A 60,948-nucleotide genomic window follows, 5' to 3' on the forward strand; every position below is an offset into this window, starting at 1 on the left:
GCAAGAGCTATCTACAGAACAATGATATATGACTTATCCAAATTGAAAAATTCGTGACAGAGAAGCAAGACAATATTCATATCATTCTTGTCAAGTAAAGAATAGACTAGCATAAATAGCTGGCAGTATCTTTGAAAACTATTCTTGAATCAGGAGGTCTTCAGAGGCTCAGAGCTATATTATCAGAAGTGGAAATATAAGACAAGGGTGAAACCGTGAAAGAAACAGCTTTAAAGAGTTGATTTCCCCATCAGAACTCCCTTCTGAATCATAAAAACAAAAAAGCTTGAAAAAATAAGAAGTTTGCCTACCAGATTATATAATGGTATGTTTAGAAAGGACAACATCATATACACATGAATATATGTAATCTCAGCTACTGTACAGGTGGATACTGCCAGTATCAAAGAATATAAATATACTTGCAGTGAATCTGAAATACTCAGGTTAATTAACATATAAAAATCTATGACATCGTTAATAAGATATGCAAATCTAAGACATTAGCAAAAGTATAACTATAAAAGCCATCAAGTAGCAAAAGGTCAAGATATTCCTATAGAAGTTGTATGGTTAAAAATCATAAGATGATTGCTTACACGAAGATGGACATACAAATAGGAAAGCAAATCAGTGCTCCATGGGAAGTTCTCAAACCCCAAGTTAGAATCAGTTGTCAAACCCTCCTGGCACAACGAAAGACCTGCAAACTTCGGAAAGCATATATTTCCGAGGGACTTAATATGTCTTCTTAACTCCTCAGTGTGGAGATAAACTTCCAGAAGAGTGATTTCAGAATTAGAATTATAACTAGCTCCATCTGGGGTCATGGAAGGTATATCAGGTTGTCCCTCCAAACGCCTCAGCTTAATTGATGCTGGTAGAGTATTCAAGGAACAAAAATAACCTTCTAAAACCTTTTCAACTGCTGCAGCAAATGCTTGGTTCACTAAACTGTAAGGAGCAGGTTGTTCAGTTTCTTCGCTATCAGAAACTTCATGTTCATGTCCTTCTCTACCTCGACCATTCAATTCTCGACTTTGGAAAAGATAAAAATGCAGAAACTTGCACAGGAAGAGAACTGAAAGACCTGTAGTGCGTATAGATTTGAGAATATTCCCTACAGAGGTAGTACTGGATGAACGTGACCACACGTTTGCAACACGATGAGAAGTCCTATCAGCCGGACATGAGAAGAACAGCACAGAGAGCTCCTCAATCTCATCTAATGATGATTTGACACCATGCAGTGCATGCAAAGCCAAACGAACCAAAGAAGCATCCTGCAGAAGAAAGATGATCATCAGACTCATCACCAGTAGACAACTAGAGACAGTAAATAAAATGTCACAACTCAAGACTCAGCTTGTCATGATAAATGATGATCATTTCTCTGGTTAATCCCAACTACCTTTCTTCACATAATAAATCATCAGATCAACACGCTTACTTTAAAAAATCATGCAGATCTACTCAATTGGGTAGATCCCAAGACAAAGGGTACTTCTAATTTTTCACCATTTAGCTTTTTTTAGATAATTGAATGAATCCCGGCCTTTTCACCATTTAGCTACCAACCTACTGTCATTCCTAGCAACGAGTAGGATATTCCTGATGATCTCGTGCTACATTTCCTGCTAGTGATAAACACAATCAACAAACGCATCACAATTTGCATTTACAAGATACTCCATCCAAAGCATATCACACCTTACAGAAGTTGAAATGCAGCAAAAACCTCATTACTAGCTCAGCAATCTGAGCTCTACTCTGGCGAAAATACTCAAAACAACACTGAATCGAAGTGCATTGGTGGGTAATTTTTCACTCACCGGAACCGATGCGAGCTCGTAGATCGGATCCCCCCGGAGCCGCCCTCCAGGGTTGGCGGTACGGGCGGCACCGCCAGCCTGGGTGACGGACTCCCAGGTTGCCGGCGGCGTCCACGGGCCGACCACGCGGAGGGTGGCGAGCAGCGACGAGAGGCTGGAGGCCGCGGCCTCCATCCGGGGAACGGTAGTCAGCTAGGGTTTAGACCTCCAATGTCAGGCCTTATTCCGAACGCAATGAGAGGAGGAGCGGTGTTGTGCTGGTTGCAGCGAGCGGCAGTGAGGTACGGATCGCCGGAGACGTGGTGGCTGGCTGGCTGGCTCCGGCGAGAGGGTGGGAGTGGGAGGGAGGTCGCCGTCGCCGTCACCTGCCCGCGGTTTCGGAGAGAGCCGGCGGGAATTGAGCCGCGAGGGGAGCAGTCCGCAGGTGAGAGGGTGAGATCGATCGGACGGCTTCGGTGGTCTCGACCAACCGTCGGTTTGGGCTTTGTGGAATGGTGAACACAAACTATTTTCGGGCCAGGAAAAAGTGCACCGAAGGTCCCTCAACTTGTCAGCGAGATAAAAAACGTCCTCCAACTACAAAACCAGATGTGCGGGGTCCCTTAACTATACAAACCAGTCACCCGAGGTCCTTCGGCAGTTTTGATCCTAGCTTTAGTCTACGTGGCAGCTGAGTCAGCGTGGACCCCACATGGGCCCCACGTGTCAGCCAACCACTCTCTCTCTCCCCTCTTCTTTCCCATCTCTCTCTCACTTATCTCCTCTCGGGCAAGCCGAGGTGGGTGGGGAGGAGGTCGCCGGGGCGGCCGGCGACGCGGCAGCGGCAGCACGAGGCGACGTGCCCGGCGACAAGGTGGCGAGAGCCGGGACGGCGCCGCATCCACGACCGCCTACCGCTGTTCTCCTGCCGTCACCCGGAACTCCGACGTCGGCAAATTCTGACGACGCCCACTAGCTAGTCTGACCACCATGAGCATACTCCCTCGGGATTCCACGAGGTAGCAAGCAAGGACCTACTCCTCCTCCTCCTTCTCCTCCTCGTCACGGCGCTGGCGCCGGCTGCACGTGCATCACGCTCCAGTACATCTCCAACATCATCATCCACAACATCCACGTCCACGACTGCGTCCCCGCCGGCAACGCGAACGTGCGCGCCTCGCCGACGCACTACGGGTAGCGCACCCGCTCCGACGACGACGGCATCTCGCTCTACTCGGCGCGCGACGTGTGGGTGGACCACTGCGCGCTGTCGCGGTGCGCCGACGGGCTCATCAACGCCATCATGGGGTCGACGGCGATCACCATGTTGAACAGCTACTTCTCGCACCACAACGAGGTGATGCTGCTGGGGCACAACGACGAGTACCTGCCGGACTCGGCGATGCAGGTGACCATCGCGTTCAACCACTTCAGGATCCAGCTCGTGCAGCGGATGCCATTGTTTGCCGATGTTTGCCGTGTTCTTGGCTTGTTTTGCTTGTGAGTTGTGACAGCAGAAGAGGGGAAAAAATGTTTTGTGTGTGTGTGTGTTGGATTGGATTTCGTCTGTTTGTTTCTCATTTTGTTTCCCGCCGGCCGCGTCGCCTCATGCTCCCGTCGCCGCCGCGCCGGCCGCGTCGCCTCGTGATGCCACTGCCGTCGCGGCGTCGCCGGCCGTCTCGGCGACCTCCTCCCCACCCGCCCCGGCTTGCCCGAGAGGAGAGAAGTGAGAGAGAGATGGGAGAGAAGAGGGGAGAGAGAGTGGTTGGCTGACACGTGGGGCCCACATGGGTCCCACGCTGACTCAGCTGCCACGTAGACCAAAACCGGGATCAAAACCGCCGAAGGATCTCGGGTGACCGGTTTTGTATAGTTAAAGGACCTCGCATATCTGGTTTTGCGGTTCGAGACATTTTTGTATCTCGCTGTGTTGACGAAAAAAATCGAACACACCAGCCTGGGAGATCTGCTTAGCTCCTGTACAGGTCCAAATCTTGATGAGATGCGTGCGTGCCAGTCAGTTTGATCCTGCAACTGACAAGATATGCAAATAGTAGATCAAAACAGCCGATCGGCTGACAAGCCGATGGAGTAGTTCCAGCCGATAGCCGATAATAGCCAATGCCAATACCAGCCGATAGCGATAGGTTTAAGCAATCGGCTATATGTCCAATGTAGATAATGATATAAAGGCAATCGGCTGATGACGATGTAATAAAATAACAATATAATCCAGTATAAACCAATCGGCAAATAATGATATGATAAATAAGCATCGATCCGAAGGTTAAAGCACACATCGGCTGGAGGTCCGATGTCACGAAGTCCATAAGATTAGATTAAACAGTGAAACCTTTGTTGTCATCGGCTAAATCCAACTTATATGTATATGCAATCCTTATGACCCGATGCAACGTCTAGATAACTCACCGGCTGAAACCCCGATGAAACCCTTATTGGCAATCAAGAAGCAGGCTAGAGATTATGGTTCTAAGCACGACTTAGTAGATCAAACTTAACTGATGCAACACTACGTATGAAAAGAAACATAATATCTAGACAATCAAGCCGTTGTCTGAGTTTTCAGGGTGGTAGATGCCTAGGCTAATCTAATCTAGCAACACGATTTAGCCGATACCGGCAGAAACCCTAAAGCGAGAAGCAGCCGATAGAGGTAAATTGATATGCTAAGACTAGATTAACAGATACATATGATAAATAGGTAGGCAAATATATCATCCAAACCAGAGCAATCCAAGAGGTCGAATGTACTGATGTAGCCTTGAACGACACCGACATAGACGATACAATTGCCTGGACCGACGGAACATTGGACTTACCCCTTAGCCGGAGATCGAACACTGATGCAGCCCCGCGTCAGGTGCCAAGTCCCGCCGGACGATAAAATAAAGTAGAAAAGGTAAAATGTGGCGATGCGCCGAATTGTATTGATCGTGAAGATAGATTACATAGACCCCGGGTGTACATATTTATACCCATGGGTTGATACAAGTCCTTGTCAGACAAGAAAGAAACTTTCCTAAATATAAAAGGAAAAGACAAAGTCCTTATAGGACACTAAACCCACTTTCCTAAAGATAAAAGGAAACTAACAAACTATTCCTAATTAATAGATAACTTGCCATGCCGCATTCTCTTTGAACTCGGTCTCTTCTGGATAAGCTTCCTTTAGTAGATCAATTTCCTTAACCGAATATAGCAAGAATCTGACAACTGACGACTTGACAACTCTTATCGGCTAATCTCAGGACTTCGAAACCGATGTTGACTTTAAGCCGATGATTACTCCGGACTTACCAAATTTCACTGTTAACACGCTGATAAGTTGAGGGACCTTTGGTGCACTTTTTCCTTCGGGCCAACATCGGCCCAAACCGTTGTTCCAGTGGACCAAACCGTCCACGAGCCCATGTTAGGCTGTATTCTTGTTTTCCCAACTTATCTCTCTGGTTCTCTACATGCACGTGCATTTTTTAAAACTTTTCTATAAGAAAGTTATTTTAAAAATTATATTAATCTATTATTAAAATTTTTAAACTAATACTTAATTAATTATACACTAATGAGCGGTCTGTTATACGTGTCTTTATAGGTGCCCAACCCCTCCTCCCAAACATAACCTTATAAATTGATTTCAGGGTCCAATCCTGGAACTTCTATTAGGCCACGTGGCATTGCGTGTGGAGCTCCGGCCAGATTCTCGGCTGGAGAACGTGCCATGCATTTGCACATATCCTACACCCGTTAGGTGACATATCAAAGGTGAAAAAACGTTGGACAGACCTAAATGTAAAATGCAAGTTTTGACGGTTTTTTTTTTTTTTGTCATCCGGAAAAGTCCAAAGTATTGGAGAAAAAACGCAAGAAAAAAAGGATTCATATCTCCCTACTCACCGTGTCGCCGCCCTACCTCAATCAACTAACCTTCTCTCATGGAAGAAGGGCTAGCCCCACCATTGCCCGTTGTCGCCAATCATCGCCGCAGGTGACATCGAAGGGACAGAGGACTAGCCCCATCTTTGCCCAATGGCGCCGACGCCCACCAACTTCACCAGTGACAGAGGAAGGGATGGAGGACTAAACCCCATCTCCATCCAACGCAAACTCCCACCAAGTCCACCGTTGCCGCCAGTCCTCGTCGTCGGTGACGGAGGAAGGGACGGGGGACTACCCCCATCTCTACTGCCCACCAAATCCGCCGATGATAAAAGGAAGGGATGGCCCTAGCCAACGTCATCGCCACCATTGCCCACCATGTACGTTGACGACACCGGTCCTTGCTGCCACTGGAGCTCCTAGATGACCGGCAACCACCTCCACTACCACCACCCTTAGCCACCACAGGCACCGCCGCCACCTCCGTTAGCATCACCACCACTTGCGCCGCTTACCAGATCCAGACGAGTCCCGTCGTGTCGCCCCATCCAAGAAGGGTAGGGAAGAGGAAACCCCGCCACCGGCCAACCATAGAGTGCCACCCCTCCAGCCAACACAAAGCAGTGCGGTGTCGACCATAATTTGAAATACTGCAACTGGATCTGAAGAACCAAAATAGAAGGGGAGGAAAAAAGTGGAGAGGGAGAAGATGGAGAGGAAAAACGGGTGGGGATGGTGCCGCCGCCAGCTCCACCGCTGGTGATAGCCTCGCCAGCAGCGATAAGGTCGCTCGGTAGGAGATCCTTAGCAACGAAGTTTTTTTCTCCCGGATCGCTTGGTGGGAGCGACACGGGAGTCGTTTCGCCTCCAAAGCGTTAAGTCTATATATAGGTACACAAAATATATACATATGTATAAACAATAGTGGACTAAGGGGAAGGATGCCCCCAATTAGTACTACCAGTCCATTAGCCCAATCAAAGATTCCTATTATGGCATAATCTGAAAACCAAACATCTCAGACCATTTGCTCGAAATTGAGGCCATTCCCAACCCTCCATCTCAGCTAATATTCATAGCATTAAATATATTGTCACATAAGCAAAAATCTGATGTGATAAGAGAGTTAATAAGAAGAGAGGTAACAAAATAAAAAAATAATCATTTCTCATGCAAGAAAGCATATCTACACCGAAATCAAGAATTAAAATAAGAAGATAGGTGAATAAAATGAGAGAGAAACGTGGTGATTGGATAAGAATTTAATTTGAAGGCATCATTCATTAGATATATAGTTTCTATATATAATATCTATGTAACATGGCAATTATAAAGTTTACTTGATAATTTACGGGTTGGGATTGGCCTAATAGCAAATGGCTAAAACTTATCCACAAATTTTGCTCAATGAGTGCAGCTGGCGATATTTGCTAGTAAAGTTGACACTGACAAAACTTTTTTGTCAGTCTGTTTATTGAGGACTTCATGTTGTTTTCCTGTGCTGTTTATGTCCTTAAATATGTTTTCAGCAAGCTGTAAGGCATTTATCAGTGGGACTAAAAAAAACTTTCTCAAATTCTCAGATGGACCGAATTAGAGATAAATAATCTCGTTCACGAGTCACGAACACGATCGTAAAGGCATTGCACCTGGCAAGCACCGGTGATAATCATATTATCTACCTACCTGCTGTTCCAATTTGGCGGGGTCTATTCGCCTACAAGGCTAAAACAATATAATTATACAACATGTTGCAGGTCTTAGACAAGACACCGGTTAAACATAGTATAATTCCATTACCGATCTGACCAAACCTTTTCCGTTTCTTGTTTCCAGGTGTGTACGTTGTCATCTTTACCCATATCTTCCATTTTACTCGGTGCAGAAACTCTGTCCTCCACTAGGACAATAAGCGGCTGGAAAGGACCAAGTTAACATTCTTTCTCTCTTTTTGGCTGACTCTTATCAGATCACTACAAAGTGCCTTTGCATTTGCTTCTTATCTACTTAATCATGCTTACAACATCCTAAAAAAAGAGGCACTCAGCAAGAATGTACGATGCCTTTCTCGCCCAGCTCATAGTCATACCAAGAAAATCTGGTAGCCTTTGTACTGTGATTAGAGAAAGAAAATGGTGCGTGCATGACGACCATATATGACAGGCCCTGAACTTTCTTTCCTGCTCCTATATGGGATCAGATCAAATAACATTCTGGTTATCTGGTATAATTAAAAATAACAACGCACTAACATGGATTTGACGCTATACGTGCCTACATTCATGGCATGAAAGCCACAATGCCGTATTGACAACTTTATGATAAGTGAGCTTTTTTATTCCCCATTTCTCCTTGATGCTATCTGCATGTGTCAACTTTTCCTCTGAACCAACAGTGATCAAGGTTTTACGGCGATTGCTTTTTTATTCCCCACTCTGACTCGGCCACTCGGACCGGTTGCCGCTCGGAAGTGGCATATGGTGCGGGAGTGACGAAACCCATCGAGAACCGGCTTAATCTGCCCGGTTCGATCGACTCGTTCGTTGGATTTTGACGTGAACCGGTTTAAACTTGTTCAATGTTCTTTGTTGTCCGAGCCGCAGCCGCAGCCGCAGCCGCTTCCGGTTCGACCGTGACGTGATCGCTCACGGTTTGCAGCTTGGCATCTGCTTCTGTTGCTGGCTTTTCGTCGTCGTCGTCGTCGTCAGCTGATCTGAACGCCGCGAGGGTGGCGAGCGTGTCGACGGCGTCCACGACGCCCTCGATCCTCGCCGACACCTCGATCAGCAGCGAGGTCACCGTGAGCAGCTGCACGGCGTCCATCAGCTGCTGCGCCGCGGCCGGCTCCCCGGCGGCGGCGGCCAGCTTGGACGGGAGCTCCCGCACCTCGCTCTGGAGCTCCTGAACGGCGGTGTTCATGTCCGCCACGGCGAAGTCGAGGCCCCGGGACGGCGTCGTCATCGCGGCGACGGAGCTCGAGGCCTCCCTGAGCACCGCCGCGCACCGCGTCGCCACCCTCGTGGACGCGCCGGCGAGGTGGCGCTTGACGCCCTCGGGCGACTGGGCCTCCGCGGAGCGGATGCAGCCGCTCAGGGCCTCGACGCAGTACGCGCAGTGGCGCATGGCGGCGCCGACGGCCTTGTACTGTGCGTACGGGTGGCGGAAGCCGAACCTGCCGTGCGCGGGCTCCCACCGCGCCAGGTTCGCCTGCGCGTCCTCGGACGCCTTGGAGTTGAGCACGCACTTGTACCCCTCCGCCGCCGCAGCAGCCGCCGGCCGCCGCTTGTACTCCGGCCCCGCCGCCTCCTCCTCTCCCGCGACGAAGTAGCCCTCGACGCAGGCCTCGACGGCGCCGGCGAGCTTGTCCATGTTGCGGGCGGTGAGGCGGTGCAGCTCCTGCCCGGCCCACACGGGGCAGATGAGCACGCAGACGGCGAGGCAGATGAAGATGCCGATGGCGATGGTGGAGACCCGCTGCTGCGCCATCGCCACCAGCGCGTCCACGCGGTACCCCGACACGGCCACCAGGCTGTACGTCAGGATGAAGATGGTCACCCCGTAGTCGAACCGCGCCTTCACCGTCGGTATGAACCGCGAGAACGTCGCCGCCGCGGCTGCACGTACGTAAATAAATAATCACGTTTCAGTTTCATTCAAATACTGTGGAATAATGCACGTACACGTCCGTACAAATACGCACACGTCGACGTGTACGTTAGTACGTACACACACTGAGTTCGGTCGTCGTGGTATAGTGGTATACGTACCAAGAAGGAAAACCGAGCCGCTGCGGACGACCGGCTCGAGCTTGTCGCCGGACTTGCTCGCGATCCAGTGCACGCCGAGCGCGACCGCCCCGGCGCTCACCGTCGCCGTGGCCCGGTTGAACCCCTTGTACACACAGCCACCTGCAACGCATGCATGCGCATGCCACATTAGAAAATCCATCTACGTCTGCGACGACGTACGTGTGTGACGCGGACAGTCATATCGATCGATCGGTCACACACTTACCAACGGTGAACTCGAAGACGACGACGACGGTCATGACGGCCCACATGGCGGCGCCGCCGACGCCGTCGTAGAGGGGCCTGGTGTAGTAGAACACGGAGACGAGGGCGAGCGCGAGGCCGACCTTGACGCCGTGCACCGCCCTCCGGGGGTCGTCCGCGCCGATCTTCCAGACACGCCCGGCGAGGCCGGACGCCCTGCTCCCGAGCGCGGCGACGCAGGAAACCAGCTGCCACGCCCACGCCACGGCGGCCCGCCGGCAGCGGCCGGCCTCGCGCTCCACCGTCACCGTCGCGCCCTCCGGCACCGTCACCCGCCACTCCGGCGCAGCACCGCCATTCGCCACCGCAGCCATGGATCGATATGATCGAGTACAACTACCGCGTTACTGCCCCTAGTTTAGCTCTTTGTGTTGCTCTGTATCAATTTTAACTTGTGGCAAATGACGATCAAGTGTACATAGTGGTGAGAGCTGATCAAGAGAGTGTAGAAGCGAGGAGACCAGCACGTTCCAAGAGAGGGGAATGAAAAAGATTGGTAATAAGCTGATGCTCCTGCTCTTGGCTTGGAACGGGACATGACAGTTCTATATATATAGACAGTTAGACACGAGAAGGCAGGAGAAATGTTTTTGGTTGGGGACTCTGACCAGATGTTAGGACACGATCGATAGCGTCAGCAAGGGCCGGCGGAAAATCGAAGCTTCGGAGTCCTGACCGGCCTTGCGCACAAGAGCTTCGTGCCAAAAAAAAAAAAAAAAAAAAAACTGAGGCTTAACGATTGCATGCACAGGATCGTGGGAACATATTGAAAGATGGTCACTGTATTCCCATTCTGTTCGAAATCGAAGTAATTAAGGCGTGGATCTCGTGTGACTGGCTCGTCCATGGACGCAGGGTGAGGGTACAGTACTGTTTTAGTATTTCTTGTCAGCATTTCTTTGATGAGGAGGCTGAAATGCTGAATGTACCATTATTTGTTTGTTAAGTGATTGACTTTTTCTTATAATTCACATGTCTCTTTTTTTTCACGGGATATGTACGAACATTTGCCGATATAAAACAGTAATATCATAATGAAATAAAACATAGAAACATATCAGAATTAATCTAGGAAATAAAGCAAAGAAAACTAAAAATTGCAGTAGATTACTGACAAATAAGAAAAATATAGAGAGATAAAGAGCAAAATGTTATGAGAGCGGCGATTAGACCACTCTACTTATCATTTGAGTCCAACTCCACCTGGTAGTTTCTTTAAAGGATATGGACACCCCGTTCACCCCACACGGTATATATATCCAACTAGAAATAGGAGGTGAAGTGGAACATGGAACATGTAATCGAGTAGAACTCGGTCATCGTACTGCCTTGTACATGAACTAAGGCAGGGTATAAAGCCTTGACAGAATACTACCATCTAATAGTTTTGAAATGTAACCTCCAACACCGCATGTTCTAAGGCTGCGTTTTTTAGATGTTTGAAACGGTTAATTAGCCGCACATAAAACAAGAAATATGATTAGCATATGATTAATAGTATTAATGTTTAAAAAGCGATGAATATGTTTATTAGAATGTTTTAAACAACTTATATATAAAAAGTTTTCACGTAAAATGCACCGTTTAACAATTTAAAAACATGTTAACGAAAAAGAGTAGTAGCTAAGCTACAATAGCTGAAAAGAACGCAACCAAAATAGTTCTAAGGGGTTGGAGTATGTAACTGGATGGTTTTGCTCGAGTCTGTTGCATTTATGCCACCACCACCAATGCACTTCACTGAAGGAAGACACGTGTTACTTGCTTACTGATGGTTTGCCAACCAATTCAAGGTGTGGATAATTTACACGTACGCGTGCCGCATCCCTCGCATGTAGCATGTCAACCATTGTATGCCCGTTGGCCGTTGGTTAGGCGACTTCAGCTGCCACCATAGATGTCTAATACGGCTGCATAGATGTGGATACACTATTAAGCATATGGTGGAATGACGTACAATGATCTAGACCCATCATGACCAAAGCTTCATATGGCGAGCTAGCTGAAGATAGATGGTCACTCATCTAGTGCATTTATGGGTGGTAATGGGCCAGGGTTCATGAGCCCTTTCACAACCCATGCTAGCTAATGTTTTTAGCTAAAAAATCTATTAAATTTCAGTCCAACCCTTGTTAGACCCAACTCTCATATTTTGTAGGTCAAAAATTTAGATCCATTATCACCCCTAAGACTATATTTGATTAATCTCCGAGAGGGAGAGATTGGAGGGGATTTAATCCACACCTATTGTGGTGTGGAATTATTTCCCCTCAAACCCCTCCAATCCTCTTCAACCCCCTCCAAATCAAACAAAGACCTAAGTGCATCAGACGATCCTCCTTATCTAAGCAAAGCACCACAGCCTCAATTAGGGGCAAGACAAGAAGGTATTGCAGTGAACGCTCCATGGATGTCACATGCCTATTGCCTGTTGGCCAGTGCTTCCACCACCGTCCATGTATATCGAAATGCGGGGCGGCACAACATCTACCAACAGGGAGGCAACCAACCCAAGGGGTGGCGTGAAACCAAGCATCCAACCAAAAGAGCGTGTGGCGATGGTTACCGAGCTGCATGTCGTGGGTCGAGGCCGAGAACGCTGCAGCCGGGGTCATGCATGGTACAGAAGCTAGCTTAGTAAGAGTGACGGTCCTGCTGCAACCATAGCCGACGCATGCGCAATAGCACGATCTCGACGAATTACTTCTGAATAAAAGCCCAGCGGTTTGAGATTGTGGATGCCCTGACACCTAAGCGAGAAAGGTTAACAGTTAGACTTGCAGTACTAGTCCATAACTTTTCTGTAGCTAGTACAACTGATAGCGAAATTAATGTTTGCTCTAGTTAAACATCCTTCTCACACAGTAATGGCTAAGATATAGCTTGCCTGGTGTGGCAATTCTAGAGAGGCTGGAGAGAACGGAGCAGAAGAGACCGGAAACTCTAATACCATCCGTGCACCATATATGGTCTATGTGCCACCGTGCCAAGTCAAGAACAACGTATGCTTTCCCATGCAAGTCAATGGCCTTCTGTTTGATAATTGATATGTGTCCAATTTCACAAAAACGCAGCGCTTTTTCAGCGCGCGCGCGGCAGCAGCGCAGGACTACCATAGTACCATGGCACGATGGCATGGCTGGTAGCCTGGTACCGCGCCCAGTGCAGCACGGAATCACTGTTAGCTAGGGCTAGCTGCAGTTAATTACTAGTGGCATACTCCCTGCGGTCAAAAAGAAGCAACTTAATTCGTTGAAAACTTTGAACATGCGATGCCTCGTTTAACCATTAATTCGATCGATCTCTCGTAAAAGTTCAGCTAGGGAAGCACATATGTTCTATGTGTACCTCAAAAGGTAGCACATTTTATAGTCTAAATTTCTTTACCATGATTTTCTAATATAAATTCAGCACCAAATTTTACATATATTTTTTGCGAGGAAAATTTTACATATATAAAATACAATACTTTTAATTACCTTCATATGAAAGATAAAATTGCACCTTTTAAATATGAAGCTAGGACAACCTGACGCTGCTATAAAAAAATGGGACTGTTTATATATCTGTTGATAGAAAATCCCACCTCCCATCTTTCAAATTTTGGATCATTGGATGTGCTTTAAGATTCGTGCAGAGGCATTAACCCTAGCTCTCCTCCTCCTGTTCCTCTCCCGTCGCGCGTATTTAGCCGCCACCCTCCCATCGCTATTCCTCCGCTCGATCCCCCTCCGCCACCGTCCCACCACGCCGCCGCCCGTCTCGCCGTCTGGCCGGAGGGCATCAATGGCGCCGGCAAGACCCCCCACCCCCGGCTAGTCTCCTTCCCTTCCCCTTCCCCCTCCCCCCTTCCCCCTCCTTCCTCCTCGAGCCGTCGGCAGCGAGATGCCCCCCACTAGAACAAAAACTTGCTATAGAGACGCTCTTGTAGAGGCATTTTGAAATTGCTTATAAGATCAGGTGTTTTATAGTGTAGAGACACTTTATAGAGGCACTTTAAAAATTGCCTAGAGAACTTTTACTCTAGAGACATTTCAGGTCATTTTATTAGATTTTATCTTGTAAAGGCATTCTTTCGGCACTTCAAAATACGCCTGATATGTAAAGGCATTTTCTTGAGACATTTTTAACTATGTAGACACACTTCTTAGAATGATAATATGTAATAAAGGACTAAATATAAGTAATTAAGGACACAAACATACAAGTAATGACATGGAGTTGAGATAGTTAGTGCACTAAAGATAAAAATGATTTATTCAAGAGATCTTGAGTTCAAGGCTTTACAAAAGCAAGGGAACTGTTTTATTCTCCTTTTTATAAAATGTCTCTTCGTTTGTAGAGATGATTCACCGTAACACACTTATTAGACATTTTTTAAAATGCCTCTACAGTATTGTAAAGGCACTTGAAAAGAGCCTCTATAGTACTAGAAAAAATGTTTCTACTAAACATTCTTCTTGTAGTGCCCCACCACCAACGCCGGCCCACCGCCCTCCTCCAGCTCTGTGGCTCTGGCGTTACTGCCGGCGCCTCGTCGGCCGACCGATCCGCCACCCACAGCTGCGCTGCCACCTCCCCCGGCCATCCCTCTAAGCCGGCGAACTCCTCCCCTTACCCTTCGAGGAAATGGGCCACGACGGAACCCGTTTCCTCGAGTTTGTGGGCTGATCTCTTCTCCCCGGCCCATTTCCTCTCAGCCCATCTCTTCTCTCCCCTCCATCCTTGCCCGCACGTTCGCACGTGCGCCGCTCGGGCGCTGAGCGAGAGAGAGAGCTCGCTCGCTCTCTCTTTCTTTCCTCCATCTCTCTCTGCTCTCGCTCCCTCTCGTTGCCTCTCCCGCTGACGCCCCCCAAATCGCCGCGTTGTTGCTTCCCGCGCGTGCGCGCGTGCCGTGGTGGCCGACCGGCCAGTCGCCGCCGCCGTCAGTACCTGCCGCGCCTGAGCCCGCGTCTGCCGCCCTGTAGCCGCGCCCTTCCAAACCGCCCCACCGTCATCGCCGTCGTCATCGACCCGGCCCCGCCACTCCGCGCGCATGCTTCGAAGGAATGGAGGCAGATCTCCTCCTCCATCTGCCTCATCGCCCTCTCTCCCTCCTTCTTTTTCCAAAGTGGCAAGAGGCAAGCCTCCTTTCCCTCTTTCTTTTCTTCCTTTTCTTCCTCGCCGGCGTCATGCCCTCTGTCGCCGTTTTGGCCATGAGCGCCGAGCGCCAGCTCGCTCCCTGACCGCCCTAGGTCGGTTTCCAAACCGACATTGCCCTCCTATTAAACCAAGGCGCCCTTTCTTCCTTTCCCTCTCCCATTCGCTCTCGCTCCACCGTGCCATTGCCGCCCCCTCTGTCTCGCTTCCGCCGACCGCCACCGTCGCGTGTGCCGGAGGAGCCGGTGCGCGCTAAGACGTGGAAGGGGACTCCGGGCGCTCATCTTCTTCCTCTTCCCCGGCCCGAGGCCGGAAAGATCATTCCCGTGCCGTCGGCCTCTCGTCACAGCGCTCGTCTCGTCTCGGTAGAACACCTCTCCCGTTCTTCCTCCTCGCTCTCTCTCCTCCCCTTAGATTTGGCGGTAGCAATCGTAGCACTCCTCGTAGCCCGAGGCGCCGCCCCAAGTCTCGCCGCCTCCCGGCATGGTCTCGCCGCCGTTGCCGCTCGCCGCCGCAAGCCACCGCTCGTCGCCAGCCCCTCTCGGCGTAACCCCGCCCAATCCGGTGCTAGGAATGCAATCCCGTAGCTGCATAGATGCTCTCGCCGCCAGGAATCGGCCCCTCGTGGTCTCGTTGCCTTTTCCCTCTTTTGCCGCCGCTGGTGTGCGCCACCGCGATTCAACGCCGTCGAGCCATCTCCGGTGCATCCGAGCCGAAGGCATGATCCCTCTCATTCTTGTCGTCACACCGGTGCATCTCCCCTTGGCCGAAGATGTCCCGACGAGCTCCGGTGAACACCGCCGTCGCCCATCGTCCGTTCCCGGCCGGTCTCCCTTCGTCCTCCTCCAGCCGGCCCACGTGGCAGCCACGAAGGCGCCACGTCGGTGCCAGCTCGGCCGCGGGCCAGGACGGTTTGACCCCGGTCAGCCGCTCCTTCAATCCGTTCTCCCGTGCGCGCGTGGTCCACGGAGAGTCAGCCGGCTGCACGTGGGCCCGCCGCCTCCTAGTCCACTCGGTGCACCATCTGTGAACCGCGTCCGCAAACCCTAGATCCCCCGCGCCGCGTAAACCCTCTCTCCCGTGCACCGAGTCACTGACTCGTGGGCCCGCCCTGGGACCCCGCACGATGGATCCGGGTCTCCCTCTCTCTCTCCCCGCCTCCCTCTGTTGGACCGCCTACTGAGGCCGCGTCGGCCCAATTAATTGGCCGAGCCGCGCCAACTCCTCTCGGGCCGCGCTCAAGCCGCCCGCGAAGTCTACATCTCCTCCCTATCTTGTTTCTAATCCAAAAAGGAGGTTAATAAATCCTTTTCTTTTAGTCCAGTAAATCCTTTAGTCTTAGAAATTCCATATCTTCTCAACCGTACATCCGTTTGACTCCGTTCAACTTCCAGAATCCCTGAAATCTCGAGATCTATCTAATGGCACGCTTAGAGGTCAATAATAGGGCTTTATTTTCGCCGTTTGTTGAGTTGTCCCGTTTCGCGTGTAGTTTCGGAGCCCGAAGACCCGTAGTGCGAGGATTTCGAGGATCAAGCTCAAGATCTCGAGCAAGGCAAGTCACCTTTGATCATCTTGCACCTATAATTTAAATCTAAGTATTTCTCTTCCGCAAATATTGCGTGAATAGGTTTAACACAAGTAATTCGGCCGCGGCTTGCGAGATAGCCTACCGGCCCCAATCCTAATTGCTGCAATTACCCTCCTTGAATTATTGAACAATTAAAACTCCTTTGTCGACTGTTGTGCTTCGATGCACGGGCCTTCGGGCACGTGCATGGGAACACCTCCCCTCAAACTTAAAATATCCAACGATGGGTAAAACTTGGGGTTTTACAAAAGACTTGGAAAACCCGACACCTGGTTCGGTGCTTGCGAACTAAATGAATTTCCAAAAATCGCAGACCGGGGGACGTGCCGGGAGCACGGTTTCCCACTTTTGCACTTAAGGACCGATTCCTTTGGAATTTCATCCGTACATATAACAAGTACGACCACATGGGTGGAATGGGACACCCCTGGCTGAGTAATTAGCTAATCAGGGGAGCCTTGATCCCGGGAGACAAGTGGATTCGCCAGGGTGGTGTCGGGGAGGAACCCTGGGCTTCTAGGCACAGTATGGTCTGGGACCTAACCTGTTGTTGGTCTAGGACCCCTCTCGTCGGCATATGGTAAACCTATGTCGGCTCTTGAAATGCCTTGTCATGAAAACCTCAAGGTCACCAGACATGGCTGTTCTACACGGGCTGGGTGATCCGGGTTAGTAATGTCGTGTGGGTAAAGTGTGCCCCCTCTGCAGAGGTTATTAAACTATTCGAACAGTCGTGCCCACGGTCATGGGCGGATGTAAGTTGATTCCTTAGCGTAGTTTTGTTTGACTACTGCTCTGTGAAATTGTTGTTGTGGACTTGGGTTCGATGTTTGGAACATCTGTGGCTGACAGGATCAGCTAGGCCCGGGTGGCCATTTGAAAGTTGTGGCCGGGTGGCAATCTTGAATCTATCAAAGACTGATACACTGCACATACTCCGACCGGACGAGATGCACTGTCTCATCCGTATCGTTTGAGAAGCACTCACTTAGTTGTTTTAAAAAGGAGTTTAACTAAAAATCAATTGTAAAAACAACAGCCTTTCCTTTGAAGCCTTCATTAAACACAAAATTCCCATGACTTGCTGAGTACTCCTATACTCACCCTTGCTCTATATAAATATCCCCCCCAGTTGCTGAAGAAGATGAGATGGATCCCGCTGACGAGGAGTTCTTCCAGGAGCAAGTCGGCTATGATGAGTTTTAGGGTTTCGATCTAGTTTCCAAGTCACGCCTGTGATGTATGGTCCAAATCTTGGCTTCCGCTTTCCTCTTTTGTAATGCAGTTGTGAGCTCGGGGTCTGTCCGCATCCCAACATGACTGTAAACCTACTCTATAATAAAGAGACCTATGTTGCTGTGATATTCTGTCTTCCTGTGATACTAGCACTGTTTCCTGGGACTGATATCGGTCAACAGGTTAATTTGGAGCGTCACGGGCTGGTTCCGTTCGGGGCTAGTTCGGGGCGTGACACCTCCCCCTCCCACCCCCACCCCCACCACGGGACCCTAACCCGTAGGGTCCTCTGCCGGAGTCTAAGGTGTCGCCAGTGCCATAGAAGAAGATGAGGTTGTCGGAGTTGGAGGAGAAGGCCAGGAGCACGAATATCGAAGCTCATCTGGTGGCCTAAAATTTGCAAGATTTGGGGATACAATTTATGTCAGGAGGAGGTTAGCAATTCCGAAAAAAAATTCTTAACAAATCTCTGCGACGAGAGCCCCATTATCCCAACCCCCCCCCCCCCCCCCCCCCCCCCAAAAAAAAGTTCCTTCGTAATCTCGTATAAACAACGAAGACATATTAAACTTTAAAAGAAAACATGAAAGTTTTTTTGCAAAGCTAAATTCTAAAAATAAATTTAATATAGATATCTCTTTCTTTTGTTTCTATAAATACAACTGTACCGTATCTTCTCAAGACAATTTTTATTCTAGCGACCTTTTGGATGTACTTCTGGTGCCTTATTTTTATCAGCATAGTCGTAGATAGCAACGTCGTTGACTCTAAGAGGTGTCTTTTTGACGCCTAAACTCTGTACCTCTACCTTTTTTCTACCTTCAGCACATTGTTGACGAGCTCCTGGTTCCATTTAAAAGAAAATTGTATTTTACATATATAATTGTATTGATCGAAGCATCAATAATGCGTATCTTTCTCTGCTATCTTAGAAGTTAATAAATACAATGGGATTATCAATATAATCGCATGCTGAAAGCCTGGAAAAATTTCAAATATTTTGGTTTCGTGCTCTCCTCATTGCTCTATCCTATGTGGGACAGCTGGGAGCGAACGAGATATCGACTGAGACAAATGGATGAGGTTAGGTTTCCGGTATCCTGAGAAACAAAGAATAGATCATTAGGTCGTTTTCTATTACAGTGAAGGATTAATTAGGTCTCCGCCATGATAAGGACTCAAGAATGGCGTAGTGTTGTTAGTAGTGGCAAGAGGCTGATGAGTATTGTGACCAGCATTCAAGTATAACTTGTAGAAGCATGTATACTACTCCATTTGTTTCATATTATAAGTTATTTAACTTTTTTTTCAGTAAAAATTCTTTAAGTTTGACCAAATTTAATAAAAAAGTTAACAACATTTATAACACTAAATTAGTTTCATTAAATTTAATATTAAATATATTTTGATAATATATTTGTTTTGTATTGAAACTGTTAGTATATTTTTCTACAAACATGATCAAATTTAAAGGAGTACGACTAAGAAAAAAATCAAACGATTTATAATATGAAACAGAGGGAGTAGCTAGCTAGCAAACTTAACCCCATAAACAGAGGGAGTGTGAACTAATTAAGCAACAAACATACAAACCACTTCAAGAAAGTGCCTTTACCTACTCTGGTCTGTTGGTAATTAATTTGCTAAATTAAACACATTAAGGTAATGATTTTAATATTTTTGGCTCAATTGAAAATATAAAATTTGAAAATGAAACTTTTATCCTTAACCAAGTTGCATGCCAGTGTTCCACATTTCGGGATGAAATTCTCAAAAACAGGAGTCTTTCGACCCCTAGATAGGATAACTTAATTCACCTTAATTTGCTAGTAATTGTTCTAAGTGATGTGCACGGTATAAAGTTTGAGGTAGTAGGGACTTCTTTGAGTCCTTGTATTTTTTTATAGAAAGAAATGTGATTTTCTAAATTAGATAATCAAACCAATTAAAAATTTTGAAATTTAAAATTTATTTAAATTCAACCACAATTTATTTCTTTTGGAAATTCAAAAAAAAAACTATTCTAACAGTCCCACAAAATGTTTTGGGTTTCAGCAATTTGGCATGGATTTTTAATTCAACAAAACTTGTTCACAAATTCATCTTTTCCGTTTAAAATTTTTCATTCTATCAATCAACCAAAAATTTTGCCTATTATATATATTTTATGGTAATCAAGCCTCGCAGTAATTGTATATTGATCAGTTATACCACACTCGCTCTGGCCGTAGACTAATCCAGTAATCTCATTTTTATTTTATTTTTGATAATAGATATTTCTAAGTAATTAAATTATATCCTGCCCTCTGCACCTATCAGGATGTGTACGCAACCATCCGGTGATCTCATATGATCCCATTGTCTAAAGTGAGATCTTTGCCTTCTCTAATAATGAAGTAATCAGCGTCGTGTGTCATGGCCTGAGTGCAACATAGCATATTAAGTACTCGAATATATCCCGATCGGCTAATCCTGATTGAAAATTAAACTTATACCAAGAGAAATGAAAATGAAACTTAATGGCATGTTGCATCGTGCTACCTCGTGTGCAGATTACGCAAAGTTCGGTAAGCGCACAAGCATTTCTATCTACCTAAAAAAGGAAATGAAAAAGCACCAATCTTTTAGCTAGGGTAAGGTAAGGTCACCCTCTCACTAAATTAATCCTCATACGGTGCTCCTACCAACTTATGGAGTATCCTACTAGTGAGATGGCAATATATGATCGCAAGTTCTGATGGCAAGCACCTGACACGTGTCATTCGTGTACGACATGAGCAACGCCTACGTGGAGCCACACGACTGACGGTCGATTGACAAGTCACGCGGCACGTGATGATCTGGATATGCTCTCACATGCATCTTAATTTCCTATTGTTCATACTCTGTAGGATTAGAAGTCATAGATATCTCTTGGAAGCTTTAACGCACTACTCAGGCCAGAAAGGCTTAACCAGTCTTATTTTGATTACGTACGCAAGCGCGCAAGCTAGAAAAAGAAAACAAACCACTATATTTACAATTTACATGCATGAGCTTATAACGATTTGATATCATAATTGTTAGAGGCACGTCATGCGAACTATCGGATGAATTTTCTCGAAAAAAGACTGCCGAATGACGAAGCCGGACCGTGGGTGGAGAAGCCTGACCAGCAGAAGGCGAAGCTCGTTCACCAAGTGGTGAAGCCGGTTCGGTGGCATGTGACCTCGGCACAAGGGCGCCCTTTAGGCCTCTCACAATGCAAGCTACGGGGCCATACCCTTAGCCCAAAATCTCATCTCACAGTGTAAGCACTCTAGATGTGTGGTTAATTCAATGGAGACACTGGTTCTAGGGTACGAAGCCCACAGTGGGCGTGCCTATGGTAGCGAGAGTCACGGGCCGAACTCGAAAAATTTTTCCCCACCTACCCTTGCGACGAGGCCGATCCTATCCATTCCTCAGCGCGTTCCTCTCGTCTCTCGACCTCTCGCCGCCTGTCCTTCCCTCCTCTCGCCGCCGCCTCCTCCCACTCCGCCGCACACGCCGTCGCCCTCCCCTCGCCGCCGACTGTATCAATCGGCCATTCCATCCCCTCTCTCTACTCTGTCCGCCTCGCCCGCCTCTCGCCGCGCTTCACCCCCCGTAGGTCGTCCTCGCGTCGTCCCACTCCGCCGCGCCTCCGATCCGCCCGACACCATGGACGACCACCCCAAGTTCACGCAGATCGAGCTCTGTAGTGGCCTTGTGCTGCTCCCGCCGGGTTATACTCCAACTAGAGTGGCTAGGGATCGCGGCAAGAAGAAAAGGGGAACGGCGGCAGGTGGAGGGACCGAGCGCCCACCCTCTAGGCCGGCGCTGGTGAGGGCGGAGAGCGTCGGCTCGTCGATTTATCCACCAATCATCGCTGTGGAGGGGGAGGCGGATGTGGCACAGGGAGGTTTAGGCTTCCCGGAGGTGCCGCCAGGTTTTGAGAAGGTGAATGCGGCGCTGGCTCCAAATACACCCATGCCAGTGGCTTCTCCATCTACTGCAGGTCCCAAGAAGGTTTGTATCTTACTCGAATGTCAATTCAAATTTGTTTGTCATTTGAGCTGTGGCCTGATTTTGTTGTAATTTGAGAATGTGGCGTGAAGTTGTTGTCATTTAATAGACTGGAATGGAGGAAGCTCTGCTCCTTTGATAAAAATTTATTAAAAGGTTGGATGTGCCCTGTTTGCTCAAACTCATAAAGTTTAGTTATTGGCTGTATGTTAAGTTTAGTGCATGGTTATTGCCACTTCCCGTAGAGATGATAATTGGTTGATTTCCAAACAACTACCAATCCTCCTCCGAGATAACCTTATTTCGTAAAACATCATTTTTTATGAACGTGTAGGATCAGTGCTTACCGTACCTTGCCTATATGTGCTCCACCAAATCCTTTTTTAGACGGTTGTGCATTGCTCGACTTTGGACTTGGCTGTCAGATGGACCAGTAGGGTGGACGAAAAGACTACTATTGCCTTTATAAACGTTCCTGTCACAGGACAGTGATGTCATTCACTAGCACACAAGAACCTTAGGGTTGTAAACCTAGAAATAGATCCCATAGGGTATGTAATAGAGGATTCAATTTTTGAAAGATTAATATACATTTTTCACCAACTTGAGTGAAGCCTGTCTTTTGACATAAGTGTTTGTCATCCGACAATACTAATTATTGCTTTCATTTCAATTTACTTATTGTTCTAGCATTTTTTTACAAAACACTCGTAGTTCTCACTTCTCACGTTTCAAAGTATTTTTTAGCGCCTCTTTGATTTAAAGCAAGAACGTTTGTAGGACACTTTCAACCCTATAGGATTTTTTTTTATGTAGCCCTTTGAAATAAAGGATTAGATACTATTGAATTGTATAACACATGCATGGAATACCTCATTCCATGCAAGTTTTGAAGAAAATGTATCATGAGGTCCAACCTCTTGGAATATTTTGAGTCTTTATCTCTTCCCAAATTCTTGAGTTTTTCTATGGTCCAATCAAACAAATATTTTGGTATTTTCCATATATCTTGTAGCCATCTGATTTACACTTATATTTCTGTTAAAATTACATGTTCTTTCTATTCCTCTATTTTCTTAATCATGTATTTCAAAATAACTCTTAGAGTACAAGAAGCACTCACCGCACTCACCAAACCAAAATAATAATAATAAATTCTTCACGTCTTCTTTTCAATGTTTGTGTCTCATTCTCCGATCCGTTCAGAACAAGAAGCTCGCGGCGGCCATGGCAGTCGCCGCTGTCGAGCGCACCTCCCCGATCACAGGACCTGGGAGGATCACAGTGAACTCACTGTAGCATCTCGCGTGATTGTCTGCACAGCGAGACCCGTCGAGCACTTCATTTGCCATTGTCGCTGTGAGTACTCACGCTCATGTAGATGGGACGAAGAACCACAACGGCAAGCTGGCAACCGAAACATTCCCATGGTCCAAACTCCAAACGTAGCCTTTTGACAAGTTTAGATGGCGTGAAATACAAAGTTTAGCAAACCAATGACTTAGCTAATTGGCGCCGCTGCTGCACGCGCCCTCGATGCGCCGCGGCCACAGCCACCATGTGTGCCCGTCTGTCACCGCCGCCGCATGCTCTGTGCCTGCTCCGACCTTGTTCTTTCACTCTGGGTATAAGGTTAGGATTAAACACAGATGGAGGTTGAGGGTCATGCCAACATTGTGTAAAACAAATAGGGATGTAGCAATTACTAAGCTACCCTTGTTAATATTATTTTCTATTCCTAAATAATTCTATATGAATGAACGGTGGATGTTGATTTGTTAAGAAGGTACCTCAGGTACCTCTCAAGCACCGTAAAAGATCTCAAGTCCAAATTATTTTTATCTAACCGTAGCATCGATTCACACATTAGAGAAAAAAAAGTTATTTTCTAGTGTAGAACTTAATAATTTATACTAGTTTACAGTATCGGAGGTATCAAATTTTACATAAAAAGGCAGCATCTAATGGTACTTCTCAAGCAGGAGTGTTATAAAACCATTCACGCAACAGACGTATTTGTAACTTGCCCATGTGCAACAGAAAACAACAGTAGGATTGGAAACAGTAAAAAAACACTCCATTTAACGAAAAAGAAAAGCCAACTTTTGACTAGAAATCATATGTCGGATTTGTAGGTAGAAGTTTTGTTTGGAAGGGAGTATAAACTTCTGACCTTCTCTCAGTCACAATACCTCAGTAAACTTAGCTGAAAGAGAGGTGCCTTACTGCGTTGTTTAAAAATCGAGTCGTGATCGATCCTGGTCAGCCTGGATTAACTATCTCAGGGGAACGTTCATCGTTGCATGCCTGTACGTCCGTAACGTACCCGTCTGTCCGGAAATTGACCGGAGTTAGCTGATCTCGTTTCGATCTCTTGCTAAACTAGTGCGCGCGTGGCTTTGCCACGGCGAATGGTCACTCTGTTTTGTCGGAAGGTAGAATTTAGGTAGTCAGTAGTCACCCAGCTCCATGATGTTGGTTACCCAATTAGCGAAGTGGTGTGTGTAATTAAAGTGGACGGCGGTTGAGGCGTTTGTGCTGCGCGAGCACTTATCATCGTAGTGCGATGCGAATATGCTTCAGCTAGCTAGCACTGATCGTCTTCGGGTCTTGAAATGCAGAGCCGCCTATGAGGTACTCCTACTAGTAAATCAGGGAAAGAAAAAGGCCGAGAGTTACCCTCAGGTGGAGACCAGCAGTGCAGGGTCGACGAAAGGACGCCGGCCGCGCCGTTGCTCGGTTGACGAGGGCGAGTCGCGAGGAAGGCGTGCGCCGCTGCGGATTCGAACTGGTAGAGAGGAGAGGAGCGTGCGATTCCGGGCGGTGGTTGCCTCGCCCTCGCGCAGCGTATGCGGTAGGGGACGGACCGCGGATGGGCGAACTATTCGATCGGAGTTTCGACTTTCGACGCCGCAGGTGGTTCGTCCGTCCACGGCTGGGCTGCACACGTTGGATACCATATGGGCCACACGGCGTGGATCCGGATGGGCTTTACGCTGCTTCGGAGGACTTGAGGCAGCCTTACTGCCCTAGGACTTGTTTGGATGATAGCCCAATTATGTGGGCTAAGATTGGAAAAAGTACACCCAAGGTCCCTCAACTTGTCATCGAGTTACAAAATCGTCCCCAACCATAAAACCATATATCCGGCGTACCTTACCTAATCAAAACCGTTCACAATAGATCCTTCGGTGAACCATATATCCGGCGTCCCTTGCCTAATCAAAACCGTTCACAATAGATCCTTCGGTGGTTTTGACCTCGGTTTTATCCAGCTGAGTTAGCATGGGACCCACGTGGGCCCCACATGTTAGGTTGCCACGTCATCTCTCTCCCTTCGATGTACTTTTTCCCTTCACGGGAGGAGTCAATGGGTGGGCCCCACTTCCCTTTTCTTTTCTTCTCTTCACCGCTTTCTCTCTCTCTGCCTTATCTCTTTTCTGCCCTTTTTTTCCTCACGCCGCGCAGCAGAGGGAGGGCACCGGCGATGCAGGTGATGGCCGGCGGCGGTGGGGAAGAAGGGGCCGGCAGCATGGAAGGGGAGAGCTTGGCGGCAGGGAGAGGGAGCCTGGTGGCGGCGCAGTTGCGTGCGGGAGGAGAGAGGCTGTGCGGCGTGGAGCTCGGCAGCGCGCGGCCAGGAGGCGGCACAAAGGGGAGGAATCGGGGTGGCGCCGGGCGGAGGAGGGAGTGGAGCCGGGAGAAGAAGGTCAGGGCGCCGATTGGAGGGGGCGGCCAGCGGCGGCGTCGGCTCCGCTTGGGCGATCGCCGGGCGCATCGGCGCAGCGCGATGGTCGGAGCCGGGGGGAAAGGGGTGGCTACACGGCGGCGCCCGTCTAGGCGCGATGACGGCTTGGGGGTGGATGAAGACAACGTTGATGGTGGCTTCAGTGGCGGAGGCGGAGGTGGTTGCGGAGGCGGCGCCCTTGCGGCTCGGTCGTGCGCAAGGGCTGCGTCGGCACCCTGGCATGCGGCCCGTGCTCAGCACATCATCCTCCTCGTCACCATTCTCCATGCTCATCCACGCATCGGCTTCGCGTGTGCGACGCCGCCTCCTTCTCCTGCCTCCCGGGTCTCTCTCACCCCGAGCTCCCTCCCTTCTCCCCTGTCGTCACCCCCGCTGCTGCCGCTGCGGCGACGCCGCCCTCCTCCTCTCCCGCCTCGCCCCGGGGACCTCCTCCTCGCCCGCCAGCCGCCCTGCAGCGAGGAGAAAAGAGAGATAGAGAGAGGGAGAGAGATGACGTGGTAGCCTGACATATGGAGCCCACGTGGGTCCTATACTAACTCAGCTGTCACTTACGACAAAACTGGGGTCAAAATCACCTAAGAACCTATCATGACCGATTTTGATTAGTTAAGGGACGCTGGATATCTGGTTTTGTGGTTGGGGGACGATTCTGTAACTTGATGACAAGTTGAGGGACCTTCGGCGTACTTTTTCCGCTAAGATTTTAGCTGAAAATTCTAGCCCGTATAGGTGGATGGATAGAAATCGAGGCCCATCAAGACGTGGCCTGAAAGCGCTAAACCTCCTCTTCTTCTCTTGTTCTGTACTTCTGTCTTGCACTCTTTGCCCCTGTTTCACTTGCGGCCCCTTTCCCAGCGATTGGCCAGGAGGCAGGAGCACGTCTCCTTGTTGTCTGGCAATGTTCATGTGGGGTGCCCATGGTCGCATACAAGAAAAACAAAATCCACCCACAAGGCCACGACCCAGCCGGCAGCCGCAGGTCTAATTTTCAGGATGCGGAAACGCAGTGTGCCAGCGAGCACAGCCGTGAGCCGTGCGGTGCTCCACTCCCCGCGCCCGCGCCCCCTCGGCGCGTTGCATCGTTGAAGGAGCGATCGGGCATGGCCACGGGCCACGGCACGCCGGGGCGGTGCACGGCGGCGGCTGTGAACTGTACTGTACACACTACACAGTTTTCACCCTTACGGGCTTACGGCTGCTCCTTTCCAGAAGGCGGAAAGAAAACCATTGGCTTGTTCTTCTGGTTGGCTTTTGTTGACTGTGCAACTAGCTAGTACACACTCTACAGCAGAGGTTCACAACAGCTTTGGTTGCTACGCGTAAAATAGGGCTGACTAGGTGGTGTTTTGAAACTTAAAGATCTTTACAGAGATTGCAAATAATTAATTTAATTTAATTATCATAAGCTTGACGAACGAGTACATTCGATTTTAAAACAACTTATATAAAAAAAATTTCGCACAAAATGTATTTAAAAAAAGCGAAATAAAATGTTTTAGCACAAAATGTATTAAGAAAAAGCAAAATAAATTCTGAGTCTTAATCATAACAGGGTCACATGTGCTACTAGTACACAGTTGCACACTGGACTCACTCCTTCTAGATGGCAACCTTGTACTCCTAACAAGGACCGGTTGCTTGGTGGCGTGCTATAAAAAATGGCGAGTTATTTGCTCGATCTTCTTGTTTGCTCTGTCCTGCACTCCTGCTAGTGTGCTCACCACTTGTTGAAGACCGCATGCCCCCGCTGACCAGCAGCCATCCATGCCACCATGCTTACATCGGAGAGCAGATAAGGTCAAAGGCTCCGGGCGATCATGACATGGGGATGGGATTAATATATGCAACCAACAATGCTTTATTCGGAATTCCTGATGCCGTTTTGGATAGTAATAGCATAACGATGATGCTACAAACGCAATTACGTACGTACCTCAATAGAAAACATGGTAATGATGCTCCCTCTTCAATCATCAGCAATTCAGCATTGAGTTCCAACAGCCTGCGCCGACGTACGGTACCAACGTGAAAACGTGATATTAATGCATGCATTTCATCTCCACGGACGCCAAAAGACCAGTACTTACGTCGCAAAATATAAAAGATTATAGATGGACGTGATATACACTGTAATACGAATCTGAATCGTTCAGATTAGTAGAATTAGGATGCATCAGATTTACCCAAAATCTCTTATACTCCTTTGGTTTCTTCGTCTCATTTTAAGTATAGTTATGGATTTTCGTGTCTAACGTTTGATTATCCATTTTATTTGAAAAATTTATGAAAAATTTTAAAAAAAGTCGTATAAAGTATTGTTCATGTTTTATCATCTAATCATAAAAATACTAATCATAATAAATTTTAAATAATATAAACGGTCAAACATTGAACATGAAAATCTACACTTAAAATGAGACGGAGGGAGTATTTTGGTAGGGAGGGAGTAATTCTTAAGGAAGATTCGGATTCTTCCTTCTACCTGGTGGGGCATGCGCCTCATATTCATGGTACTCCTATAGTCCTATGTGGCAATTGATTCTCTGTTATCCTTTCAACATCCCAGCCGTGGACCGTCGACCAGGCGTAATGGAACCTGCATAGATGCAGTTAGCAGTCCGTTTCACGAATCATAGAATTCTGCCAGTCCAATCGCAGGACACCGCAAACGACTGAATATGGCACGCTCTAGCCCACCAGGTCAGAACTGAACTGAATTACTAAATGTCTTGATCAAACCAGGGGGAGAATAAACAAACGGAATTTCTTCACCTTTTGTAAAATAAAAATATATACAACATAGGTTCAGAAAGAAGGGAAAAAGTCGTCATCACCCATAGAGCATCATAGCAATAATCTATCTCAAAATTTGATGTTTGGGTTTTCTAACCTGAAAATAGAAAGTGAAAGAACTCTTCCCCTACAAGAGATAGTCTATAAAACTAAAAGTGGGATCTTCTGTTAAACTACCAACATAAATTTCTTTTTTTTTCCATGCGTCCAATGAGAGATCGCGCTCCCAACAGAAATTTGCCCATTCGCACGGAAAGGAGAGGAGAAACGAGCAAACTAGAGATTGTGATTCGCTCTTTCGCCCTCAAATCCACATAGAGAAATATATGGCGATTGGTTGGATCTGATTTTTTCACTAAAAACCTCCAAAATTGGTTTTGGGAAGGAAATAGTACTCTGTTGGTGATGCTCACTATCAACCACAGAGCAGACACGGGCTCACACAGGTCGGCCCATCAGCAGCCCAAAAACCACCCCGCCCGTCACACTTGACCTCCTCCTCCTCTCCTCCTGCGGGCGCCGGGGCGCCGTGCGGTGTGACGGCATTGGTGGCGCGGTGTGCGTCGCGGCACACAGCCGCACAGGCGCACAGGCAGCCAGCCCGTCGGTCTCCTCTCCTCTCCCCCTCGCGTTTTTTCTTTTCGCCTCCATCTTTGAACCTTCTCCTCGCCTTCTTCTTCCTCCTCCTCCCTCCGCTCCGCTTCTCTCTGACCAATAATCTGGGCAAACCCCTCGCTCGCGCCTTCTCCCTCCCACCTCTATAAATCCCCCTCCATTCCAATCCCACGGGCTCAGGCCGCGCCACCAGCAGCAGCACACAGGGCGCGCCAGCTTTAGCGAGAGGGAGAGAGGGGGATTTTGGGCGGGGGAGCGATCGATGGCGAAGCTGTACGTGCAGGCGGTGCAGCCGGCGGATCTGAACAAGAACACGGAGTGGTTCATGTACCCCGGGGTGTGGACGACCTACATCCTCATCCTCTTCTTCTCCTGGCTGCTCGTCCTCTCCGTCTTCGGCTGCACCCCCGGCATGGCGTGGACGTTCGTCAACCTCGCCCACTTCGCGGTAAGGACCCTCCTTCTCGCTTCTCCCTGGAATTCGGATTAGGATCGAGGGCCAGCGTTCTTGGCAAGTTTAGCTCGCTCGCTCGTTCGTATCATCAGGTTTGGAATTGGGGTGGATTCGGGATGCTTGCATCTGGATGTTGCTGGCTGCCTGCGTATTGTTTTGCCTAGCTAAAAGTGGGAGTATTCCCAACAAAAAGCTGGTGTGGGTTGGCATTGACATCCTGCTTGACGCAGTTACTCGCATTCCAACTAGAACTATCTATGGATTTTGCTGAATAGAATTCCCTACACCAGCCTCAAGCCTCAGTTGGTCCAGAACGAAATTTTTTCTTGTTCTCAGTATGCAGACATATGGTAGTATCAGTAATGATGGCCCCTGCCTATTGCCATTTATCCATTAGAAGGTAGAAACAGTTGCATGGCCTTGTTTAGTCTTAGTCTGATTCTGAGTATGGTCATAATAGTGGTGGTGTGTAGTTTACTGCATAATAATTGATAAATGATGGAAATGCTATTTTGATCCTCTATATTGGTGTGCATTTCTGAATAGTGAACATGCTTTATTCAGTAATCGCATAGTTTGCAGTTCATCCGTAGTGATACATGCAAATGGTATGGACTAGCTCCTTGTCATGTGTAACTATATAAGTAATATATGCTGGGGTAGCAGTGTTAAAATTTATATCATAGTGTGCGGTGAACATCTCGAAATTTTTGTGTTGTACTTGTACTGCAATATGATGTGCATTTCGTTTCACATAACATTGTAGCTGGCATTTCTTTTAATATATGAGCATTACCCAATGCCAAATTATAACACACACTTTGCTGAAGGTTAGGATTTACTTGTACTGTAGTGGAAGATTCCTGGACTATCTATGTTTTTTTAGGATGCAGTAGCAATATATTTTCATAAAACAATGGACATAGTTACATAAACTTCCACCTTTCAGTTAAAAGGCGTTAAACCGAAACCTCGCTTAGATATTTAAGATCCGAGTGGTGATAGTTTAGTTGAGTTTGCTCTGATGGCTACTGTATAGTTGTGACTTGACATAGTGAGAACAGAGAAAACTGCATTGGATTCAATTGTAGAAGAAAGATTTTCCTCCCTATTGCCACTGCCTACTAACTGAATTTTAATTGCAGATGACATACCATTTTTTTCACTGGAAGAAGGGAACTCCGTTTGCTGATGACCAGGGGATGTATAATAGATTGACTTGGTGGGAGCAAATGGACAATGGGAAGCAGCTTACTCGCAACAGAAAATTTCTGACCGTGGTTCCTTTGGTTCTGTAAGAATAAATCTGTTGCGATTGATTTTCCTTTCCACTACAGCATTGAAAATATGGATGATGATTGATTCTACATAGCCAGTAAGTAGTAACTAGTAAATGGTTTCAGACTTTCAGTAGGTATGCAAGGAATTAACATATAGCTCTGATGTTTGTTACCGGCATAGTCACAGACTCACAGTAGATATGCATTTGTAAGGATTGGTAAGAAGGTTTGCATCCAAGTTCAAGTTCATATCCAAGTTACGTTGCCATCTTTTAGCCCCAAATCCAAGTTCCATTAGGGAAGAAAGTTCATATCTGTATCTAGGCAGATTGTTAAGGCACACGATTATTCTCTTTGATAATAATGCTTCAATTAGATTTTATTTTCGAGTGGATTGGCTGGATGAACTATGGTGGTTACTCGTTATGAATTACAGTAGACATTAGAGTATTAGACAATTCAAGGCTCGCTATGGTAAAGAGTATTTGTTCAGAAAGCTAGGTTGCACTACTTAGTAGTTGATTAATTTGAAGCACACACAAACCATAACTTTTGGACTTGGAAGAAGAACATCATGTTCTTTTCCATAACTACAGAAATCGGTTTCTAGCTGTATTGCATAAACACTATAATCTGGGATAACATGCACAATATATCTCCATTTTCATCACCCGAGTACCTTCAGAGCCATGCAGTTGTACATTGTTTGTTTATATTTGATTGGGTTTGGGTTTTGCCCTGTATCCACTGATGTTTCCACATATGATAGGTTATTATTTCAGGACAACTAAATACAGATAGACCATTCCATGCAAATTCTATATTTTGTGTTGCCTCACTTTTCCTTCTATCTCAACTTCTGCACAAGTATTAATTACTACATCATGTTGTTCCATGTACCTCTTTCCTGTTATGAACAAGCATTATAGGTTGTACCTGCTTAGAAAAATATTAAAATGAGACTACAAAGTTAGTTTTACTTAGTTTTTTTCTCTGAAAATATTGGACGAGCATTATCACTCTCTATAGTTAGTGTAGCATCTGGTTGTTCAACTTGTTTTTTCTTTTCTTGTGTTTTGTTTAAAGTGCTTCTAATGGTTGGTATTTTGGGGGAATATTTGTCTATATTGTGCTTGTAATGGCTGCCATTTGGGGGGGAACATTCAGATTAGTTTGCTCCAAAATTAGTTTCACTCAGGAATTTTCTCTAAAGATATTGTCACTCTACTGTAGGATAACATGGCAAGTATCTTACTTTTGCTTAACTTGCCAGACGTGTCAAATAGTTTTGTGAAGCTTTTATATCACGTAGACTTACACTCAGGAATCATTTTTCTTTCTCATACCTCTTGACAGGATGGCAATTTCCCTCTCCCTTTATTGACTACTTTTATTTACCATTATGATCTCCAGCATTAATTATGAGGATGCTTTCTCTTTTCTTCTGCAGATACTTGATAGCCTCGCACATGACAGATTATCAACATCCTATGCTCTTCCTCAACACCATTGCAGTTGTTGTGCTGGTTGTTGCAAAACTACCGAACATGCACAAGGTCCGGATCTTTGGAATCAATGCTGGCAACTAGGCGGCAGCATCCCACGGTTTGTTATCACTACCATGCTTCATTTGAGTGGCAGGAAACAGTATACCTAGTTCTGAATGGATAACCAGAGTGAGTAGTTTTTAAGAGCTGTTAGTAGATGACATGTAATCATTGTACAGAGCTAAAGGCATGGAAATGATGTTGTTCACCATCTAGTGAACACACTTCTTTAGGCTCTTATCCCACCAAAAAGAAACTTTATTTTGCTGTTAATGTTGTTATATATGTGCTCTTGTTCAAGTGTATGTCACATGTGTGTCTTATGGAGAATAATTTTTTGTGTACGTAATGTGAGGCAGGAAAGACAATATGCCTACTCATATCGCTATATCTCGGGGAATAATGAGTAACACTGCAAACTAGATTTGGTAATACTCAGCTTTAGACAGTCAGACTCGAAGGTTAAAATTCTAGGCCTGGTAGCTGTTTAACTTGGGGTAAGGAACCTGGGTTAAGGATCCGTCGAACCAAGCTGTTGGATGAAGACATCACAACTTGATATGTCGATGCTGTCTTAAGGAAGATTTGACATGCTTGGGGGGCTAGTTGGCCTGTCAACTTTGCACTTCAGTTTCAGTGTCGGTAAATGTTTTCACTTATGCTCTGTTGTTGCTGATGCGGTTACAGTGAGTGCCATGGCCAATCGGCAGGTGTTAATACCTTTGTTAGCCTCCCAGTAAATGTTACTACTGTTTTTTCTCATCAACCCAATAACTTTTAGTAGCACTACTCTGACGAACGCTGCACCACGACTGGTAGAGTGGTAGTACGACTGGTAGAGTGGTAGTGGGGTGTGTTCTGAAATCTAAACCTCGAAAGCTAACTTGAGATAGGTTACATAGCTGGAGGAGAAGTCGTAGACATCAGCTCGCGTACGAAAGGACTGCGGTTTGGTTGGCCGTTTCTGGTGCTTGGAAAAGCTGGGCCGAAAAATGCAACAAAATCTCTCCATTTGAACTCAAATGCTTGTCACACATGGCATGCAGGTCCACTCCCTGTTACTATCGCACTATCAGTATCGTTCCTATCTTCAAGACGAAGCAAAGCGGCGAGGCGAGTACTCCGACGACTGTTGCACCTGTTACCAACAATAATTTTCTAGTAGTCCTCGACCCTGATTTAGAGCCCAGATTTCACTGTTTCAGCAATGCAACTTTAGCTTTGTTCCGTTCTGAGCTGAACCGTTCACCAAGCAACCTATCAGCGGCAACTTCTGCCTGCCTCAAACCAAGATATGGTTGGCTCGCAAAGGGACAGATGGAACTACCAATGTTCAGGGAATTGTGGTAGGCGTGACCCAACGACTTAGTATCATTGAGTCGGGTTACATGTTGTGTGCGAGTATATATACAGTTCGTCCGGTCTGAAACTCATGGGCTAGCAAGCGAGAAGTTACGTTCTAATGTTCCACCGTAACTCTTGCAGTTGCGCTGAGTTGCAGATCATGGATTCATGGCAGCAAGGACAGTTTTCACAGAGTTGGCTACATGAATCTCAATACATGATCCGTTTCAGTTTCAGAATTGCCTTTGGATCATGGTCGATCATGTCACACTGTGGCCACCACCGTACGAGCAGTGCGTGCCCAGGGGTGACTGCCTGCCGACCGGGGTGAATGGACGGCTTTTTTGGGATCGGATCCTCCCAGAGATTGCGGTGATATGCTCGAGCACTTGAGCGCAGCTGAGCATACCGCACATATGCATGGATATGTGATGTGCGGTATGGATATGAAGGGGAGATGCGAGTTGCAAATGTAACCTGATGTGTGACCTTCTGGGTGCATTTTTTTAACTAATTAAACCAGCAAGATTACTGTCAATTATATTTTCAATAAGCAGGAGTAAAAAAAAAAACCTAGACAGGTTAAAAAAAGAAAAAAATACCACCAACTAACTAAACATCTACACAACATAGAAACAAAACCACTAACAACTGAAACCACTGACGAAACTCAATATAGGGTGTCGTTACCAAGCTTAACAAAAAAAAGCATAGGAGGTTCCTACTTTGCAAACACGTATCATCGTTGCCAAACGACACAGCAGCGCCGACTTCACAGTGGATGCATCACGAATACCTAGCTCGCTGCTAGAATTATCAAGCGGCTTCAACATCCCACAATGGACGTCAGCCAACACCACCTAAGGTGCTTTTTCACCTGAAAGAATTTGTTTATGTGTGATGTTTTGAGTATGCTTCCCCAAACCAAGAGCATTCACGATGCATGATGGGCGCAACCGGTGGGTCCAACATTCACACAGTTAAAAAGCAACATAAGTAACTGTGCTTATAATGTTAGTATAACCTAGACAGCTGGGCAGATCTGCATAACTTTTATTTTTCATCCTTGGGTGAATAGCTAATTTAGTCCCTCAAGTTTGACCGAAGGCTCAATTTGGTCCTTCAGGTCTTATTTTGTCTACATAGGTCCTATAAGTATTTGTTTTGGCCTAAAATCATCCTTGGGCCCACTTAATATGCCATATGGCTATTTTTAGTCAACAATTATGTTAGAAAATGTCCCTTTTGCCCTTAATTTGTATACAACTATACACTAGAAAAAAGAAATCCAAAATAAATAAACAACATTGCATATGTATTTCACATTATTTCAACATGTGCACATGAAAATTGAGCCTAGTGGCTATCGTATATACTTGAAAGTACATAATTTATTTTTATTTTATCTATAAAAAGAATTCATTGCATGCAATTTTTTCTCTTATATATGTGAATGAGGGGGCATAAGTGTCATTTATCAAAAGAGTTGTTGGTTATGTGTGTTCAAGGATAAGTTTGAATTAAAATAAAAACTTGAAGGACTAATATGGACACAATAAAATATTAAGGACTAAACTGATCCTTGCATGAAACTTGGAGGACCATTTTACCTATTCACCCTTCATCCTTTGTTTATTTATGCTTCCGCCCTTAAGTTGATTTTATTTATACTTTTGTCCAAAATTATGTAGCTACCACTTCAAATTAAATAAACAAATCAAAAACAACTTCAAAAACAAGAACCTTTACCTCCTCATTTCCCCATCGATTCTCCATCTCCCCTCGGCCCATTGGTGCCGACCTTACTAGACCCATCTGTGCCGCCTCTCAGACCGACACAACCTCTCCACTTTCCAAGGCGGTGGATTGGACCGACAATGACTAATGGTTGAGCTTAGTCGTGGTGTGTGTTCACCATATTCGACCGCAAGCTGGCCTGATGTGGCTAATTGCTCATGCCGTTGCTCTCTCGTGTAGTCCTGGTAGATGTGGTCGTCTTTCTTGTGATGGTTCCTATGTGGCTACGAGATAGTTTTTCCAGATGTACGGCAACACATCATCTTCTGAGTCAACACAACTTTGATTGACAAGCTTGACGGTCTCGACCTACGATAAAAAGAAGACAGGTTGTTTCCTTCTCTCCTGTATTTCTATGGAACTCTTTTTATCGCCCAAGCCACCTATGTTTTCAGCAATGCACTATGATAACACATGGCCACTCTTTTTCCTCACTCTCTCCTCCATGGTGAAGATGCTCCCGTGGATGGTCGAGGCCACTTGCTATGGTGGTGCATATGTCAGTCTGATTGAGATAGCAAATGTATGTAACGGAAACCAATATTATAGTCTCCATATATTTTTTTTATAAACCTATACCTGGAACTCTTCATCTTCATTAACTCGTCTTCCGAATATGTTATCATTAATTGCAATTTGATTGCTAGTATCTAATGTCCTCTGTCTCAAAATAAATGTGAATTTATACATGAAATCTGAATATATTCATAAAAAGGTCTTATTTTTAGAGGAAAAGATGTTGACTATGGATCGTACATGGAGTACGTGCGAGCTAGCCGCCGGCCCCATGATCCGGCCCCATGATCGGTGTTGTTTTGTGGCCAAACACTTGCGGATGGCGCCACATGCCGGGCGGCCGGCTACCTATACCTATAGCTTAGCCTTTCCGGCTTTCCCATCGCGTGAAAGCCCTTCAATTCATAAAGCTGCGGCGAGACGGGACATGCAGAGAAGTAAAGAGAACGTGGCATCGATTCCCCCTGGCTCTATCTTTTTCTCCGAGGAAGTTTTTAGATTCCGCCCTGCTGCTGATCCGTACCTCTTCTTCTCGTAGGAGTAGCTAGGCAGCACTAGGAACACAGGCTGCAGGCAATGTTTGTACTACTACACGGCGAGTCACGAGCTGAGAGCCTGAGACACAACTATACGTAGAACACATGACATGCCCCAGTTTTCTGTGGTACTGGAGTACTCCGTAGCAACAGCAAGGTGTAGTATGCAGAAGACATACGTTCATGCGCGCGGTACATATATACGTGTTCGAGTCGTCGCCATCGAGGAAAAAGAAGGAATTAATCTGAGTAGCACAGAGCGTAATTAGGGGCTGTTTGGGAAACGTGGATTTATTCCAAGTCTCTATCACATCAGATGTTTGAATATTAATTTGAAGTACTAAACATAGACTAATTACAAAACCTATTCTATAACCTTGGACTAATTCGTGAGACGAATCTTTTGAGCCTAATTACGCCATGATTTGATAATGTGATGCTACAATAAACTTTTGATAATTATAGATTAATTAGGTTTAAAAAATTCGTGTCGCGGATTAGCTCTTATTTATGAAATTAGTTTTTTATTAGTTCATATTTAATACTCTAAATTAGCATCCAAACATCTAATGTGATAGGGACTGGAAATTTTAGCCCCATCTAAACAGCCCCTAATTGTGGTACTCGACCAACCCATCACGCACGTGTAACGCGGGAATGCCTAACCTTTGAAGTGAGGGTGTGAGACCTCTCGATCGCGCGCTCCCCAGCCGCGAATGGATGGATCAAATGGCCGGCCGGGTGACGATGCAACAGTAGATCGAGCTAGCGCCGCACGCACGGGCAGGATGGCGAGTTTTGACGTGACGCTGACGCCGCGCGCACAGGCTCTTGCAGGCAGCGACGCGCGCGTCGTTGCTTTGCCTTTGCCCCGGCCCGCGCCGCGCGCACGCACGCGAATCGAAAACCAAACTGTGGCTGCATGATACCGTTCCATGCATTGTGCGGTGCGGTGCTGCTGCGTTGCCCGTTGGTCGACGTACGCTTGTCGCAACGAAAAAAAAAAAGGTCCAATCTGACTGGCTAAAATTTCTAGTACTACTAGTTTCTTGCGTTTCACCCCAACCCCACTTTGATCAGCTCGATCAGTTCGTGTTGACCTGTTTGCTTGACAAAGATGTTTGTTCCTCCTCCTGTTCTTTTTGACCTTTCTGAAGACGCCCGCAAGAAGGGCATGCACCTTTTTCATTTTCTGTCGGGATGGAGTTGTCTCGCGATCATGTGCAATTTCCGCAAAAGCGCAGTAAAATTCCTGCATTTTTATATGGGGCCTGCCGAAAAAAAATTCCCCTTCAGACGTCTTAATTTGTTAAGAACAACATACTAGTACATTTTATAAGCATTTAATCTATCTATATACTTGTATTACTTGAGCACTCTAGGAAAGCTTTACTAATTGTAGATCTTATTAAGAATTCGTCTTAAATAAATTGTGCATTTAGAAACAGTACATGTACTCCCTCCGTACTGTAAAAAACAACATAATACTAAATACGGCACATCCTAGTACTACGAATCTGAACATACATATGTTCAGATTTATTGTACTGGAATATGTCACATCAAATTCTAGATTCGTTTTTTTAGGACGGAGTGAATACTATTTAATTTTTACTACCACAAATTCTTTTGTTTTATTAAAAAAAGGATAGCATTCCGAACTTTGGAATACATAAATATGAATTTGTACCCATCCTAGACTCTTAACTAAATATTTTATTAGTTTAAATTTCAAACTCGGACCAACAATTAGCTAGTTGTACAGCATGAATATTTTTTATTATAGTCGCTATAAATCATAAAATAACCAATATAGCCCATATATCAATTAAATTTAATATTTTTAATATCAATAAAAACAACAGCATGTGGGTATTGTTGGCTAATAGTACTCTTAATTAAAACAGTAAATTAAAAAAACACATACATAAGTGAAACTAGCAGAAAACTACACATTTAAGCCATCTTATCATAAAACTAAAGATTTAACATCGAGTTCATCACAAAACTATGGATTTAGGCGACGATGTCTAAAATTTACACTTAGCATTGAGTTTATCAAAAACTATACATTTTAAAAGTTTCATCAGGTAAAGGTGCTCGTTTGGAATCACTACATCTATAATTTGGTGATAAATGATGTACTGAATAGGTAATTTTTATATAACAGCTTAATTCTGCGTTTTTTTGGGCAAATTCAATTTTAAATGTATAGTTCTAAAATATTATGTCTAGATATGTAGTTTTGTGATAATAATGTATGTAGTTTTGTAGAATTTATTGTAATTAAAAAAACACATTGTATATAGATAAATTAGATGCATGGTACATACATGTAGGTCATGGAAAATGGATAGTACATGTATAATATACTTCCTCCATCCACAAAAGTTACACATATTACTTTTGCCACCAAGACCAAAAAGACATTAAATCATCTTGCATCCTATAAAATCAAGAAGTAAATGTAAGCATGCAACCAATGAGTATTTAGATGACTCCGTGAGTTCCAATCAAACATTCAATTTATCTCTTCATTTAAGTCTACTCTTGGATGCATAAAGACTACAAATAGGAACAACTTACTTGGAAAAACTCAAATGTGAAATATGTCTAACTTTTATAGATGGAGGGAGTAGTATATTGTACTACAACATTTTTTTTCTACAACTTTGCCAAGTAAGACGATGAATAAATCTACTTACAAACTTCTACCATGTATGTAAAACACAGATCATTTCAATATTTAGAAAATAATTAGAGTATTTGTGCAGATAATGTAATGGTAGTGGTAGCTGCACTTTCTGCAGCACTATGCAATGGTTAAATTTGTGCATGTGCATTTTGCATCCAAACGGCAACCACTATGCTACCAGAAAATACTACTGCAGTGCTATAGCAACTTACCTCAGGGATCAAGATCACTATCGTGCAAGCCAACCATTTCAAGAACTCTCATTCTTCCACAACCAGAAAGTGCTGACAGGCAGACGTAACATAGATCACCTCAGTGGATGGATGGAAGTAGTATGCTTTGTGAAAGAGCATCCAAAAAGAAAAGTGAGATGAAAACCGAGAGAAGAACTAGTGCAGCAATGAACTAGTGCAGCAAGCTGAAAGTTTAGGTAGTGGTTGCTATAAAGCAACAAGAAAGGCCAGGCCTTGGACATCCCCAACTATATCCATGCATATGAGGCATTTATATGTGAAAGATATATACAGAAAGGAGGCCATTGCACCACTGTTTATAGATGCTAGGCTAGTTCTCCATGCAACTAGAGTGGCATTAATAATGCATGCCCAAAACGGCATGAGTGTGAGTCAAGGACAACGTGCAGACAAAGTGGAGACCATAGCACAAAAGTACAGAAGAAAACAAGGTGGATGGAGAAATGTGATAGTAGTTACAATATCTAAGCAAACAGCATGAGCAGAAGACTTGTCAAAACTACACTGCTACTACCAGTATTTAATAGCCTCAAAGTTTAGATCAACACACACACATATACTATATACTAATATGTACTCCTACCTGCCTGGTGATCCAATCCATTAATTTAGTTAAGGAATAAAGCAGAACATCCCTTCAAGTTTGTCACTTTATTATGATGGTTGAAGCAATGATGTGAATCATGGGAACAAGAGCAGTATTATCCTCCCAAAAGCACATCTTAGAGCAAGTTTAATAGTAGAGCTTACTATCACTTATTAGCCCATCTTAAAACTAACATATATATATATAATATATTAGCCATAAGGTTATCTTTATTTTTTTTTTCTTCTCCTCTCTCTTTCCGTCACATATACATTTAATGTATTTGTTTAGAAGTATGTCTTGTACTAGCTTTTGCATGGGAGCCAATATACTCTAGTTTTTGTTAAATCTTTTCTCCACATAAGTTTATAGTTAATTTGTAGCTCACCATTAACGTTGATATGCTACTATCAAGAAGCTAACAGTGGTTCTAATTCCTTTGTCATTTAGTAGTTGCACAGAGCCAAATGCAGCACATCATCATCCTCCCCCCTGGAGCAAATTAAAATCTGGGCAGTGGGTCGTTTGTTTAATAGGGTGGCCAATGCTTCAAGAATGCGGTGAATGTTATTATTCCTCATGCCCCTCATCCCTAGGAGAATGTTTTTTTGTGGGCCCCTCCATGCAACTCCTCTCCAGGGGAAGGATCATACCACATGGTGGTGATGAGGTTGTGTGTGTCATTGTATGAGTACTTCTACATTGAGAAGAATCATTGTGGGACAACTTTTTGGTGATCAAGAGCTGGTGTGTGCCATTCAGCCATTGTATAGTACTCCATTAACAAGATAAACACAGAGACCATGGTACAGAACAGGAGAAAGAATCATTGGGTGACAACTTTTTGGTGTGGGCAGGTGAAACTGGGCAAGTAAAAAAGTTGCATTTCTTACCCACTTGAGGGGGTGTTTAGATGGGGCTAAAACTTTTTAGCCCATGTCACATCGGATGCTTGAATGCTAATTTAGAATATTAAACATAGACTAATAAAAAAAACTAATTTCATAAATGAGAGCTAATCCGCGAGACGATTTTTTAAGCCTAATTAATCCATAATTATCAAAAGTTTACTGTAGCATCACATTGTCAAAATCATAGAGTAATTAGACTCAAAAGATTCGTCTCGCGAATTAGTCCAAGCTTATAGAATGAGTTTTGTAATTAGTGTATGTTTAATAATCTAAATTAGTATCCAAACATCCAATGTGACAGGGACTTGGAATAAGTCCCTGGGAAACAAACAGCCCCTGACATGAAAGGAAGAGGGACATCCCAGAGATCAGTGAGATGCAAGAAGCATGACGGTGAAGAGAGAGGGTAGCATTTGTACCTTTTTAGTTTACAAAAACAATAAAAGGTGGTACAAATGGCCTGCTGGCCAAACATATGATATAATAATATACCATGTGATGAGAGAGAGACTTGAGTATGAGAGAGAGGAGACTGTGTGTGTGCCTGTGGGTAAAGTTTCTTTAGAGAGTGGGGTGTTTGTCATACATACATATTCCCTTCCTCCATGGCTCCTCTAGCTCCTCTCCTCTCTCCCTCTCTCGCTAGTGCTTTTCATGGCTGGAAGATTCCGGTTTTGGGACGATGGTGAGACATGACATCTCAGAGCTAGCCTGCTACAAGAAAAAGGAACGCACAGAGAGATGACAGACAGAAAGACAAGCTTATATAAAAAGTACAGAAACAAGGAGCAAAAAGATGTGCATTATAGTTTGGCTGTAAATATAACAATAAGATAGTAGGAGTACTATACCAATTAAATTACATGCGCTCAAAAACCCCTTTTGCAACTACTACTACTACTATAACTTTATATGACCTCTACACATCCCATAGAAGTTAACAACAATAACAAGTTAAGCTAGAAAAGGATGGAATCACTACTGTTTGGATCAACACAAAGTCATAGATCAGCTGCAAACCCTTCCCAAGATCTACATCTACAACCAAAAGCTTGATGCATTGCCGTTACCAAACATACTGTAGCTAAGTTTGACATACATGCATGGTGATGGGGGTCCATTTTTCTTTCTTCCTCCCCAACCGAGTCCTTCCCTTCATCCTTCGCTTCACAATGCCCCTGCAAAACCAATGAGCTACACACCACATGCATGCCTCTGTACCACGTACGTACACGCCATCGGACTCGAAGCCAGCCTAAAAAGAAGCTTCCCATGCTCTACTAGTCTAGTACTGCACTGACGCATGCAGCTCTCTAACCACACATCGATCAAGCGATGACTAGTAGTAACAGTGATCAATGGAGAGAACTGGAAGATCAGAATTCAGAAAGAGATCGATCATGCATCATGATCCTTTTGAGGAATCATGTGAGCTCGGTTGTTGTGTTGAGCACCAAAGCCGATCAGCAATCACATGAAAGACAGCAAAAGGGAGAAGAAAGAACACCAAGATGATGATGCAACACCGGGAAAGAAGAAGAGAGATCAAAACACCTTATACGGAGTAACAGTGAATCAGTGATGGATTATCGCCAATGCCAACCTCTTATTAAAACCCTCGTCGTCTCTACTGCCTATCTCCAATTTGAACCCACGCCACCACAGCGCGGAGGCTTTTGCATGAGCCATGCATGCATGCATGGCCGCCGCCGCCGCATTACCAAGAAGTGCCACTGCCGCCGCCGATCATGCCGTTCCAGAACCCCGGCGTGTCGTGCCCGCCTGGGCCGCCGCCTCCGCCACCGGCCTGCTGCTCCTTGCCGTGATCAAACTGATGGCCGCCGTCTACGCCGCCGCCGCCGCCGCTTGCGCCTCCACCGCCAGTGCCAGAGCTGACCGTCGGCTTCAAGTCCTCGAACGGGAACAGCAACCTGCCCGTGCTCTCCGGCACGCCTTGCAACCCCGCGCTGGAGCCGAACCCCGCGGCGGATGGCCCGCCCACCGAGCCGTGCGCGTCCAACGAGAACCCGAGCAAGCTCTGGGACGACTGTGGCGGCGGCGGCGGCGCGCGGAACTCACCGAGCGCGAACCCCGGCGTGGCGTACTCCGCTGGCATCTGCATCGGCACCTGCAGCGGCATGTAGCAGCCGGTGCTTCGGAGCAGCTCCATCGCGGAGAGCGCGCCGCCGCCCCGGCCGTTGGTCCCCATTGGGCCACCGGGGTTGCACACGCTGCTGCTCTCCAGGCTCGGGAACGCCGGGAACTCCCCCGGCGCCTGCAGCCCGCCGTGGTGCGGGAACGCCAGGTTCAAGTCCTGCGCGCCCTCGTGGACCAGCTTCGGGTTCTTGGACGCCCCGCCGCCCGTGCTGGCCATGGACATGGACATGGACGCGCTCGTGACGACGGAATTCGCCGTGGAGGCGGACGCGGGCGACGCCGATGCCGCCGACGACGACGAGCGCTTGTTCTTGCGCGAGCCGCCGCCGACGGGGACGTTGCGGAGCGAGCCGCCCTCCGTCCAGTAGCGCCGGCACGTCTTGCAGAAGTAGCGCGGCTGCTGGAGGCTGTAGTTGTTGTAGTAGCAGAACTTGGTGTTCGTCGAGTTGCACCGCGGGCAGTTGAGCGCCTTCTCCTTCTGCGGCCGCGCCCGCCGCTCCGTGCTACCCGCCCCCGCGCCACCTGCCACCGGCGGCGCGCCGCCGCCGCCGCCGCCCCTCAGTGCGCCCCCAGTCACCGACGACGGCGCCGTCGCCGCCGGATTCGGATTCGCGCCGGCGGCCGCGTTCGCTGCCATCAGCATCTCCTCCATGGGCTTCACCAGCCCTAGCCCCTGATGGTACACACATGGTGCAGCACTCCATTAGAACACAAACGATCAAAGATCAAACAAACACCTTGCTAACTTCACACCAACTACTACTACAGCAACAAGCTCGCAAGAACAAGCGAGCACAAATGGCATGTGGTTATGCAGTGACAGAGAGAGAGCTAGCCATGGCAGCAAGCAGGGTGTTTAGAATCTTTATGGTGCAACTAAGAACCAAGCAAAAGGATACAAAGGCAGATTAGAGGGGGGAGGAAAGGTGAAACTGGTAAAGGGGAGAGAGGAAAGGAAAAGGTGATAAGCGAAAGAAAGGAAGGAAAGAAAAGATGAAAGAGAAACACACCACCACACAAAACACAACTTTGTTTGTGCTGTTGTAGGGTTGCGCGCAGTAGTAGTACCACAGCTGCTCCTGCTGCTGCTGCTACTACACATCACCGGGGACATGGCTACTCTTTTGATGCAAGCGGCAAGGAGACAGAAGAAAAGAAGGAGAAAAGCTATGAGAAAAGAAGATGAGGAAAGGGGGGGATTAGAAAGAAGAAAGGCGATGGTGTGTGTGTGTGTGCTGCTTTCAAGGATCAAAAGGGAGAGGGATTAAAGCCACAAAGGGCCTCACCCCCCCTCAAAGCCTATGGAGGAGGGAGAGAGAAGCGTGTGTGTGCTACTGATGATGATGAATACTGAAGCATAGATCTACACAAAGAATAAGGGTTGGCATATAAAGCGAAGAACATCTTCCGAGAGGCAGACAATCAGAAGAAAAAAAAAGAAAAGCATATGCACCGAGAACAAGGCGCAGAAAGGAAGATGAACAGCAACAAGATCAGGAAGAAGAAGAAGAAGCACGAGAGCGAAATTCTGACAGATGCAGAATCAATCGATCGATCGATCTTTGCAAAGCGATTTTTACCTGGTGCCAGTGGGCTGCATCCATGCAAGAGGGCTCTCCAACTGCGTCTACCTCGCTGCCCCCCAACAATTCTTGCTCCTCCGGGCACCTGAGGAGACGAAGCGCAACGAAGACGAAGACGACGAGCGAGCTCCACCTCCTGATGCAGCAGCTGGTGGATTTCTTGAGCAGAAGGGAGAGAGAGAAGAGAATGTCCTGTGGTTGGGGCAGTGAGTGGAATTATGCCTCCTCCCTATCTCTGCACCCTCCTCTCTCTCTCTCTACCCACATACGTTTTGCTGAAATAGCCAAGCTGCTAGTGGATTCTTTTATTTATATATATTTCGCTACTACTCCTCCGCTCCTCCAGCTCTACCAGAAACTCGGCAGAGACGAGATGAGCTACTACTCCAAAACTTTGAAGCGCTATATACTATATTTCTGTCAAATTAAGCTCGGCCGCTGATGATGATGATGTTCTTCTTGCTCAAGCACAGGGCACACGCGAGTATTATTATCAGGGGTATGCGACCGAGTGAATGGATGGATGGATGCTCGTTCGGTCAGGGATTCCGAAGAAAAGAGGAGGAAAGCCACCGGTGGAAGCCCTGGGAATGGCGGTTTGTGGGGGCTCTCGCGTCGCGCGTGCGTAGGACGGCGCGGCACGTGCGGCCAACCGCGGCCATCTTTTCATAATTCCATGGGGGCGTCACTGTGCGGTGTCACCTTTTTTTCCGTTTTCCATTTTTTTTTTCTTTCTTTCTTCTTCTTCTACTTCTCCCCCACCTCAGCGGCTGTGCCTTTGTTTTCAGTGTCTTTGTGCGACAGGGCACCAGCCTCTTTGTTTTCAGTGTACAGTTGTGGCTCGTGTAATTCTTCTCTGATTGCAGTGCATATGCCCACACCGAAGGTGGTTGTACTACCATCGTCGTGTTAAACTTGAACAGTAACCGGGAGATGGGATATATGGGCCCATATGAGACTCGGAGATTTCAATCGGAGTGGGATCCGTTGGACATTGTCCTTGGAAATGAACGGTGGGAGCAGCAACAGGGGCAGGGTCAGAAAAAAACTTGTGGAAAGAGAGCGCAGTCAGAATTACATCATGGGTAGAAATATAGAATAACGGGTTTTTAACATCACGGGTAGAATAACAGATTTTTGCTAACTTAATTACTAGTGTACATTTGTATGTAGAACTGGATGTATAAAAACAATTGAAAAAGGGAAAACTTACCTCAATTTTAGCAGCCATCCCTATCTATCTTGGCCCGATGCAAAATACAAGATGAGACCTTACTTATCCATCTAATGACGATTTGGCTTAAGTAGAAAAAGAATCACTATCAAATTAGTTTTTCTTATTAAGTGAAAAAAAATAGAAATATATTGTTGGCAACACACATCCATATCATCATCATGAAGTACGTTCTTAGAGATAACCAATTATCATTGAACACTCGTTGAAGCTGAGAAAAAAATTATTCCGACCAAATTAGTGCAGCATAAAAATAAAAATAAAAAGAGAGACCGAAGTGATCGCTATAAACATATCAGAACGCATTGGTATATATTGAAGCACACAAGGGGCCCCTAATATTTTGAGGTCATGTATGGTCGCTCATCTCACATGTGTCTAAAGATAGGGTTGTAATTTGGCAAGATTACTTCTAGACTTTAGGAGTTGAGCTTAATTAAACAAAGAAGATATAATTCAACTAGGAGCAACTTTTTCTTGATGTATGGATTGTAGCCTTGTGGGTAAGGGATGGGAGAGGAACATATTGACATCTAGGTGCTTCAACAATAGCAAATGGTGAGAAGGAGGCAAAGCGCATGTGGTCGCTTTCATATAAGGATTCAAATGGTTCAGATATATTAAAAAAAAGGAACGAATACCTTAGATATGAAAACGAAAATGAATAGTATTGTTGAATATAGTTACACTACGATTAAGGCCACAAATAGTAATCAAAGCATAAAACACTTTATTGTGGCTTCTGACATAAACACATAAACATATAGATATAAAGTTCCTATATTGTAGATCGAATATTAGATTAAATTCTTTAAATTTTAGTAACCATGTAGCTGTATCATATAAACATGTAGAAATCATGAACTCTCTAGTGTGCATAAGTTATATAGAAGAGCTACAGTTAATTAGTTATAAAATAATTACACTATGTAAAAGACTATGTTAAGATCCATGTATAAAAATTGATTTATTTTTGGATGGAGAAAGTAATAACCATGCTGTACAAGCCTACCAAAGTAATTCTATGCACAGCGCACGTTATATGGAAGTTCGATGCACATGTTGAAACACTCGTGCCAATTCATCCTGGTACGTGCATGCGTGGACAATCTCTAGCAAAGAGGCATGGCCTACTCTTAGGCAGTCCCAAACCTCCACCTTAGCTAGTTTCCATAGCATTAAATACACTGCCACATAAAAAAATTCTGATATGGCAAGAGAGTTAATGTGGAGAGAGGAAAAAAGATGAATAATCCATTTCTCATGCAAGAAACTGGATCTACATAGAAACCAAGAAAGAAAATAAGGGGATATGTGGATGGAGAGAGAGAAGACATCATTGGATGAAAATCTATGTTGAAGAAACCACCAATTGAGCCATAGTTTCTATATGTAGTGTCTATATGACATAATAAGTATGAAAAATTCTTAGATGCTTCATGGGTTAAGATTGTCCTAAGAGCATATGCAATGTGGGAATTAGAAGGGGCACTAAGAGAATCTTTTCACGGTAGCAAAGGCTCTATACATTGCGAACACAGGTCTCAAGTATAGTAAAGGGCCCTTCCCTTGAGACCAGGTATCTTAAATAAAAAACAGTATTTATTTTACAAGTATGCCATGAATTCATTTTGATGGTCATGGGTGTGGGTCTCATTATAGAGTTGGATATGTCATATACATTGCACAAATCTCTCTATTTCCTTATGCATAGTAGGTGGAGCCTATTGTAGTAATTATGGGTTATTATGAATCTATAAGATAAGAGCATCTCCAACAGAGTGGCTATCTCACCTCCAAGTTAAATTTTCGCAATTTTGGATAGAAAAAATGCACTCCAATAGACTTGCCAACCAGATGGCCAGCCGGGGCCAAACTCCTCCATGCGTTGGCCAAATTAAGTTGGCTAGCCCAAGTTGCCTAGCTAATCGTGGGCCCCACACATTTTTGTCTTTCTTCTTTCCCATACTCCCTCCCCCTCCCCAGATCAAGTGCATTGCTGGCACTGTCCCTCTGCTGCGCCTTGTTGTCTTCCACGTCGTCGTCCTTAGATCGAGTGCTGTCGGCTCCAAAAGCGCGCACCACCGCTGTGGTCCCTCCGCTATGACACCATGCGTTGCACCGTCATCCCTCCAGTGCGGCCCCGGACCGCTGTGGCCGTCTTCCGCGGTTGCACAACACCGCCGTCCACAGCCCTGTCGTCCTAAACGACGACAGCTGACCGGGATGGAACCCAAGCTCGCCATCCTTGCCGAATTGCTCCCTCTCCGGTGCGACCGCCCCACCTCCATCGTTGCCATTGACTGCCTCCCCCTTTAATTCTCACTGGTGTGCCGGTAGTGGGTGGGGACTTGAACTCTCCAGGCTGTGGAGAGAAGTGAGGAAGAAGGAGGGAGAGGAGCTGGCGTGTGGGTTCCACTACAAAAATGGAGAGGTTGTTGGAGTGAAAACAAAATTGATTCTCTATTCAACTGGCAAGCTGGTTGAATGGGTATTTGGAGAGGCTGTTGGAGATGCTCTAAGAGCAACCCCAGTGTGTGTTCGACTACTACAGTTGATGAATGGCGAATGTAACTTTGTTCGGTGGCTACAGCATTTGCATAGATTTATGGGACCCACATACAGTAAATGAAGTAGAGAGGAAATTGTAAATTGCGTGACTGGATTTGGATATGTACGTTCAATCCCATTTGCAAGAAATAATATTTATTTGTCTAGCATTGATTCATGTTTGTTGTTGATTTTGCTATTTGACACACAACAATCGACTCCAATGTGTGTTGTGTTCAATATTTTTGGCTCACAGTTCAATTTCTTTGCATACTGGAGCTGCTATAAGACGTACTAGCACTGCTGGAAAAAGGCTCTTTACTCCCGGTTTACAACACCTTTAATCTTGGGTCGTAAACCAGCACGTCCAATCCAGGACTATAGGTTAAAAGAACTGGGACTAAAGTTTTCTTTCTCTTTTTTTCCATTGTTACAGATCATGCACAACAAAATCATCCACAATACATACCCATCCACAATCCACAAATCATTCACAAAATTATCCACGAACTAAAAAAATTTACAACATCTACAAATCGAAAAAAAAATCCACAAATCCGCCAGCCGTGCGCGGCCTCCTGGCCTCCCGACTTCCACCGGGCCGCCGCTCAGCCGGCGCCCGGCCGCCGCCGCTGTAGCGTCCGCAGCCCGCCGCCACGGCCCCTTCCGTCGGCCCACCGCGGCCACATCCGCCTGCGCGGCCGCGGCCTCGTGCGCCGCCCGTAGGTGAGGGGAAGCCGGGAAGGGGAGGAAGGGGGAGGAGAGAAAATGGGGAGAGGAAGGGGATTGAAGGAAGGGGGAGGAGAGGAGAGGGGAGGAGATACGATCGAGACTGCGAGTCTATGAGAGGAGGTGGCGTGTGGTTCGGGGAAGCCGCGATTTTTTTTAATCTTGGTCCCGGTTGGTATAACCAACCGGACTAAATATGGATCATTAGTCCGCCAACCGGGACTAAAAATAATGGTGTACTCACATGTTTGTGAACGGGACTAAAAATGATCTTTAGTCCCGATTGGTGTTACTAACCGGGACTAAAGATCATCTAAGTTCCGTGGTAGTTTTAAACCAGAACAAAAAAGTTGTTAATTACCGGTTAGAATTGGAACCGAGACTAATGTGTTTTTTGGCCAACCCGGTAAAGATTAGTTCTCAAGTAGTGTAGGAAATGTGTAGCGCCTAGGAGCCATTATGCATGCGTACATATGTATAGACAAGAACCTGCCAAAATTCACCAATTTGTTTACCGAACCCCCTTGCATCCCTGTCATTAGCACGTTTCTGTTTCCATTTCGGTTTCGTCGTGTGTGTACTCGGTTTTAGCTGCCGCCAGATATACAAGTTACACCGTTATACTACGTTGGCACTGCTTAGTGCTCACAACTCTCTACGTATGGTCATTTTTCTTTAGCGCACCTGGCTATATAGCGTTCTCGATGCTCTTAGATTTCTAGTCCCAAAATAGGCTCAATTGGTGATACTCATACGTACTTAGTCAGCGAGCCGAGATACGTGTATTATTAGGCTGTGTTTAGTTCAGCACAAAGTTTAGATTTTAGTTGAAATTAGAGATGATGTGACTGAAAAGTTGTATGTGTATGGTAGGTTGATGTGATGGAAAATGACTAAAGTTTGGATCTAAACTTTGGATGTAAACACAGCCTTAAGCTTCTAGTCCACACCACCTGCGTGTCGGGGTCATCATGTCACGAGCATGCATGCAGCCAGTCTACTCGGCTCGCTCGACCAGTCGATTCCCAGGTTGGTGCATACTTGTAGGAGACTCATCATCCCACCCACGCATCGCGAATGATGTTGGTTCGCTCCGGCTGGCCGGCCGGCCGGTGAGCGTACACAGCTCGTTCTCTCGCCTGTACAGGCAGAAAGAAGAAAAGGCGTGCGAGGCAGCCAGGCACACAGAGGCGTCTCGAGGAGTCGCACGGCACGGGCACACACGTACAGTACCGGTGATCCACCACCACCCGCGGTAGTGGATTCCCTGCCCCACCGCGCGCTGCCACGTTGCCCGCGCGTGCCGCTCCACCGGGGCCCTCCGCTCCGACAACGGGAGGCACGCCGCGCGCTCGCGTCGCTAGCTTAGCTAGCTGCCGCCCTCTCTCTGCCGCTTGGCCTTGCCCCAGCGGCCCCAGCCGACCCACACTCGCTAGTGCGCCCCGGACGGCGGACGCGCGCGCCGCGCCTCTTGGCGATCGGCCCCGGCCGGGCCGGCTGCGGTGACGGTGGCTGGGCCGGCTGGCCGGGCGGAGAGGGGGGCAGCGCGGGACGCACGCATGATGATTGATGAGTACGCTCGGCAGCATGATGGTGTGTCCTGGTTCTCTCTTCTCGCTTGATCGCCGTCGCCGTCGCGTGCCCCCACTCAATCACCAACTGTGTTCGCAGCGGCAGCGCGCGAGCGATGACCAGAAAGGGTGAAAAAAAATGGTTTCCCAGCTACGTTAATTATTCTGCTGCCCAAGCAGGAAAAGGGAAACGAGGTTTCCATGCTCGCTCGCTTCCGCGCGCTCTTCTTCTGTCCCATTCTCCCCGGGCTGCTTCCTTCCTCTTTTTGTTCGCTTTCGCAAAGGTGAAATCCGACGGATTTGTTCTCTCTCGCGCACGCGCGTGCGGCCGCGCTCCTCGCTTGGAGTTTTCCTCCTGCTGGCGCACACGACGCCGGAAGGGATTTCCCGGGGGTTTTGCGATGCGATGCGATGCGATGTGGACAGCAGCTAGCGCGTCGGCGCGTGGGAAAAGAATGTCGCGGATTTTCGCCTGGAGCTGACTAGATCAGTCCAACAATTGACGATGCAAGTGGCCCTTAATGGTAGCGGAAAACGGGTGTTGGTAGAACATTTTTCTGGAAAGCCGTATATGATTTTGTCCTCTCTTTTTTCAGAGGGGGTCTCAGTTTAAGCCAAACAATGGAACAATGTGAAGTGGTGGTGCAGAAACAAGTACAGGAGTTTCTAGTCTATTTTCCACGCTGCTGGTACTTTTCTTAGAAGGCAGAAGAAGAGGAAAAATAAATACCACCTTTTTTTGTCCCGGAGTAATCATCTTCCTCGATACCTTAAGTGCCTACTTGTGTAAGTTTAGTCAAAAGGTGGTAAAAAGTATGAAGAGAATAGGAATAAAGTTGCAGCCGATTACTCACCGCCTTTCATTAGGATTTAGGACCGGCTCTCCTCTGCCTGCTAGCTAGAGCTATCATTTTCGTCATTAAATGTAGCAGTTTCCATCCTCACTTGCCTAAGCATGGAATTGGTTAGGCCAAGCAATCATTACTAAATCTGTTGAAAATTGCTCTGAAATCCGTATGGCCCCATGGGTGTTCCAATTGATAATGACACTTGCGCTGAGCCGCTGGTGCTCGCTTACCACTTGGCTGACCTAGGAAGTCCAGCTTAATTAGCCAGTCCCATTTTCAGACTCCTCTCAAAGTCCAACAAGTACTGCAAGTCTGCAGCTGCGTTTCTTTTCTATTGCAAGTCTTCAACAAACTTGATCAGGACGACCTGTATGAACACATGATCAATGACAGTTTGATCACTGTGAGTAGTGACCAATACTAAGTACTTGTGTTCAAATTTATAATCATGAAAGTGGTTTTCGAAAAAAAAAGGTCATGAAAGTAACATGCTAAAATGATCACGAACATGGGACAGTAGGTGTAGCTAGGAGGTTGTAGGGGCATTCCGGGTGACAAGGAACAGAGCACAGAGGGCCCTGATTTCCACTTTGCAGATTAATGGACCTGTCCTCTTCCTCGCTCTCGCTGTCTCCTCCTCTCGCGCTCTAGAGAAGGCGTTTCTGCATGGCACGGTAGCCTGTACTAGGGCGGCTTTCTTGCGTCCCATCAACTGCGTTGCAGCTGCTGCGCCGCGGTTTAGTGGGCTACTCGCTGCTGATGGCTGGGGGTTCCCTCATGTCCATGTCCATACGCTGCTCCGCTACAACCGCTGCACGAGAGGCCGGACGCGATGCCCACATGAGTTTTTACAGAGATTCATATCAACTTTATTACCATAGATTCATTCGGTTTGTATTGTACAGTTCAAGATGGTACTGCTACCTACCATCAAAATAAATTTATTTTTCATTCAACCCACACCTACCAATACAAAACAAAAAAAAATAGAACACTCCTATTTTATCAAATCCCAATATAATCCCAATATATCTCATATCTTTAGGAATTGGCTTGTGGATGTTAATAAAAAGATCAAGAAACTTATTCTTGTTGGAGCTTCCGCTGTATGTTGGGCTCTCTGACTTAGTAGAAATGAAATGGTTTTTGATAGATCACCTTCAAAATCTAATGTGCAGGTTATTTTCAGTGCAACATATTGACTCCGGAATGAGCTCAACTACAAATGCATGATGCTCATATCAAGCTAATAAAATATGCGTGTCGTAAACTTGAGTCAATGATCATGCAGCTCTTTGCCAACTTCGGGTGGAGATTCACCAATAGAATTCAGTAGTTGTGGGGTCTTTATCTTGCTTGGTTTTTATTAGTTTGGTTTTATTTTTGATTTTGTTACTTTAGCTACATACTCACGGTGTGAGTTTGTTTTTGTGTGAACTTTGTAATAATTGGATGTAGATCTTGAGCAGTTTCATTCTATTATTAAAAAAAATTATTCCTCACTTTATTTACTCATTGTACAATTATTGTATACTTTCACTACAATGCAATGGTTACTTAAAAATAAACTTATTTTGAAATAAATATGAGACTTAAAAATGAACTTAATATGGTACGAAGGTGAGCTGGCTGGTAGGAGTATCAACGTATTACTCCCTCCGTCTCAGAAAAAATCAAACTCTAAAATGTGTTTAGATTAATTTATTCTAGAGTTTGATTTTTTTTTTTTAAGGATGGATGAGTACGTGGATATAACAGTGTTTGAAATAGTTATGCTTGAGCATCTCCAACTCCAATAGTTGGGAGGTGTCAATTGGGGAGGGGGGCAAGTGCAAAGTAGACAGTCCAATCGCATGTCATCTAACTCCACAGGTTGGAGTTTGTGTGATGACTGATACAACAGGAACCATCAGCGTGTGTACCTAGCTTGGACTTGGGTTGTCTGCCTGTCTGGCTAATTATTGTCCAATTTAGCATTATCTTTGTCTATACTGGCCAGCTAATTTATTCTTTTGAGAGAAGGTGAAAATGAGCCGCTACGTTTGCTCGAGGCTTAAAGGTTACCACGTTAAACAAACAAATGAAATGCGTGCACATTTTATCTTGCCAAGTTCATATTACTACGATAAAGATTGATCGACACTGGTAATATACAAATTTAATCATATTTATATATTTAGGCTGTGTATATTCTTTGGGTGTAGAGTCCGGTTTAACCCATTATCTAAAAAAATCGTATTTATATATCAAACAAAGCCAAAAGTCGTACATAGCAAATTAAATTCTCTTTCTAAAAACCTAGCTCCATGCAAAATTACTTGAGAATTCCTTTTTGTATGTTTTGGATGAATGCTGACCATAAAAGTTCAGCAGATGATATAGATCTAGGAGTTCTAATACATCTCAAAGGCACAATTTGTGCTTGGACCACTCTTTCTCTCTTCTCCTCCCTGACCACGATGGCCATGGCCTGGTCACCAACATCAGAAACGGCAACTAATTGGTAGCAGTATCGAGGAACCTAACCTCAGACAGCTGGTGATCAGACATCGCCTATGGGCACTAGACGGGCACCCTTTGGGCACGATGGCCCCTACGTGGTGACCTCCGGCTTGAGGACGAGGAGATTGCCGATGACTTGGTATAAGAGCACAACATTATGTCCCCCCTCCCTCCCTCTGCGGGCACGGGGCTATAAGAGTGAGTAAAGGAGGAAGAGATGTGGTACAAAGCTAGAGGGGTCGAGGCCTAGATTACCCTCGAGTGCAACCACGGCCGCTGGTAGGATCGAGCAGCGGGTGGAGGGGTCATCGGCGGTAGCGCTGATACAATGGGGAACTAGAGGAGAAGAGAGAATTTGAGAGTGGATGGTCCAAAGTGCAAACTAGGTAAACATAGCTCGTATAATTGAAAACATTATATTAGAGGTAGTCCAAAATTAAACTATGGTTAAAAAACCTTGACCGAAATTGTAATGTACTCGTTTATAAGAGAGAAGTGATTTCTTCTGTCTATAATCTGTCCAATCATTCAGTTAGAATCGATACCCCTACTCTATCGGTTCCAAAATATAGCTATATTTTTGGATGGAAGGAGTAGTGTTTACCTTAACTTCCGATAAATGGGAACTTTCAACATTCCTATAGATGCATGTTTTTGTGAATTGCTATGGGTTGTAAGTGGGTGCTTGGCATTGCTCCGACACGGGACACATTTCAACGCAAACACCTAACTGGACGATGCTTTAAAAAATCCGATGAATCATTTTTTAAGTTTTTAGCTAATATTTAATCAATCATATGCTAATGTGTCGCTCCGTGTTACGTGCATGAAGAATTAGCTCTCAAACCTTGATGCCGAACAAAACCTTAGGGCTTGTTTAGTTGGCAAAAAAAACTTTGCCCCTGCATGTCACATCGGATATACGGACACACATTTAAAATATTAAACGTAGTCTAATAACAAAACAAATTACAAATTCTACTAGGAAACTGTGTGATGAATTTATTGAGCCTAATTAATCCATCATTAGCAAATGTTTACTGTAGCACCACATTGTCAAATCATGGCGCAATTAGGCTTAAAAGATTTGTCTCGTAATTTCCTGACGAACTGTGTAATTGTTTTTTTTCTACATTTAATACTTTATTCATGTATCTAAATATTCGATGTGACAGCGCGAAAAATTATGTTTGGGAACTAAAGAGGCCCTTATATTGCAGTCACATGTTTGATGCAAATCCAAGCGTGCCATGTTCTCAATTCCACTTAGAGCATCTCCAATAGACTCTTCAAGTTAAAATTTGGCCATTTTAGTAAAAAATCTCACTCCAACAACCTCTCTACTAGAATGGCTAAGCCAAATGACTGGCCAAACTCCTCCCCTCAATGGCCATATTTGGCTAGCCCAAATTGCCTAGCCATTCATGGGCCCCACGTTAGAGATGCTTTTTCTCTCACCCGTACTACCTACTCGAGCCGGCTCCCACGCCATCTGCGCACTACCACCGGCGACGGCTGCTATGGATGGGGACGGAGCCCGAGCGGTAGAGGATGGCGGCGACGAGTCCGAATGGTGGCGATGAACCTGAGTGGCGGCGGCGGCGGCAGGTGGTGGCGGCGGATGGGGACAGAGCCCGAGCGGCGGTGTATGGCGGCGATGAGCCCAAATGGCGGCAGATGGGGGCCGGCCAGGCGCGACCGCCGCCCTCCGCGCCGTCACCGGCCACGACCGCCGCCCTCCTCCGCGCCATCGCCGGCTGCCACCACAGCCCTCCGCGCCGTCGCTGGCCACAACCGCTGCCTTCCTCCGCGCCGTCGCTGGCCGCGACCGCTGCCCTCCGCGCCGTCACTGGCCACGACTGCTGCCGTCCTCTGCGCCATCAACGGGAGAAGAAAGGAGAGGAAGGAGGAGGAATGAGAGACTGATATGTGGGACCCGATGTTAAATTGGAGAATGTGAATGGAGAGACAGTTGGAGTAAAAGGCAAATTTAACTCTCCAATTTTTTAGATAACTGGCCAAATGAGCATTTGGAGAGCTGAAAATAGCCAATCTGTTAGAGATGCTCTAGGCAACGACTTTTACTAGACGACTTTGCTGTACCCGTCAGTACTGAAGTAATGCATGGATGCCCTGTGCCTGGTCCTCATCTCACTATGCTTTACCACTGTCAAAAACAAGCTTCAGCGACAAATCAATCCAGGAACAAACCAAGAGTAGTACTGTAATACGAACAACATGGGGACTCCGCGCGGCAATTAGTCGTGAAATGCACGCTTCCACTCCACAGCACCCTGCACCTGACGATGGCTGGCCTGATCTCTGAGCCTCAGTGGATCGATGCTCCCATCGCAAGAATCCAACATCTCTGTCCGATCCGCTGGAATGGAATATGGAATTCCATGATCCATGCCTCCCCCTCGCCTTTCGGTTCCAGGCAGGCCAACTGCAGCTTTCAATCCGACGGCCTCCAAAATTTTATTATCCTGTCACTTGCATCGCGCAGGCCCAGCCACCATCCTCATATCTTTACAAGCGTCTCTTAAACAATATTTATTTATTTTTGACATTCGATCGCATGCGGCATGCGTCCTCTCCCCCTACCGTTTTGTCTTGCTTTCCCTTTTGATCTTGTCTCTAACTTGTTGGGAGATTGCGTGGGTTGTGGCGATAGGAGGAATATTGGGTGTTCTGGAGCAAGCTAGTAGTGGGAGGACGAGCGAACTGGGAAGATGACAATGGATTTCCCGGCTATAAAATCGGCGTTTGGTCCGACGTGATGGTCGAGCGCCGAAGGGCAAGTTGGTCGATCTGAAGATACATAAGCGCCACTGTTTCGTATAGGAGATTAGGAGCTTTCAGTTGAGTTCAGGAAGCTGCGTTTACCGCACAAAACAACAGGGAAGCAGCAGCAAAGCGTCCTCATGGCACAATGACGTCCGATCATTGGGAAAGGAGAATGTTTGGAAAAAGACCTTATTTGCCGTGCCTGGGTGGATTTGCGCGATAAGTCGGATTGCATCCTCTGCGAAAACAAAAGAGAGAAACTATGCTTTTAGACATGCGGAATGTTCCTAGTGGAAACTGGAAAGTAGCAGTAGAAAGTAGAGGTCATGACTCGGTGTCTAGTTGCACCAATCAGCCTAATCTGAATCTGAACGAGTAGTTGAAGTTATTGAACAGGCTCAAGAATGAACTCACATGCGTGCGTGCGGTTGCAAAGGTGAGGGGATTAATTAGTGAAAGTATGATGATGGGCTTATGACCAGAGCGGTAGAGGGGCACCGGAGCTGGTTAACAAGGACAAAATGGTGATGGCTCAATCAACTATATAGCTTTGAGCGACCTCATTTCTGAAACCAACTTTTCAGCAATCAGCAGTTTTAGCGGTAGTTAGGAGAAGTCTGATGATCTGATGAAAACGGGTAGAAAAGATCAAAGCAGCACCAACCATTTCTGTAAACATATTCACTATTAGAGTATTTTCCTTTCAAATTAAGTACTTGAGTAGCATGTGGGAGTTTTTTTCGAAGGAACTGTCTCAAACATGGAGAAGATGCAGGACAAACATTCCTCTCCTTTTTTTCCTTGGAAAAAGTAAGATGCAAACGTTCTGAATTTACAGAAGATAAGTGAAAATTGTGCGCACTATATTCAGACTTCACGAATATAACTAGAGTTTTTTTTAAAAAAAAAGGAGTTGTTCCAAACATGGAGAGGATGCAGGAGAAATATTCCTCTTTTTTTCCTTGGAAAAAGTAAGATGCAAACGTTCTGAATTTACAGGAGAAATTGTGCGCACTATATTCAGACTTCATTAATGGAACTGTCAATTGTAAAAGTATACGACGAATCAAATGTCCACGAGAGTGGCTAATGGTGCGTATTTTGTTTGTTTACCATTCAAGTCACCGTGGATTCGCAATCTAGAGAAGAACATATTCCTTGTTTTAATTAATCTCAGCACTCCACCATTCGGTTGGTCGCTAGAAGCCAACGAGTCATCGCCCGACAGAATGCTCCAAATTTCAACACCGGATCGGACCGCGTCTTCAACTGTCACCGTCCTGACCTCACATCTTCACCATCTCCACTTCCGCATCCAGTCCCGTTTTTGATCTACCGATCGGTAGTCCTAACAAGCGACGTAAGAGTAACAAATTACTCCCTCCGTCCCAAAATAAGTGTAGTTTTACACTATTCACGTTTAACGTTTAACCGTTCGTCTTATTTGAAATTTTTTTATGATTAGTATTTTTATTGCTATTAGATGATAAAAACATGAATAGTACTTTATGTGTGACTAAATATTTTCAAATTTTTCATAAATTTTTCAAATAAAACGGACGGTCAAACGTTGGGCACGGATATTTCCGACTGCATTTATTTTGGGACGGAGGTAGTAAGAAATTGCGCAGCTGCCGGTGAGGTCAAATCAGACCACGATCCGCGTATATGACCCGACTCGCAAGAATGTCTTCTTTGACGAAAACACATCATCGTCTCATCGTACAAACCGTCCAACTGCTCTATATTGTGGTTAATTCCCTCCCAGCTAGTAGTGCGATACTATCATACTAGTAGTAAGTAGTAGTGGTATTCAATCGCTGATTTTTGGATTGACGGTAAACCACCTAACAAATCCATTGCCCCCTGTCGCCGATTTGTTACAGGTGCAAGATCGAGCCGGTCACCCCATGCATGCAGCAGCACGCAGCAACGGAGACCGTACAGTTGCTCGTACGCTGGAGACCACGAATGAACGGGCTGACTTCGCGAGTGTCAAACGGGACAAAAGCTGGTGCACCGGCCGGCACCCCCGCACGCACCGTCTCCATCGCACCACGCACCGCGCCACCTTCCTCCCGCCGCTAGCTCTCGGTGGAAGTGGAGGCATGGCGCATCACCGTACGCTCTGCGGCGCGGCCGCGCGCGAGAGCGAAACCAGCGGAGTACTACTGTACTACTAGTGGCTTCTTCTGACTATTCGTTCGCCAGAGGGCGCGCGGCTACGGGAAGAAGTCAAGCGCGGCGCGCGGCACCGTGGGGGTCGCTTTCGCTCTGGAGTCTCGACGCGCCTCCAGCCCGCGCGCGGCCAGCACAGCCAGAGAGCCCAGGTGCGCGCGACGCTAGCTTAGTGCGCGCAGGGCCCCGCAGCGTGATGGCTCCGCCCCGCCGCTCTCCACTAGGGCACATCCGCGTCTGGAGCGCGACCCCAGGGGGGGGGGGGGGGGGGGGGGGGGCGCACCGATCGCCGGATCGTGTGGGGGCGAGCGACCGGCCGAGTAGTTGGATTGGGCTACCGACTTACCGTTCAGTAGGTATGGATGTGATGCCCCCATCGAGGAGCTATGCTACAGTGCTAAGAACTCTTCAAGTTACTAACTACTCCATCTTTCCAAAAAGAATATAATTCTAGCGAAAAACCTTGTAGTTACTCCTGTGAAACTATTTGGGTACAATGACTAGCAATTTTCCTCAGAAACCAACGAAAGATTGGATGAACTAAGTTTGGATCCCTCAAATCCTCAATTATCATGCTTAAGGTAGCAAGCGTGCTTAGCCAGCCCATCGTGGCTAAACTAGCCCTAGTAGACGCTGCCATCAACATTTGGTTGCCTTAGAGCAAGTTTAATAGTATAGCCCACTACTCTCCAAATCATTTATAGCTAATGTAATAGCCAATTCATATAATAATTGATTACTATATTATTAATACTGGTCCCACCTATCATACATACATTATGTTTTGGAGTCCGTGCTGCAGCTGGTTACAGATCTGTAACCCGTTGCTCTTATCTCTCTTCCTTTATCTCTTTAAAATATATTTATAGCTGGCTTATAGCATGCTACTGTACCTGCTCTTAGGGCACGTACTATGGGCATCCAAGCACAAGCCCCAAGATGCCACATAGGACTAAGGCCATGTTTGGTTCCATGGGCTAATTATTAGCCCCCACCTTTTAGCCTTGAATTAGCCTTCAAAGATCCAAACAGGTGGGCTAATTTGAGACTAAAGTGAATTAGCCCCCCTCAAAACATTAGCCTCTCCAAGGGGTGTTAATGGGGCTAATTTTGTGTGGGAAACATCAAAAAGCAGCTCTCTCTCTCTCCCCTCTCTCCACCTTTTAGCCTTGAATTAGCCCATAGATCCAAACATACCACCCTAGGCTAATGTTTAGCCTACCAATTCATGACTAAACATTAACTCTCAAAATTAGCCTTGGACTAATCTTTTAAACAGGACCCAAATAGTGAAGTGGAGAAAAGAAGAATGATGAGAGAGAAATAGTTACCTCTCATGTAAGGGGCAGCCCCTACACAAACTTCAATAAACATGTGAGAGTGTTAGAGATATTGGGGATTATATGGTAGATATGACTATCATATCTAATTTCTTGCATGACATACATAAAACTTGCAGTTAGCGCAACCCGAACTAACGAGGCCACCTGCACACGCATGCATGGTTGCGCTGAACGCCTGCCCGCTTGCCCTCGAAGACGAGCCTGATTTGGCTCTCCGGCTCTCCGCGCTGGCCGCCGGGCGAGTTTCCGTGGCGGTTACCGGTTAGAAGCAAAAGCTTTGCCTAGCTGCCAGCAGAAGCGAGTTTCCTCACAGAAAGGCAAGGAAAGTCGGCCCAACCGATACTACAAGTGTAGGCCCATCTAAAAAGCCCATCCGAATTCTGTAAACAGAAACACAGGATAGCGTGCCATCATCTTCTAAAACAACTTTTCCCGAACTTATGTAACAAATCGAATCCTGTCTATATATCTTATATAATTGGAACTAAAAGCTTAACATGCATAGAATTACATCACACCCACAAAATAGGAGTCATTGGATCATTTCCATGTTTCATCACAACCATCCAATATATGTTAAGTATTTGCATTTACTATTTCTCATTAGTTACTAGATAACTCGATATTCATTATACCAGTTA

At 46.1% G+C, this 60,948-nt stretch overlaps 4 protein-coding genes across 7 annotated transcripts in view; 1 reads left to right on the forward strand and 3 right to left on the reverse strand.

Annotated features, from left to right (window-relative positions):
* Positions 1 to 2,264, reverse strand: part of LOC127770379 (uncharacterized) — a 12,083-nt gene extending 9,819 nt beyond the window's left edge. For all 3 annotated transcript variants that reach the window (XR_008016947.1, XR_008016946.1, XM_052296072.1), the window contains exons 1-2: positions 1,833 to 2,264; positions 600 to 1,283 (exon numbers count right to left, since the gene is read on the reverse strand). Coding sequence is in view for 1 of the 3 variants with exons in the window: in XM_052296072.1 (XP_052152032.1) it covers positions 600 to 1,283; positions 1,833 to 2,006 (858 nt within the window). In the remaining 2 variants the exon portion in view is untranslated. The remainder of the gene's footprint in view (positions 1 to 599; positions 1,284 to 1,832) is intronic.
* Positions 2,265 to 7,827: 5,563 nt separating this feature from the next.
* On the reverse strand, positions 7,828 to 10,297 carry LOC127771375 (aluminum-activated malate transporter 10-like). Its single transcript, XM_052297276.1, has 3 exons — positions 9,723 to 10,297; positions 9,476 to 9,616; positions 7,828 to 9,322 (listed from the first exon to the last, which is right to left on the reverse strand). Exons 1-3 carry the CDS (start codon positions 10,072 to 10,074, stop codon positions 8,274 to 8,276), a joined length of 1,542 nt encoding a protein of 513 aa, XP_052153236.1. The 5' UTR covers positions 10,075 to 10,297; the 3' UTR covers positions 7,828 to 8,273.
* Positions 10,298 to 28,839: 18,542 nt separating this feature from the next.
* On the forward strand, positions 28,840 to 32,491 carry LOC127772137 (uncharacterized). The gene is made up of 3 exons (XM_052298127.1): positions 28,840 to 29,353; positions 30,505 to 30,653; positions 32,090 to 32,491. Exons 1-3 carry the CDS (start codon positions 29,168 to 29,170, stop codon positions 32,226 to 32,228), a joined length of 474 nt encoding a protein of 157 aa, XP_052154087.1. The 5' UTR covers positions 28,840 to 29,167; the 3' UTR covers positions 32,229 to 32,491.
* Positions 32,492 to 42,207: 9,716 nt separating this feature from the next.
* On the reverse strand, positions 42,208 to 45,283 carry LOC127770398 (dof zinc finger protein 1). Of its 2 annotated transcripts, none has more exons than XM_052296103.1 (2): positions 43,993 to 45,283; positions 42,208 to 43,655 (listed from the first exon to the last, which is right to left on the reverse strand). In XM_052296103.1, exon 2 carries the CDS (start codon positions 43,632 to 43,634, stop codon positions 42,543 to 42,545), a length of 1,092 nt encoding a protein of 363 aa, XP_052152063.1. In that variant the 5' UTR covers positions 43,635 to 43,655; positions 43,993 to 45,283; the 3' UTR covers positions 42,208 to 42,542. The 2 variants fall into 2 exon arrangements, with proteins under 2 accessions (XP_052152063.1, XP_052152062.1); XM_052296102.1 differs by having other exon boundaries at positions 44,563 to 45,282.
* Between the last annotated feature and the right edge of the window lie 15,665 nt (positions 45,284 to 60,948).

This window comes from Oryza glaberrima, chromosome 4, assembly GCF_000147395.1.
Source record: "Oryza glaberrima chromosome 4, OglaRS2, whole genome shotgun sequence".
NCBI classification, from domain to species: domain Eukaryota; kingdom Viridiplantae; phylum Streptophyta; class Magnoliopsida; order Poales; family Poaceae; genus Oryza; species Oryza glaberrima.

What these genes read in the sequence shown, in the direction of transcription:
- LOC127771375 (XM_052297276.1), bottom strand. Translation starts at nt 10,074, where the DNA reads ATGGCTGCGGTGGCGAATGGCGGTGCTGCGCCGGAGTGGCGGGTGACG. An exon ending in CGTCTTCGAGTTCACCGTTG is followed by an intron (nt 9,617 to 9,722) that starts GTAAGTGTGTGA and finishes CATGCGTTGCAG; the next exon opens with GTGGCTGTGTGTACAAGGGG. An exon ending in CGGCTCGGTTTTCCTTCTTG is followed by an intron (nt 9,323 to 9,475) that starts GTACGTATACCA and finishes ACGTACGTGCAG; the next exon opens with CCGCGGCGGCGACGTTCTCG.
- LOC127772137 (XM_052298127.1), top strand. Translation starts at nt 29,168, where the DNA reads ATGGCGAAGCTGTACGTGCAGGCGGTGCAGCCGGCGGATCTGAACAAG. An exon ending in TCAACCTCGCCCACTTCGCG is followed by an intron (nt 29,354 to 30,504) that starts GTAAGGACCCTC and finishes TTTTAATTGCAG; the next exon opens with ATGACATACCATTTTTTTCA. An exon ending in ACCGTGGTTCCTTTGGTTCT is followed by an intron (nt 30,654 to 32,089) that starts GTAAGAATAAAT and finishes TTTCTTCTGCAG; the next exon opens with ATACTTGATAGCCTCGCACA.
- LOC127770398 (XM_052296102.1), bottom strand. Translation starts at nt 44,586, where the DNA reads ATGGATGCAGCCCACTGGCACCAG. An exon ending in ATGCAGCCCACTGGCACCAG is followed by an intron (nt 43,656 to 44,562) that starts GTAAAAATCGCT and finishes GTGTACCATCAG; the next exon opens with GGGCTAGGGCTGGTGAAGCC.